The following is a 72,089-nucleotide window of genomic DNA, read 5'->3' as shown; positions in this document are numbered from 1 at the left end:
TCTAATACCACACGAGGAAAGAGTGTTTTTATTTTTTCGAGAAAAGTGAGTGAGTTGCTAGTGTTCGTAAAGTTCGGGCGCCAAAATGAGCACTGAAGAACAAAGCAATTCACGGACAGTTGTAGCCCCTGCGGAACGCAACATGCGACCGGCACAAAGCAGCGAGGGAGCACCGTGAGCAGCTGTACAAGAACCACCACTTCAACCCAACGTTACACCGACAGCCTTCAACATCCAACCACCTGAAGCATTCACGCTCTCAAAACCACTGGAGTGGGAGAAGTGGATACGGACGTTTGAACGTTTCCGACTGGCTAGCAATCTCAATCTCTCGTCTGATGCTAATCAGGTAAACACTCTCATCTAATGTATGGGCGACGAGGCCGACGATATTCTCCACGGACTAGAGTAGACCGAAGAGCAAAGACAACAGTATGACCCTGTAAAGAAAGCCTTCGACAAATACTTTGTCCCCATGAAAAATGTAATTTATGATACGGCGAAATTTAATAGGAGAGTGCAATCAGGAATGGAAAGTGTGGATTTGTTTATCACCGCATTGTATGCCCTTGCCAAAACCTGTGACTATGGTCTACTGAATGATGAACTAATTCGTGATAAACTGGTCGTTGGACTGAGAGACATGGCCTTATCTGAAAAGATGCAATTTGACACAGAATTAACACTAAAGCTGTAACAATGGCAAGACAATCTAAAGCAATCAAAAAACAGCAGTGTGATTTAAGAGCAGATGCTCAGCCTGCAAAAAGCACCATTTAAGTGGATGCAGTGATGTTCAAAGATAAATACATGCAAGGGAAATTTAAGCCAAACATGCAGCAAAAGAAAAGTGGATCTGGGCCAAAAATGCATTCAGATAAACCTACCTGTCACAAGTGTGGAAACCCTGCACACCCCAAGGGACAGTGCCCAGCCAAAAATGCAGTGTGTCACACATGCTCCAAGAAAGGCCACTTCCAAAAGGTCTGTAGGAATGCTGTAGGATTTGCAGAGTAAGAGCCTGATGGCCTCTTTCTGGCCTCAGTTGAGGCCGGGACAAACCCATCTTACGAATTTCATGGTAAAAAAACGGACTCGCAGACGTATGTTGAGCCAAACATTGACAGTATTTTCAGTGCTGCCCTTTTGACAGTGGGGTATTTGTCCATTGATACGCGCTTCCAGAACTCGATGGTCCCTTCCCTTAAAGCAGGTTTCAGTTGGTCATCCTCAGCGAGATCAATCATCTCCAACTCAGCGGCTGCCTAATCAGTAACTAGCGGGGCTTTCAAACAGTCCATATCCGCATTGAATGGGTCGACGAGAAAGGTGATTTGTGGCCTCTTCAGTTGTAGGTCACGGAAGCGGATCTCAAAAGTGTCGTGCAGGTTTTCAACCAGAGTTGCATATCTGTCGGTGTGCTTTTTCAGGGTGGCACTGGTGACTTGCCCGCTAACTTTTAGCAGAGTGGGGAAATGCGTTAAATCTCCCTTCTGAACGTGCGCCTTGAACACTCTGCACCAGATCAGGTAGCACTTTCATTTTACCCTGCAGGGTTATGTTCAGTCTGTCCAAGTGGCTCAACAGGTCGACCAAAAAGGCCAAATCCATGATCCATTCGGGATCCGAGAGCTGGGGATAGTCCTTGTCCTTCTCCTCCATGAAGAGTTTCACGGCATCCAAAAGTTCGAAGAAGCGAGAGATCACCTTTCCCCTTGACAGCCACCTCACGGTGCAGTGCAGAGCTAGGTCACCTGGAAGCTCCTCGCCCAGCTCTGCGATGAAATTCTTGAACTGCCGGTGGTTAAGAGCATGTGTGCGGATGTAGTTGACTATTTCCATCACAGATTTCATGACGTTGTCTAATTTCAACTATTTAGACACCAGTTGCTCCCTGTGGATAATGCAGTGGAAATTCCAAAAGTCGGGAAATGTTTCGTCGGCTTTGCACGAGCCCGTTCACGGATCCAATCATCGATGGTTCGCCATCCGTAGCTATGGCTGGGAGCTTATGTAGTGGCAGGTTTGCTTTCTCAAATACATTGATCATCGTTTCTTTTACATCTACCCCGCATGTTCTGTCTTTTAATGACACAATGTCCAAGAGTTCCTCCTTGATTAAAACACTCCTTGGACACAGAGCGAGCAAATATTGCCAACTGAGGCTTGTCTTGTATGTCACAACTCTCAGCCAATGCAACACTGAAATATTTGCATGCTTGTAGGTCAGAATGCAGCTCTGACTCAATTGCCGTGTTATCTGCTATTCTGTTGTCTACGGTGTGGCGGGACAGTTGGAGGTCTGATGCCATGCGTTGTAGTTTGTCACTTTCAGGAGCCATGATTTCAAAAGCGTCAGTTATGCATTTTTTTATGAACTCCCCTTCTTTTTAAGGCTTTTTAGCCCTCGCGATGTTCCAAACCAGTTTATACGATGCATGCGTTACCGTCTCTGACTGCTTCGTAATTTTTTTTAAAAACTTGCACCTGCTTTTCTGCCTGACTTTTTAGAGCCTGTCGTAGTTTTGCCAACATTTCTTCATTAATATTTACAATTATTTATTGGAAATTAACAGATAATATCTTGTATGTAAACTATCTTCATTTTACACTTAACTGTGGTTCTGTGCCAGCAATAGAATGCTGGGGCCTAGCTGAGTCCAGAAGACAGCTGCCCTGTCGTAAAACCTAGCTACAGAGGTGTCGATTGTCACACAGCCACTTGGGCTGAAGTTAGTGAGTTGGTTATCAGGAGTGACCATTTCCTTATTTGACTTAGAATGTATTCTGGTATATTCTTGCTGCACTGATGTTTTGACCATGTTTGTAAGATGTAATACACTTGTGGGGTTTAAATACTGTTCTCAGATGCAGCTCAAAAGAACGGTTGGGGTAAGGACAGGTTAGGTCAGGTTCTGAGGAGAGCCTCGTGCTCTGTCTCAGAACAAAACCGTTCTCACACTTAGGAGAGAGCTTGGGGATACCCTGGGGCCTTAGCGGGTCGCTATGCTATGCTATTGGGACACATGGGGCATTTGGCCACCATGGTTAGGAACTTGGGTTATGCTATGGGTAACTGTAATAACGTAGTTACTATGCTCTTCTCACTTGCAATGTATCAATAAATGTAACTATCTTGATGGCAATGGCATTCGTCTTCTCCTGTGATTTCCTGGCTTCTGGTTTCTTCACTGTTCTCCTGCACAAAGATGGGTAATGTATGCTTATGGCTGATTGGGTCCAATGAACTAAATAATAACTAAGTATGTAATAGTGATAACAATAATATAAATACTTGGGTATTAATTGGTAAATGGTAAACATACACGAGTCAGATAGCAGAAGATGGTTATCCTTGTGCAACAGGCATTATAGCCCAGATTAAGTCTTATTAATTAAATTGGGTTATGGACTATTTTATTGGCCCAGCTAATAATCTTAATTAGCAATGTGGGTTAATAAAAAAGTTACCACATATTTGGCAGAGCTAGCCAGGAGAGTTTATTAGATAATTTGAATAATTTTGGATAAATAATTTTGTTCAGAAATTGTTTAATGGTCTATCTCAAAAGTTCCTAGCAATCTGTCTGTTTTCAGTAAAGTGCTTTCCAGGATTGGTGAGTGGAGTTGATATGTTTACCATACAGTTAAAATTGTGATTTGACTGATTTTTGTGAGTTATCAAGTGGCTTAATTGATTTTATCAGTATTGCAGAGATTTTCAAGGCCTGTGGTGTTTCCTGCCAAGGGGGAGGCCACTGGAGCTGTGACATCAGTTGACCATGTGATTAGAGTCCATTTGGTCATTTCAAGATGGCGGCTGAAGCAAGTAGGATAGAGAGCACATGTCAGCTGCTGTTAGAAAATGCATTTAAAGATGCAATTTGCCTTCTGACACGACACATAACATGAGGAAGATAAGTATAGTTTGACTAATGGTTTTGATAAGTTATTTCTGTGTATTTGATGTATTTGTAGAGGAATTAAGAAGTTGTGGCATGGGCAGTGAAGACACGCATGCACAAGTCTAATGAAGTTTTAAGGTGTTTATTTAAGTTGCAGTGTAGGTTAAAAGAACTGTTATAATACTACTTGTTTACTGTTGTTTAGTGTTGTTATTAAGGTTAAGATCTAAATTTGTGGAGTTTTCTGTCTCTCTTTGAAGCTGTATAAGCCGCATGGCATGGCTGGTGAGCTATTTATAGCTGCGGCCTAGCATTTGACACCTATATGTGAAAAGCTCTATCACAGACACTGTTAGAGTCACTTTCATTGTAAGTCCTTAATACTGAAAATCTGCCAAATTACAATTTCTCTTTACACGTATATTCATTTGATTGGAAATTTAATAGGCTATAGTCACGTGCACATTTAATGGGGTAATTAGGAAATTAATAGATTTATTTCTAGATAAATCAATTTAAGGAATCTTTGTGCAAAAGAACAAGGAACAGAAGGAATGCCAAGGAGAAGGGTGCCATTGGGTCATTGCAAGTTTGTAAGTATTTATTTTATCTCTATTTGACTAAATTTTAGTTGGGTAGTGTGTGTTCTAAGAATATTCTAGTCTATTCAAGTACTGGGGAAGTTTACGACCTTTTACGACAGCTGTTGCCAGCTTGTTTATAGTCTATTCTGCCGGCAGAAAGACTGTGCAAGCTATTTAAAAATGAATGCCTTATTTACACCTCAACAGCAGAGTTGTCAGAAAGACATAGAATATAAGTGAATGAGTTTCTGAATGTGTGAGTGAATGGATGTTAAGTGTTAATATACAATACATTATTAATCATAGAATCAGTTTATGGAAATTAATTTTTCAAACATTGGAGTTGGTTACTACAGTAACAAGCACAAACACTATAGTCATGACAGAGAATGCATGTACATACATAGAATACACACACACAAAATGGAAAGCTCAGAAGTTTAAAGAAAGAGACTAGGTGCTCTTTGCCAATGGTGTAAAATGTAACATTTAATTTTGTTCCTCCGTATGAGTTTTAACTTATAAGGTAAAATTAATTATGGAGAAGTTTAACTTGCTTTCCACTATGGTTAAGTGTACCAGGTCATAGTTAAGAAATTAAAGCTGAGCTACATGTATCATACACAAGTACATACATACATATTTATGGGGTTAAGTGTTATCTTGAATGATTGAATCTGCAGATTGTTTGGGTACTTCTTCTGTCAACTGTTTAGTGTTCTGTCCTTGTGGTCAACTATGGTACTACTGTGTAGTTTAATTAATATTGATGAAGTGGTGTTATGTTGACTACAAGAATAGATTTTAAGTTGAGCCTAAGCTTTCCTTTTCAGTTGCACAGACGGGTCCCTTGAAATGTGCAGACATTCATCATACTGGATCTGGAATGACCACCAGTCCTAGGTCTTTGCCTCTCTGAACTTCTTTCTGTTGTGTCCTAAATTGGGGGTATAGAAAAAAGTGGAAAAAGTGAAGTAATGCTAGCCTATACAACAAAAGATGGATATGAACGCGCCGGTATCCTACCAATTTGGCTGTGTGAAAGCGGGGATTGCGATTGCTAGGGGTTCCACTCCACAGTATAAAATAAGACTCTAATAAGCTGTTATAATTCTCAAAGCAAGTTCACTTGGTCCTGGGCTATTCTGTGTACATCGTGCGCTGACTACCCCAGTACAGAGTGTATTTTGGTAGGCAACTTTGTGGTATTGTATAGGTTTATTTTGAGTTATGGTAATATAATACATATATATTATGAAACAACAAAGACTCTATTTTTTATTGTGGAGTGATATAACTCGTAGAAGTGGGAAGCCACTGGGAAAATTAGGAAAGACGAAACGTGGCCACGGTTTCGCAGAAATGAAATTGGTAAGCGGGAGAGCGGTGTTGGCAGCACATCGTTTAGTCGGATGTCTTAGGGACATGGATTTTTGGGCGAGTGAAGCTGCAGTCGCATTGGATGAGGTTTAGAATCATTCAATGTGGTCAGACACAGGTCAACTCTTAGTTGAGTTGTCTCTGTCGATGAAGAGTTGTTCAGAAAAGTAAACATCTATTGATTGACCATTTCAGTGTTTGTGATCTTTCTCTCATCTTGTGCAATGAAGTCGCGAATCTTGTACAGGATGCCTGGGCCATGATGACTGAGGGTGAGAAGTGAGTGTCTTGTCTTGTCACCTGCTGTTAGTAAGCTTGAGTGAGTGAGTGGGCCCTTAGAGAAAGACTAGTGAGTGCTTGTTGAAAGAAGGCAATGGAAGAGACAAGGTGGTGTGGAGTCTTCCATTGTGGTGAGTGTAAATGTCTGTTGTTTGTTAAGTAACTTAAAATTAGAAAATCTTAGGAAAAATGGTAATGGAGAAATACAGTAACACATAGACTAAACACATTGAGTCTATTTAACCTTTTAATTTATCTTTTGGGATTTTTGTTTGTTTTATTTCTTTAAAAGTTTAATTTCAGTTGGGGACATCATCTTAGATGTCTGGGGTTTTATTTTTGAGTCACTGCTATTGATAGCTGTAATTATTCTCTTAACATTACTAAGTGGAGTCTTTTTAGCAGTTGTAATAACACATGTTATAACCAGAGATGTGTATGTGTGTGTCTCTCCCTTTCAGTAGCTAAAGAAGGCGCTTTACGACCTGTCGTAAAAGGACACTGCTTGCAGGGGCATGGAGTGACTGGTCATACAGAGTGGGTGAGACAGAGAGTGAATGAAAGGCACATACACTTTGATATGGTAGGAGAGTTTAAGGTAACGCTTCTTAAAGCGGTGACTCATTCTCATTTAAGTTTTACTTTTCATTTCATTTCTCATTCTTATTTTATTTTAATTTCATTCTTCAGTTTATTTATTTATTTTGGGGGTTTGAGTTATTTTGCCCACAAGGGTAATTGGTTTATTTTATCACTTAGAACTGACAAAGTGAAGTTTGATGCACTTGCACACAAGTATACTTAAGTCAACATTAAATATCAAGCATAAAGATTGAAGTTAGTTGACATGTAGGTATAGTTGACATTGCTGAGTACATACAGTACAACACACTTTAGGATTTTATTTACAGATATTTTCATTTCATTTTTGGTTTCACTTTAAGTTTATTTTTATTTGTTTTGGGGTTTTACTTTATTTTGGGGAATTTATTTTATTTATTTTGGTTAACGTTAACGTTGGAGTTTTAATGCTGTAAGCGTGCGAAGCATTCGTGAGATTGCATTTAGGCACAAAGTACCTCTCAAGATATGAGAAGTTGACCTGTTCCACAGAAAATAAGTCTATTCTCTGTGGAAGGGGGGTAGAGTGTAGAATTTTAAATTATTTTGCCAAAAGAAGTGTTATAGGTCATGAACAAGTTCACTAGAATGCACCATACATGCATACAACATCATATAGGTTGAGGAGAAGTGTATACACTGATTGTTGAAAGCGGTGAAATAATTTGGGTGTGTGCTAACATTTATTTGTAGTTACAGGTGGAAATAATGAGGAGTGGTCGAAGAGGAGAAGCATCATCATGGAAGGTTGCCAGTGGATGATCTCTCTGCCTCTCTGGGAATCTCTCTCAAGGACTGAGCTGTCTCTCAAGTGAGGGAAAAGTTCAACATGGACAGTTGGACTGAGGTCATCAAAAGGGTTGTCTCTGCTGAGATGATCTGTTGCTGTTTCTGGAGGATCATGGACTGTCGTTTTGAAAGTTTTGTGGATTAATGGACTAAGGGTTTCTTTCTGATTGAAAGTGGACTGAGTTGTTTCAAGTGACAAAGGGGCGTCAGGAGACGTTCCAGGATGGACGATGGACAGAGTTCAAGGAGCTGAGGTCAGTTGGACCTGATGGCAGGTGTGGGCACGAATGCCAGGACTGAATCCTGCCAGCTAGAGAAAGGCTGGAGGAGTGCAAAGAGTCGCTGAGGAATTGCCACAGTGCCATGCAGGCAAGGAGCTGATGCCAGCATCCACGGATGGGTGCAAAAGAAATGAGAATCGTTGAAAGATTGCTGAAAGACTGAGAAATGTGAGCTGAATGGTACTGGAGTTGTAGGGGGTGTCTCGTGATGCCTTCTCCGCAGATGGTTGTCTGAGTGTTTCCAAGGCTCGGACAGTCCTCATCTGGAGGGGTGCTATGGACACATGCAAAGACTGGATCTGACGGAGCAACGACAGCTGCCCATAAGGGTAGCTACGAGGACTGAGTGAGTTTACTGTTTCCAACAGGTTTCCGGAGAGACACAGAGAAGAGAGAGAGAGAGAGAGACTGGTATGGCAACAACAAGATGGCGTCATGGACATTATGGACATTAGTTAGTGACCACTTCCTTGAGATAGGTTAGGGGTATACTGCACACCTAATTGTTTCATTCATTTCATTTTTGATTATTTCATTGATTTCATTTGCTGATTATTTTATTATTTTCAGAAAGTGTCTGATTTCAGGTTTTGAAGTTTATTGCATACAGTTGCATTCAACATTTAGTGAGGTACATACTGATGCTGATTTTACAGGGGTAAATTCATTAAAGGCTGTCAGGCCACATACAAAATGGTTGAAGAAAATTTTCACATGGGTTTGCAAACAGTGGGTGGTTCAAATAAAGGGGCCATTCATAATTTTCTTTTGGGAAAAGTTTGGGTTAACGAGAGTGTCAACTTTGAAGGAAGTTTCATATTTTATTGACTGACTGTTGTACATTTTAGTGCTCAAAAGGTTTCATGCAGAATATTAATGAAAAAATGATTTTAAGGTTTAAAATTCGGTTTGAATTTCAAAAGGGGCGTTATGTCGTAGTTTTGCCAACATTTCTTCATTAATATTTACAATTATTTATTGGAAATTAACAGATAATATCTTGTATGTAAACTAGCTTCATTTTACACTTAATAGAATGCTGGGGCCTAGCTGAGTCCAGAAGACAGCTGCCCTGTCGTAAAACCTAGCTACAGAGGTGTCGATTGTCACACAGCCACTTGGGCTGGAATTAGTGAGTTGGTTATCAGGAGTGACTATTTCCTTATTTGACTTAGAATGTATTCTGGTATCTTCTTGCTGCACTGATGTTTTGACCTTGTTTGTAACATGATGTAATACACTTGTGGGGTTTAAATACTGTTCTCAGATGAAGCTCGAGAGAACGGTTGGGGTAAGGACAGGTTAGGTCAGGTTCTGAGGAGAGCCTCGTGCTCTGTCTCAGAACAAAACCGTTCTCACACTTAGGAGAGAGCTTGGGGATACCCTGGGGCCTTAGCGGGTCGCTATGCTATGCTATTGGGACACATGGGGCATTTGGCCACCATGGTTAGGAACTTGGGTTATGCTATGGGTAACTGTAATAACGTAGTTACTATGCTCTTCTCACTTGCAATGTATCAATAAATGTAACTATCTTGATGGCAATGGCATTCGTCTTCTCCTGTGATTTCCTGGCTTCTGGTTTCTTCACTGTTCTCCTGCACAAAGATGGGTAATGTATGCTTATGGCTGATTGGGTCCAATGAACTAAATAATAACTAAGTATGTAATAGTGATAACAATAATATAAATACTTGGGTATTAATTGGTAAATGGTAAACATACACGAGTCAGATAGCAGAAGATGGTTATCCTTGTGCAACAGGCATTATAGCCCAGATTAAGTCATATTAATTAAATTGGGTTATGGACTATTTTATTGGCCCAGCTAATAATCTTAATTAGCAATGTGGGTTAATAAAAAAGTTACCACAAGCCGTTAACTTCTGCTTTCGTAGCGCACTCCCTTTTGGAAAATCCTGGCCGAAGTTAGCGTGATGTGTAGTGAAGTGACGGTGAAGATTTGATGCCTTGTAATGTGCCAGTGACGATTGGCATATAAGGCAGAATGGCTTGCCATTTTGTTCAATGAAAAAATATAAATTTTCCCACTCAGTTAGAAAAGTTCTGTTTTCCTCTTCATATTTTCTTTTAGCGGTGCACTTTTTCCTGCCATTTTCAAGTGAAGATCGATTCTCTGACCAGACCTATTGTTGCAGCTAAGATACTTTTCATGTCATGCACCTGCGCATAATGCTATGATTTCAAAATACCGTAATGAACGCAAGCAAATCACTGTGTGAAACGTAATGGAAGCGAACACACACATAAACACACAAGCACAAACTTGGACATGAAGCCACCCTTGTACTAGCCACCCTTGCCACCCTTGTACTAGCATACCCATGTTTAACAAGTGAACTGTAAGACTGAATAGCACATTGCACTTTGGTGCTGAATAACTGCACTTTAGTAATACTGTATTTAAGCTTTTTTGTGCTATTGTCAACCTGTCTTTTTGGCCAAGAGGGAGGGTGGGTGTTGTGTTTGTCTATTGTGTTTTTTGTCTATTGTAATGTTTTTGTAATTGTATCAGATGCCCTGAAAATAGCACAGAACAACTTTCCGAAAGGACAAATAAACAATCTGTCTGTCTGTCTGTCTATCTATCTGGTGTGGCGAGCTCGGCTTCCCCGTCACCACCTTTTACATACGCCTCGTTAGCCCACTGTGCTAATGCTTGGGGGTCATTCTATGTCAATTCACATGCCCTCCCCAGGTGCTGCCATCTGCTGGTCAGGAAAAGTAACAATAGCGTACTTTTTTTGACCAGCAGATGGCAGGATACGAAACAGACACTGTTATAAGCTATGGAAAAACAGGTTACTCAACAACAACATAGCGCAGACCAATGGCTCTGGCGCAGATGTGTACGCAAAAATACTGAATCAAACCAAGATAAAGCAAAACACGCCCACTCAATGCAAAAGCGTGTGAACAAGTTGGGTCTCCTAAGGGGGCGTTGTCCTCTACTTCTTCTTCTCTTTTTGAAGTGTTTGCGCAAGACGTGCGCTACCGCCATCTACAGCGATAAGGGGACTTCATTGATTCTCAACCTCAGGACTCCGAAGGTCTCCTAACTGAAGGTCTCCTAAAGGGGCGTTCACCCGACATAAAGTGGATACCGGAAAAGAAACAAAATGAAGCTTCTTGTTAGATTCAGTTTCTTTGGTGTACGTCATTGTCACGAGCGTCCTCCCCCTTTCGCATATTTGCTTATTGGCAGTTTTTTTTTTCTGGGGGGGGGTTTGCGATCAAAATTCTACTGCTCCAGGCACTCCACAGAGAAGCACAGCCAGACTAGTAGTGGAGCCAATCCTTTGGCGGAAGTATGTAGGATGGCTCGCGAGGCTATCGATTAATATGAAGAACTCTGAAAAATAAAGTTTTTCCAAGCTTGAATGTTTGACACAGTGCTACTGTACATGGGGCGTTACACTCATCAAGTGGCCACATGGTTGATTTGAGGCCTGAAGTAAGGGGTACCGTAGGGTCCCGATAAGTAAGGGGTACCGATAAAGGAGCCATCTGTACTACCACATTAACGTTGTATCAGAGACGGTAGAGGTTACGATAGACAACTCTTCTGTTGTAGTCTGTATTTATTTCATCAATATTTTTTTTTACGTGCAGGCTACAATTGGGAAGTCAGGCATGCATGCATGTGTGTAATAGCCTACAAAGTATTCAATGTACTTTACTTAAAGTAAGGTCAGGAGTGTGTTTATGAGCGGCGTTTTAAAACGAGAGGCGGCCGCTTCTGTCAGCATTTTTCCCCCTACAGACGCTTGGATAACCATAGCAACCACACAAGCTCAAAATGCAGAGAGAGAGCACCCGTGCAGAAAGGCACAAAGTTGTGAGAGCCATCGTTGCAAATGCATTTAGCGGACAAACTATGCGTTGCAGTACAGCAATACAGTTAATTTGCTGTGCGAAGTCTGGAGTCAAATCTGGAGTAACATGGCGGCCGCAGATTTCGGAAACACGAGCGACTGTCAGTCTAGTTTGTGTCAATGACGTTGCCTCACTTCTCGAGGCCATAAGCACAAGAAGAGGAGCAGAGGAAAGACAAAGCGAGGGACACACGGACGTTGTAAACAGGTCGTAAAAAGGTCGTAAAAACTGACCGATGGCCACCCTATGCATTGTGCAGCACTGTTTATCTCACACTGAAGTCCGTGCAGGACATCTTCCACACAGTATGGGAGAAGCTGGTATGGAGACATAGGGTGAGCTTCAGCGCATCGAAAACATTGTACCAGACTGATTGGACTACGTTAAATATTTAAATACCTATTTATTAGAGATGCACTGGATCCTGATTTTTAGGATCCTGCCGGATACCGGATCCACTGCTTAAGATCCTGCCGGATCCGGAACCGGATACCGGATCCTACAAAAGGGTTGAAACATATAGTCTACTCGCACACGTGGGCCCTTTTTATTACGTTGGCTCAAACAATTTTTTAGACTCATTGGCTTATTGCCACACTGCCTGCAACGGCCGCTTCCAAAGGGCTTTCACTCCATGCAGTGATTGGGGTTCTGAAAGACTGACTGAAAAGCCTAGGCTAGAGATGCACCAGACCCTGATTTTTAAACATGGCAGATACCGGATCCACTGCTTAATATTCTGCCGGACCCGGATCCTGTGAAAAACCCTGAAAAACCGGAACCGGATTCGGTGTATCTCTACTATTTATGTTACTTACAAATATTCTAAAACTATCAATATCCAAAGGAAAGGGTGCTGAAATTAATCATTGAAATGCACAACCGAGTCTATGGTTGGGAAAATTAAGCCTCTTGTCCTGTCAGGGTTTTTAACAGTGGATTACAGACCAGGAAGCCTACTGCAAAAGATTAAAACTTGAGGCCATCTCAAATCTGCTCCAAAATTCATGTCTGTGTGTGTGTGTGTGTGTGTGTGTGTGCGCGCGCACGCGTGCGTCTGCATGCGTGCGTGCTTGCTTGTGTGTGTCTAAGTCAGCAAGACGCGAAGGTGTGATCATAATCTGCATAGCAGATTTTTTTTGGAATGTCACTTGTTTCTTCCTCCTGTCAAAGGTTGCCAGATTGGGCGTTTTCTTGCTAAATTGGGCTGTTTAGGATCACCATCAGAAGGTAAAAACATTAAAAAAAACACACACACAATAAAATAAAATAAAAAAATGGGAGGGTTTTTCTGTAGATTTGTGGCTATAGAAATAAATTGAATTTAGTTGGATTTGGGCAGGATTTCATGCCTCCACCTCCAGACAGCTTTTTTATGCATGTATTGGGCTTGAAATCATCATCATCTGCCAACCCTTCTCCTGTACGCGCCAGTCTGTCTGAAGTGCCATTGGAGGATACCCAGGGCTGATAACCACAGCCTTGATTTGACCTGCCAGATTCCCCAAGAAAATACACTAAAGGAGGTGATTTAGTAAAGAACAAGCAATACATTACAATACAACAAAATGTACACAACCTTGTGGACCTGAGTAATGTAGCCTATTTTACTTATTACCATTTACACATGTAATATTTACAACAAACATTTTTTTGGGGGGAGGGTGTTATCAACCAGTGCTCTCCTCCATGACTCGGGTACCCTGAGGATAGTACCGTCCCGCCACACTGCTCCCTAGGGACACCATTGAGGGCTGCCTCCTTGCACGGGTTAGGCATAAATGCAATTTTGTTGTGTGCAGTGTTCACTTGTGCACTGTGGAGTGCTGTGTCACAATGACAATGGGAGTTGGAGTTTCCCAATGGGCTTTCACTTTCACTAATGAAACACATTTTAAAACCACAGGACTGATACACATCAAGAAACAGGCCAGGGGAAAGTGTGAAATATATCTGAAATAAATGTACAGTATCTTTTGAATCTAAAATGAAACAATACATTCATTCATATTGGATAAGTCTTTTTTCATGTTTACACTCCTTTTTCCTCTTCCTCTAGTGTGACTCACGGTACATGCATACACAGACAGCACTTTTCCTTAACGTCTCCGTGAGCAGTGCGAGTCCGAGAGGTTCTATCCGCGGGAAGCAGCGTCCACGTTCTATCCGCGGGAAGCAGCCATTCATTTTCAATGGGAGCCGTGCATTGAGTGCGGACATCCGCGCAGGAAAATAGACTCGAGTTCTATTTTCAAGGAGCAACGCGGACATGTCCGGTCGGGACGGACATGCGCCGCGCTTTCACCACGTTCCTGTGTGCAAGGCATGATTTGTTTTCATGCATTCTAACCGTTTCGGACTGATAACAGACACATGAAGTGGACGTCCACGCCGTTGGTGTGTATGCACCGTAAGGTGTCTGTGCGTTTGTTTGTGGTTGTGGAGGTGTTGTGTCTGTTGTGTGCCTTGGCTGCGGTGTATGAACGTGTGTCTCAGGGGGCCATGGTGTGTATGGTTTCTGAGTTGCTGATGCCGTATGCGTGTGTATTGTGTACATCTCAGCTGTGTGTATTGTGTGTTGTCTACATCTGAGCTAGTGTGTACATCTCAGCTGGAAATGGTGTGTGTGTGTGTGTGTGTGTGTGTGTGTGTGTGTGTGTGTGTGTGTGTGTGTTTATAGTCCATTTCCTATTCTTTTGGTATGAGTGACGTGTGTGTGTTTGTGTTAGTGGAGATGGTCTGTGTATCTAAGCTGGCTATAGTATTTGTGTGGTGTTCATCGGAGTTGCTGGTGGTGTGTGTCTCTAAGTTGGTTATAGTATCTTGATTGTGTTCATGTGAGTGTGTATGGTGTGCGTTTGAGTTGACGATGGTGTGTGTGTTTGTGTGGTGTGTATTTGAGGGGGCGATGGTGTGTGCGTGTGTGTGGTGTGCGTTGGAGGTCGAGAAGGTGGGTCGCCGCGTCATGCTAAAGGAAGCTGTCCTGGAGGATGATAACACTTTGCCGTACGGATGGAACCTGAGCCACCACGTCCGGTACTGCCGACGCACCTGTGTACAGTACACAAACACACACACACACACACACACACACACACACACACACACACACACACACACACACACACACACGCAAGTACGCAAGCACGGACACAAAAACAAAAAGTTAAGATGATTACTAGGAACCATCTGAGAACAGCTTTGTCTTAAAGGGACAGTTTGGTCAATTTCAACATGCAGTTGTAATCAGGGCCGCTGACAGGTTTGGCTGGGCCCGGGACAAAATTTTCTCAATGGGCCCCCCCTCCCAAATCCAAAAAAGCCCCCCACCCCCTCATCCCTGACGGTCCCTACACAAAATAGTCAAACGCCCAACCACAACCACGTAATTCCCTTGTGCAGCTCCAAAACACACCACGTCGGGATGACGAGCCCATGTATAACGGATAAACAAAAACTTATTTACAACCTTACGGATATGGACTGAGTGAAGTTATGGTTTTCAAAATCCTATCACAATAAAATCCACGCTATTGTATTACTTGAGCTCATGAATAGCACATTTTTCATCACATCGACCATTTTCACGTGACCAAGGGGAATCATGTCAAGGACGCGTGAATGTCCGCTGAACTTCCAGAGAGGGGAACAAGGCGGAGCACATTCATCTTGCGAGTGTCAAGTTCACCGCAATCAGAAACGAAAGTTACAGGTTACCCCAAAACGACACCGTTTTATAGGTCTAACCCATTCGTTATATTCAATTCTAGGCTGTCTAAATGTCAATTTCACACGTTGACATGCCACTGCCTTATTTTAAACCAAATAAGTTTAAACCAGAGTCGAGTTACACTGGCTGTAATTGAGCTGACCGGGGATGATTCTCATATCAATTCAGCCTGATTGGCATGCGCGTGCCTGCCTGAAACTTTTGATTTGGACACATAATGCGCATATTCATAGATTCAATTAGATAGGCGTATGAAACACATTGTAATTAAGCCGTTGTGGTACTCAAATTATTCGATACCCCCTGTCTCTCTGATACTGATCTCCGTGTGACTTAATCACGGCCTCCTGTGCCAATGTCTTGACGACGGGGCTGGAAAAAGTTTGCCGTGTTTACCCTACATGATCTCGAACGAATTGCGTCTCATTTATCACGCAAACCAAAACTGAAATTGCGTCGCATTTACGACGCATTCTCTTTACACACATGCGCAGTGGTCATGCAGGTCTCCGTGACAGGTTAGGTTTAGGGAAAGTTTTGGTCAGGGCACAAATTTAAAACTCAGAAACGTGGCCTTACTGACAGGTTAGGTTTAGGGATGGTTTTGGGAAGGGCACAATTGTAAAACTCAGAAACATTGCATTACTGACAGGTTAGGTTTAGGGATGGTTTTGGGAAGGGCACAGCTAGACCAATCAGAAGCTTCCTATGTGCTCTAGACAGCAGGGAATGCGTCGGAATATGTACGCAATCTTGGATGTTGGTTTGCGTGAGAAATGAGACGCAATTTTTCGAGATCAGGCTCGTTTACCTGGATATGCTGCACAGCTGCTTTTACAGGTGCCTGCTGCATCATTCCAGTATTTCCTGAAATATTTAGCCAGAGAACCCCTCAGCCTTTTGGCTTCTTCCTCTCCTTTCGTTTTTCCTTCTTTTTCTGCGCTCCTCACTTGTGCATGTTTACTAACTGGCTCGCGCACACTGACCACTTATCGAATGCTGTCGTCTTTTTTTCTAGAAAGACCAAACCATTTTGGAATAGGGGTGATAGGGGGTTATTGGCCGTTTTTTCAAGGGCAATGAAGGCAAACATCTATAAGTCATTGTTTGAATGCAAATAAAGCACTTTTCTACCCTAATTCAACACATTTTGAAGTGAACGTATCATAATTGAGCCAAACGTCATGGGGGCCCAGTTATGGGCCCCCCTCTATTCCAGAATTCCCAGGGCCCGGGACAAAAAGCCCTTTAGTCCCCCCCTGTCGGCGGGGCTGGTTGTAATGCTCACACTACCCTGGACTTGTCAGTGCCTGATATTTTTTTTTCTTCTTCTTCAGCCGTTTCCAAGATCCTGGTCATTTTAATGGGGGCAGCTCTTTGTTTACATTTCAAAAAAACATTTTTATTTATTCCCAAAAACATCCAAAAGGTTATAAAACATCAGCAGACAACTAACAAACAGCAGTACCTTTTGGGAAAACGCTGCCCCCATTGGAATTGCTCATATCTCAGAAAAGGCTTAGCCGAAAAATGTGGCATCACCGGGTACAGACAAGTCAAGGGGAGCGTGAGCAATACAACTGCATGTTGAAATTGACCAAACTGTCCCTTTAAGTCTGCATTTTAAACTGCCAACAGTAGGCTCATGTACAATATTATGTCATCAGGACGTTGGTTCAAAAACGGCCAATGTCTCTTTCTCTCTCTGTCTGTCTCTCTCTCTCTCTCTCTTTCACACGCATGCACGAACGCGCGCGCACACACACACACACACACACACACACACACACTGGTGAACTTTCTGATGGTGCAAGCCAAGTTGTGCATTTGGAAATGTAACAGGCTGGAGGAAGAGGGGTGTGTGGGGATGTTCAAGGCCCTGGTTGAGTCCAGGATCACTGTAGAGTATGCCTACTATCAGGCTATAGACAACCTTGAACTTTATGATAAGACCGTGATGTGTGGATAAGGGGGTGTGGACAGCTATGGTATTGTATGCTGGTATGGTCACTCTAAAGTGACGCACAAAAGTAAACTGGGTAAAATTGTTAAATCATGTGGGAAGATAATGGGGAGTCAGCAAAATGAGCTTAATAAACTTTATTTAGATAGATTAACAAAGAAAGCGGACAAAGTTTGTTCTGACACTACTACCCCCTCTCAGTTAAATTCCAAACTCTTCCTTCAGGACGCAGGTACAGATGCCCTAACATTAGAACAAATAGAGCAAAGAACTCCTTCATCCCCATGGCAATTAACGAATTGAACAAGATGTGGGAGATACATTCTTGATATTGTGGACATTTATATTTGTTCTAATGCACAATTGACCTCTTTTTACTTTTTTAGCAATCCCCTCGTGTTAACGGATGCATTTGACCAGTGGTCTGTATTTATTTACGTATTTATTTACATATTAACTTATATGTCTAGCTATTTATTGTGTGTATTTGTTTGTACTTAATTTTTTTAATTTATTGTAGGCCTATATGTTTTTATGTCATTCTGCTGTGCTGTAAGATAGGGCTGGGTTCAAAAGATTGAATCCAATATCGATTCACGTTCGAAAAGTGTGATATCGATTCACAACTTTATGGATCGATCTTTTGCCGATGATTATAGGTGCTATTTTCTCAACCACATCCTGTAGCTTTCTTCATGTAGACCACATGCACAAATACACATGGCCTGTTCAAGTTAATAGTGCCAGTGTTTTCCCACCTTTCTCTCTCATACCAAGTTTCCCACTTCTTTGTCTCATACCAAGGTATTTCATGTTTGTGTGGGTATCAAAGGTTGAGATATTTAGTTTAGTTTAGTTTAATTTTAGGCATAAATGGGTTAAAGTGACAACCCAGCAATACAGAAAATTGAAATTGAATCGAATCGAATCGGATTGTGGATCGAATTGGATCGTGACCTTCTGGATCGGAATCGAATCGATCCAGCAAATTTGGATTACCAGCCCTACTTTAAGACAAATTGCCTTTTTAAGGATATTAAAGCTTTCAAGTCAAGTCAAGTCAAGCTAATGCGGCTGGCGGGTTATGTTTTCTTTGGTAAGGAGTTGAAGTTAATGGGGTATGGTGGGTTGGGGGTGGGGATATTTTTCGTGGATGTTTGGATTTTAAACTTCAACAACAACTCTCTCTCTCTCACACACACACACACACACACACACACACACACACACACACAGTTTTTAAGTGTGCATGTGTGTGTGTGCGTGTGTGTGAGTGTATTTACCTCCGCGTTGAGGAGGCAGTGGATGAGGAAGATGGCGGTTCCTTGCTGGGAGGTGAGGAACAGGAAGAGAACCTCTAGAACTCGACTTGTGGCTGCCCCCATGCCCAGTAACCAGGGGCAACCCAGGATGAGGAACTGGACAGTAATTTTGATCAGCAGACCTCTGCAGAGACAAGGTGGTTGAAATGATGACCATTATTAATTATGAAATGATGGTCAACTTGGATTGTGCCACATATTCCCTCCAAAAAATGGTTATACTGTAACTGTGCACCAGGTGACTAAAAGGTCTTGGTCAAGTGTCGGAGTTCTTGTGGAGATCAGGGACCTGTACTACAAAGCAGGGTTACGTGTTACTTCGAGACTAATTTGGTCACGTGCCGTGTAACTTCCCAATTGACAAATACAACAAAAGGTGGATATGTTTGACTCTGGGTAGACAATTAAAGTGTATATCGCAGGTTAACCACTACTTTGGATCAATGTGTACACACTGTATTCAATAAATGATCCACATATATAAGTCCCTCCAAAAACGATGTTAAACAACGATTTTTGTTGTTTGTTGTGGCAAATGTGGGTTTAACCGTAACCTGGCGACTACGTCAGGCGAGGCCATGGGTGAACGTTCTAATTTTATTTGCCTGGAATTTTACATAGGCGAGGTGACGATCACTAATGATATAACGGCCGTGGCCTGCAGGCCTATAATAGAAATCGCAACTACCGGTAATCGTGCGGCTTTTCTCATGCAGGGCACTGTAACAACTTCTAAATGATTTAGTAACTTTTGGCCAACTAGTTTTAGTAGAAATGCTATTCATGCAGGGTTGCAAAATCTGCGTGGACCTATAGGCTAGACTAGGCTATGCGACATGGGCTTCTTTTTTTTTTTTTTACTAATCCCTTCATATTTTTGGGCTTGCTTTTAATCATTTTTAATTAACTGCCAATATCGTGTCAGCTAAATGCAATAGGCTACCTAAATTACAAACAGCACAAACGGGTCTCTTGAAATGATCTGCGTAGCCTAAAATGTGGTGCTTTTCGCCCGACTGGGGAGTGACTGTCCATGGTGCTGAAATCGCGTCAAACTTTTCCTAGGTGCAAAACAGTAGGCTAAAGTATACTACCCGAGTCATGTCGCTGTTGTAAAAATCACATGGACTATTATCAATTCAATAGAATTACATGCAACTTCAATAAAGGTCACCCACATGCGTGTCACAAATCAATAGCATAGGTAACCCACGCGGCGGCGGGACTATTTCGGTTAACCTATATTCCTTGAAAAAAAAAAAAAAGTCCGTGTGTCACAAAAAAAAAACTGCACTGTCCGTTATTATAGGCCTACCAAACGAAAGTATCCATATAGAAGAAATCAAGTCTTCAGTTTCAATAATCCACGTTGTGTGGCGCAAATCCAAGCCTTCCAAGTCTCTCGCGGCCAAAAGTGACTAAGCTTACCTCTGATGATATAGCCTACTTATGTTCCAGGTTACTCACGGCACTGAGACGATGCAGGATAATCCATGGAAAGTCTTCAAGTAATCCAAACAGAGCGGTTCAAGCAAGACAGTAAAACAACAATAGTCGCCAGATCAAATAGGCCTATAAACATAAATACCAAAACTAACCTAGGCCTATGTAGATTTGGTATGACGTTTGATAAAAGCATCTCATTCAGATGGCCAGGGAGAGAGGCAAACAATCTTTCAACAGCGTTGGCTGGAGCCTTCGAGTAGAGCCTTTTGGTTGTATCTTTTCAGTCTCTATTTTCCTACTACGCGCGTTGGATCCACGTGTTTAGATGCGTCCCAGCATCTGAGGGTAGGCTATGTCTGTCCGTCCGTCTGAAACGCGTTCTTCAAATTGTTCCCTTCTGTGTCCACAAGGTGGGAGAGTTGACTATTTCGCCCGGAGCACGCAGCTGATTGCATTGTGAGACAAGTGCAGCGCGAGTACAATGCAAGTGCTGGTACATTGAATAAGAAGCAGTGATAGCGCGCCAGTTGCCCTAGCCAGGACAACTGAGGGGGCATTCAATTTTCGGCATTATTTTGCGTTTGGGCTGTGGGAGGCAACTTCGTTTCGTTTTCACCAACACCACTGTGAAGTGTGTGTCACTATGTTCACGGTCTTTACCCCCTTATGACACTTCGGCCCGAGGATGTCAAACGTGAGGGGGGCGCTTCATCATGTTGTGTATGATAGTGTCACGTTGTGCAGCTCAACTATGTGGTTTGTCAGAAACTCGCGGCAATGACAATGAAACGTGGTGCTCGAAACAAGTAGACAAATGCGCCATTTGACATACGGTGTACTGATGTTCTCGGACGTATTGCAAGGAAGGTTCATTCGTTTTCTGCTGACGGCCGTGTGGACCGCACAGGTGCTTTCCGCTGTGCCCAGACAGATTGCTTTGCAGTCGTTTGAATTTGGTAATCTCTGGCACTCTTACAATGCAGCCGACTGCTTTGCACCTTGCCGTTAAAAAGCTTGGAGCGAATGATTCACCCAAACGGTTTTATTTATTTATCATTTGTCGCTGTTTACATTCTTTCCCACTTGGACATGATGCTGAAATGGCATGATAGACCTAAAGGTTGATACTAACAATGTCTGGTAATTTGTAGTGTAGGCCTACTTGAAATTTGAAATCACATGGTAGGAATAGGCTAGCCCTTCGAGACTCGCACTTTGAGGCAAGCGCAATCGTAACCACTCACCCCCCACCCCCCCCCCCCCCCCCCCCCTATTTTTTTTTTGTTTTTTTTTTTTGGTATAGTTCGAACACTGGTAGGCTATTTTACTGCCTCACGGTCACATGGCACCCTGTAGCGGTCATGATATAACATTGGCAATGATATTTATTTCATACCCGTACGGCATAATTCAATCACACACCGTACAGAATACAGGGCTACCGCTACTGCGGGCTACTGAATGGCCTCGCCTGACGTCACACAATAGATTAGAATTCTTTGAACATGTTACTGAAAATACACACTTTTCCTCATTATATTTCATTTTCTGATGCCCTGTTGCATGAAAAAATGATGGATAATTGTTGAAGTGGTAGAACTATCAAAGGAAGTCCATTATTTTGAATAAAAATTAACCTGAGATATACACTTTAAGGTAGACAGGTTTTGTCAACCTCGGTTTACCAAGTTAACCCTGGGTTAGTTCTGGGTAAATTGAACCCTGTTCGTAGTACAGGCCCCAGGTGACTAGTGCGATCACTTGGATAGAGGCACACACCCTTCTACAGTATTTCCGGTCAATGGATCACAATTCACCAACATTTTGAAGTGAGTAAGCTATATCCTGATTCCTTTTGACACGTGTTGTGGATTTAACATAGGGCAGCAGTGAATATTGAAGATTTGGATTGTCGTCAGAACACCATTTCTTTTCAGGTGGCAACAAAAGATATTTTAGTTTTTGTGCGAGACTAGAAAATAGACTACAGCGTGCTCCTCACAATGATATGAACCGTGACTGAAGGCGAACAGCCAGCCCTACTGCTTCACAGTGGCTTAAGTGGCTGCATGTCAGAGTGACTGGTCTTGTGTAGTCCAAGTGCAAACCCCAACTCTGGTGAAGTTGGGACATTTGGTAAACTGTGAATAAAATCAAAATGCTGTCATTTTCAAAACATTCAAACCATTTATTAGATGGATAATAGTAAAAAGACAACATATCAAGTGTTAAAACCGAGAAAAAATATTGTTTTGAGGGACATATACTCATTTCTAATTTGATAACTGCAACACATCTCAAATAAGTTGGGACGGGGATCAGTGAGATTTAATAAACATCTAAATAAGATACATAAACAAAGAAGAACATTTCAAAACGACTTGTACTGATGGACAATATGAGTGCCCAGGTATAAGACCATCACAGAGAGTCACTCAGAATTAAAGATGCAGAAGGAATAATTACCATAGTTATTACATACATTTTGAATTTCCTTTGATTTGCCATGATTGAGTGTATGTAAGACATATTTTCGTCATTAAAATCATTGTATAGGTTCATGATATGAAATATATATCCAATGTAGTCTCATTCTAGTACTCCAAGAATTACAGCTATTGAAAATTGACCATAAGAATGCTTCATGTGTGCAAATGATAGAGGGCTTTAACATTCTTCTATGCACCCGTGCTCACTTGAACTAGACCCAGAAGACATGGGAAACTGTCATTTGCTTACAGAAGTCAGCAGAAGTTGCAGATGTCAATTCTTGTTGAAAATAATAGAGTCTTGCACATCCTGTGCTACAGTGAAAATGGATCATCCAACTTGTGTTAGTGCTAACTTCAAAAGTCAGCCTCCATGATGGCATGGGGGTGCAGTAGTGCATTGGTTAAGTTGTTCTCACTCATCTGTAGAGTTAAATACAGTGCTGAATGACATGAATGGGATTTAATCAGCATGAAAAGCCACTCATGCATTGAATTTTGAAGGGAGATCTTCAAATACTACCACATCGTGAGGACAAATTGCATTCTCTACTGTGTTTAAATAGTTTAACTCAATAATAAGGACCAGCAGGTGATAAAATGGCGGGCTTTTGGTGAAGACCTGTCACACAGTAAGCACTACAGAAAGGAAAACATTGCAAAACATGACAAGGAATACACCCTCCATTTAAGCTGGTGAAAGCATGCCCAAGATAGGAATTAACACTGTTTTTTATATAATATCATCTCATTGGTTAATATATTTAACTGTTAAGTGTTGTTTTTTGTTTTGTTTTTAGTCTTCCTTGGCATTTGCTGCCTTTTATTGTCCCCGTCCCAACTCTTTTGAGACGAGTTGCTTTTACATATTCATGAATATCCCCAAAACAATAATTTTGGTCTGTTTTGATGGCTGATGTTTTCTTTGTGCCGTTCTCCATCTAATATAAGAATCAGACGTTTTGAAAATGGCAGTATTTTGTTATTACAAATTTGTTGTTGTTGTTGTCAGTACAATTTACCTTGTGTCTCAACTTCTATGAAGTTGGGGTTTGTAGTTCGTAAGTATTTTTGAAAGCACACTACTTGCAAATCGACAATTGACAATCACGCCACTGATTAACACTAATTCCCAGATGCAGCACATGTATGATCTAGGAGAAAAGGCAAAGTGGATAGGAACATAGGTTGACGTCTTAGGCCCCATGAACCATCCGGAAAGGGCAGAGACTTGGGCATTCTATGCGACAGATAAAACCAAGTCATTTGGAATGTGGCACTTGGTTGCAATATCTGATGCCGCTTATCACTGCTTATCAAAAAGGAATTTAAGTGCATGTGAGAGCGGGTGAGAAGGAAGGAGGACGTTTTTGAGTGTACGGTATGTCCTATCTGGTGCCTATCATTGTGTGTGTGTGTGTGTGTGTGTGTGTGTGTGTGTGTATGTGTGTGTGTGTGTGTGTGTGTGTGTGTGTGTGTGTGTGTGTGTGTGTGTGTGTGTGTGTGTGTGTGTGTGTGGGGTGTGTGTGTGTGTGTGTGTGTGTGCGTGTCTCACCGGGTGTATTTGATAGTGGAGATATCACTGCGGGCCTCCTTCAGGGTGGACTGGATGCTGATGAGGATGGTGAGAAAGAGGATGACATTGCCCTGAGGAGGGAGAGAGAGAGAGAGAGAGAGAGAGAGAGAGAGAGAGAGAGAGAGAGAGAGAGAGAGAGAGAGAGAGAGAGACAGACAGAAAAGCATTCAGACAAACGCACAGACAGAAAGACAGACAGACAGGCAGGCAGATAGACAGGGAGACAGGGAGACAGGCAGGCAGGCAGACACACAGACAGATAGACCGAGACAGATACAGACAATAAAGCCATGAGAACATAAAAAATCTTAGCACTGTCAGCTTTTCTTGAATTAACAGTTAATAGCACGACAGTACTATTTTGACACGGTAACACTGTATATTGAGACGCACACACATGCACACACACACACAGACTTACCACAAGCAGGAAACACACAGGGCCAAGGAAACTCCAGGCAAACCCCTCCTTAAGCCAACAGCTGCAACAGAGAGTAGATGGGGGAAATCAACATTAGTCTATACAGTACACTTTATTCATCTATCATTAGTCCACCACACAGTTTATTTCTTTATTTCTTTACAAAAACTTAAAGTCTGTAGTACACCGATTGCGCATTCAGGCTGACCATGCCTGAGAACCATGCGGACGCCGGGAAGTTGGTTCGCAATGTGAACCGACAAATACTTGTTTTTTCTCCGTGAACCGTGATGACAAGATGGACGTCAGCATGTTAATTCGGGTAACCGAGGCACGTATGGGAAAAGTTCAGGGCCTGGAACGGTGGTGATTTGCAGGTAAGCACTTAATATAACAGGTGCTGGCACCGGCGCCGTTCTGGGGTCCGTTTCTCGATTCTTGTCGTTGCTAACCGTCTTAAGACCGCCTTAAGACCGTCTTACCATTCCCTTGGATTTAGTGGTGAGTGTCGCTGTTGAGAGAGAGTTGAGTCGCTCTTACGAAGGAAGTTGCTACCGTCGTAGCAAAGACGCTTTCGAGATACGGACCCCAGGTCGGCCTGAAAACAGTATCCGTTTCCTAAGGATACACGTGACACCTACAGTACGTCTCCACATGAAGAGACTCACAATTATGCTGGATACTCAGCAGAATTTGGTACATTTTTTTTGGCACACGCAAGTGTATGGACATGCACACACCGTCATGAATTCAAGCATACACAGGCTGCTGCCAGCTTTTACCCCCCCCACCCACAATGCACAGTTATTGATGATCGAATTCTGGGCCCCGTCTCTCCCTCGGCCCGAGACAAGTGGCCTCTTTGCCCCACCCTTTCAGCACCCTGTCATCAGCATAATGGACACATTGGGTTCTTTCTAGTATCCCAACTCTCGTCCTCCCTTTGCTCGCTTGCCAGCTTATGGCCTCGTGATGACGTCACTGACGACACATGTTCATGAAGAAACTTTATTGTGTTTTTCCATGGAGGCGGGGCGTTAACGAAACGCAAGGCAACTAGCTCAGGCCGAGGATGGGAGTCCGCATATTGGAAAGAACCCATAAACATGCATATTCATGTGCACACATGCATAAACACACACTCACTTTGCGCTTCCGTGTCCTTCAGGGTTCACTCCAGCAGACACACCAACGATGACTAGCGGGATCCCGTAGCCAATCAGGAGGCTGACCTTCCAGTGTAGTCCCGCCCACTCGACTGGTTTGACCTGCCTGAGCTTCCGTACAGACAGGAAGAGCATCACGGCCTCTATGGACATCCAGACGAAGGAACACAGGAAGAGGTAGTGCAGGACGCCAGCCAGGGTCTTACACAGAGCCTGAGAAATTCAGATGGACAGGTGAACACACACACATGCACGCGCACGCACGCACACACACACACACACACACACACACACACACACACACACACACACACACACACACACACACACACACACACACACACACACACACACACACAAAATATTCCTTCAGTCAGTCACATAACAGAAAATATTGGTAAGCGTGAATAACTGTTATCGGCAGTATCAAAATTCATGTTCACAGTGCACTATGAAATGAAAAATAGAGATATTTTATCATTATGGTCATTGTGGTCAAGTCATTATGCAATCCAAAATTCAGGCTACTTGACAGTGTAGTCCATTGTCACAGTGTAATTAATCCCTTTATGTGACATACACGATGTGATACAAAATGGGTGAAATTTGTCCACCTGTTAAAATGGTTATGGCAGAAACAACAATTCTGAAACAAATATTCTGCTACCTTGAAAGTATTTGCCTCAAAAAAACTGCACATTCAGCTAGTTCACACAAGATTTCATACAAATCCTCCCACACATTCAAAGGTTATCGATAACATGTGACAGAGGCAGAGGTGTCAATCCCGGGTTCAGAAAGTAAAAACCCTGCCACAAATTGGATCCAACCATCTCCGAATCACCTGATAATTGAACACTCAAGACCAGCTGCTTATTAGAGTCACCTGTGTTGGAAGGAAACTGTGGCAGGGTTTTTACTTTCTGGACCAGGAATTGACACCTCTGGACAGAGGTATGGCCAAAGCCATAATTTCTCTAATGTGCTACATTTAAATTCAAATTCAAATTTAAATTCTTCGTTAGAGCGTAGCACCTTCAAATTAACTCTTGTTTTCGAGAGGGTCCTCAGGGTCCTTTCAGAGATACAGTATAATAACTAGGAAGGCTGTTTAGGACTTTCAAAGTCAGTAGCAGTGTAAATACAGGTCATGCACATTAATGACAGTTGTGTAGGCCTACCTGGTGGGCCCTGATTCGTTGGAGGAAGCTCTGTGTGAGCAGGAAGAGGGTGTGGGCCAGCAGCAGACACACACACAGGTTCAGGCGAGCCACGTTGGACACCCTGGGGTTCCATCGACAGAGGGCAAAGGTCATCACCGCCAAGGTCAGGAAGAGCAGGCCAATCAGCACCAAGACAGTGTTCAGAATGTTCATCACAGGGTCACTCTGGAAACATGCAAAGTACGGTAATCACATAACAGTAAATTCAATAACTAATACATTCATTCTCAAACTGTGGGCCTGGGCCCAAAGGTGGGCAGCGGAGGTATTCTAAGTGGACCTTGAAATAATGTTATGTTTGCGTTGCTGTTGAGTATTTATTTGAGTTTTTATTTAAGTTGTATTGTGTATTTAGTCAGAGATGGGCACCGGAAATTTAAACTGTGCCGCAGGTTGGAAAAGGTTTGGAAACCCTGAACTAATGCAACATAGCTTTATATAGAAGCTGTAGTTTTTTTTTGTTTACGTTTTTTTTTACAATGAAAAATTCCCTTGCAATTTAGATGCTCTAAATAAACTTCAAATAAGGCTATCAATGGAGAATGCTAGGGAGTGTGTGAATCTTTTCACTTGGCAACTTTGTCTTTTTCTTGCTCAGGAAATGTGTTGGGAGAGTGAGAAGGGGTAGGGTTGGGAAATGACCCAAACTAGATTCCTGGAAGAAGAAACACTCAGTCTCAATGGGACAGTCCTGGCTAAATAAAACTTAAATAACAATGAAATGAAACTTGGATCCCAATTTTGTACCCCTTCAACATTTCACAGGTGTCCGTGGCCCTGTTCATGCTAGCCGTCTGCCTTGAAAGGCTGGCGGTATACTTGCTGTAGGATATGCGAGCGCTTGCATGTCGTGCTTGTAAATTTATAATAAAAACAGCTACTTGCAGAGCTGTGGCTGATGTTCATTTATTACTCAGAGGACTGACGGCTTGACACAACGAACGTCAAATGCCTCTCAATCAGGACCCCACACTTACACTTGACAGGTGCCTATAGATGTTACAGTGCACAATTTCATAACGCGTTAACTTGCGCAATTCATGTCAATTTTACGCACGTTAGATACTGCAACCAAACAAGTGCGTTAGGTGCAATATCTTCAAACTCGCACAGTTCCATACGAGCGCTTCTGGGGAAAACAACGATGGCGACAACTTTTCAAGACCGTCTCGAGCTTGTCCGAAATTACAAACATTCGATTTGCGATCATACTTCCCCGTTGCACTTTGACAAAGGAGCGTGCAAATACAGAAGTAGCAGTATCGTCTCCTTGCCCGGGGAGTCCTTATTTTGTTTTGTTTACAGTCTGTGTTCCCAATTTCCTTATCGCAATGCTGTGCTCTCTGCCCCCTGGATGACACCGCCAGTATTTTGCATGTTGGTCTACTGCTTTTAAAGCAAGCATGTGCAGTCGGTTAGCCTACTCGCGCTGACTCGCGTAATTAGCGGTTCGCAGCAAGCGTGCCGGGGGCTAAAGACACACTCGGCAATATATATGTCAAAAGAGAACTTATTTTCACTCAAACAAATATTATTAAGATTTATAGAAAATGATTTCGCATTCCATTTATATTTATAGTCATGAGACCTTCGTGGGTCACCAATGGGCCCGGCACTGCTGTAGAATACACATTCAAGATTGGAACTTCAGACATTTCACTAGTCTACCACTAGGTGTCTCTCTGAGACTGTGACATGATTAGAGAACGGCCTTTACATGTAACACAACAGTAGGAACAGGAAGTCAGGCAGCTAAACATCTTTCTTCTAATAAACACATTAAAGACTGACATCATGTTTAGAATATATGGATATTTTTATGGATATAGATACTGTATCTGTTTGGGCGTTTAGTTAACACAAAAAAACTGATTTGAAGGTCCCATAAATGGAAATAAACAAAAACAAACAAACAACTCAGGATTTATTTCGTTCACTATACTGTTTCTTTTTTTTATTCACATGCCATGTTTGTATGTAAACAGATTTTTTTAAGCACTTTTTATACATATCCACACATACGTGTAGTCAAGGCCTGGAACGTCATTCTGCTTTTTCACCACTTGGTGTCTCTGTGAGACTATGACATTAGTAGATTAGAGAGTATAATTTATTAATCCTGAGGGAAATTAAAGAATTAAGGAATTAATACATAGTGTTCTTTGCAAGGGCGGGGTGGAAGGCTTATGACGTGGTCAAGGGGGCATTTATTCGAAAAGGTCGAGAACCATTACTCTACTGTACAGTAGTGCCATGGACATAGACTTGTCTTACCATACCCTCACCACAACTCTTCAAGACTTTCAGATGAAAAACACAAGAATGTACAGTAAAAATAATATTTTTTGCCACGAAATATTAATATCACTGTGGTGTATTGCTACACACGTAGTTAATTAATGCTTAAGCAGACAACTGGAAGAACACGAAGGCGGATATGCAAGATAACACTTACTGGGTTTATTGATAACCATAGCCACTGTACATCGGTGCACTACCTAACACGGCAGGTGCAGGAGAGAGGGAGCGCCTAGAGGCGCAGTACCTTTTGTACCACCCAGAACAGCCAATAAGAATACATTGTTCACCAGTACCAAAATAAGAGTACATCACAAAATAATATTCCTGGTGTTGGAACACCACAGTTCCTCCCCTGTAAATCATAACCTCTTCTTCTATTACTTTTCAATACCTCATTTCTTTTATATCCTTAACAAGGTACATTAGTGCTTGAACTCATAACAAACATGAAAACATCAGTACACATTCAGTACATTTTCTTTTCCACTTTTTCACATCTTTTTCTTCTTTTCAACTCAACATGTCCAGTTATAAGTTCAGTCTGTCAGGAGGACGCCTGTTTCTCACAGGACGCGTACGGCGCTCCACCACTGGCGCTGGTGAAGGTACTGTGGGTTGCGCTTCCACAGCCACTGGCATAGGCTGTTCCATGTCAGTCTCTGTATCGGACTCCTCAAAGTCCAAAGCTGCACAAGAATCCTCTTGTGTCAACTGAGCAGGGTTTGCCTTAGTGCTCAACATTTGGTTTACATGTCTTTTCACAATTTTTCCATTCACTTCAACATTGTAAGTCACAGGACCCAACACTTCACGTATGACACCATTCAACCATTTCTCCCCTCCCCTGTAATTCTTTACCAAGACCTGCTGACCAACAGTAAAAGACCTAACACGAGGAAGGTTTGGTTCAGTTTCAGTTTGCATTCTTTGGGAAAACTCAGGTTTAATGAGAGATAACCTGGTTCGCACCTGTCTCCTTAGAAACAGCTCAGATGGCGTCTTGCCTGTGGTTGTGTGGGGTGTGTTTCTGTAACCAAACACAAAATTAGCTACACAATGCTCCAGTGTCATACCACCGATTGCTCTGTTCTTTGCAAGTGATTTCTTAAGATTCTGCACTAATCTCTCAGCTAAACCGTTACTTGCAGGGTGATATGCAGGTGAAGTAATGTGTTTCACTCCATTCTTAGCAAGAAAAGACTCAAATTCTTGCGACACATACTGGGGCCCGTTGTCTGTCACCACTTCTTTTGGTAAACCATAAGATGAAAACAAGGTTCTCAGTGCCTCAATTGTTTTCGTTGATGTAGTAGTATGCATGGGAATGATCTCAGGCCATCTAGCATAAGCATCCATTACTACTAAGAACATCTGCTTGTGGTCCTCTGCAAAATCAAGGTGTATTCTCTCCCATGGACTAGAAGACCATTTCCAAGTGTGTACACGTGTAGTGGCAGGCATGCTACGCTGTTGCAGACACACACTACATTTACTCGCTTCTTGTTCAATGCACTCATCTAATGTGGGCCACCAGAAGAGACTTCTGGCAAGGGATTTCATTTTAACTATCCCCCAGTGATGTTCATGAAGCTCAGACATTAGTCTATCCTTCAATTTCTCTGGAACTACCACCCGTAATCCCCACAATAGACAATCATCCTCAACAGTGAGCTCATACTTTCTCTGAAAATAAGGCTTCAGTGTTTCATCCTGTATGTGCTTAGGCCATCCTGTCAACACCAGTTGCTTAACTACCTTCAGCACAGGGTCTTTATCGGTCTCTTTAGCTATTTCTCTAGCTGTGACGGGCAAATCTTCAAGATATGCAACTCTGTACACTGGATTAGATGCAACATTCACGCTTGGTTTCACAGGTAACCTAGACAACGCATCCGCATTGCTATGCTGCTCTGATCTCTTGTATTGGATTTCATAGGTATATGCGGCTAAGATTAGAGCCCACCTTTGCATCCTCGCTGCGGCTAGAGTAGGAACTCCAGTTTTTGGTCCTAAGATTTTTAGTAAAGGCTTATGATCTGTCAATAACAGAAATTTCCTACCGTAAAGGTATTCATGGAACTTCATAACGCCAAAAACTAAACCAAGAGCCTCCTTCTCTATTTGTGAATAGTTTTGTTCTGTTTTTGTCAACATCCTTGAAGCGAAGGCGATCGGTCTCTCGCTTCCATCTTTCATTTGGTGACTGATTACAGCACCAACTCCATACGGAGAAGCATCGCATGCTAATATTAGCGGTAAATCAGGGTCGTAGTGTACTAGCAACTTGTCTGACTGAAGAGATTGCTTGGCACTCTCGAATGCTTTTTGACATGTATCTGACCATTGCCAATCAACATCTTTGTGCAGTAGCACTGTCATGGGCTGAATCAAAGTAGACAGATTAGGAATGAACTTCCCATAGTAGTTTAGCAGTGCTAGAAACGACCTGAGCTCAGTCACATTTTTCGGAACTGAGGCTCTCTGAATCGCATCTGTCTTTTCCTTCATCGGATGAATGCCCAGTGCATCAATGACATGTCCTAAGTAAGACACACTGCTTTTCATGAATTCACACTTCTCTTGTTTTACTCTGAGATTGTGAGATTCTAGTCTCCTAAGGACCTCTTCCAAGTTAGCTAGGTGACTGTCTGCATCCTTTCCTGTGATTAATATGTCATCTAAATAGCAGATAACACCATCCATGCCCTGAAGTACTTGATCCATTATCTTTTGAAAAATCGCAGGCGCACTGGCAACACCATAAGGTAGTCTGTTGTAATGGTACAACCCTTTGTGCGTGTTTATAGTGAGGTAACGTCTTGAGTTTTCCTCTAACTGCACTTGCTGATAAGCTTGTGATAAATCAAGTTTGGTAAATTGCTGACCTCCAGCTAATTTAGCAAATAAATCTTGGGTTCTGGGTAGTGGATACTGTTCCACGTTCAACCAAGGATTAATTGTAACCTTGTAGTCTCCACATATCCGTACACTGTCATCCTTTTTGGGTACACAGACTATGGGAGCTGCCCATTCACTGTAATTAGTTGGCGAAATAACCCCCTCAGATTCTAATTTTGCCAATTCTCTCTCCACAGCTTCTTTAAGTGCGTAAGGCACATTTCTCGGCTTGCAGAACTTGGGCACGGCCTTCTCAGTTACTTGTAACTTTGCTTCAATGCCCTTGAGCTTTCCTAAACCAGGTTTGAATACAGCCGCATGTCTGGTACACACGCTGTCGACCGTTTCAGGAGCAACTCTGTTGACTTTTGACCAGTCTAGATGTAGCTGGCTAATCCAGTCTCGCCCCATTAAGGCAGGACCCTTCCCTTTCACCACTAGCAAGTCTAGCTTTTTGGTCACATCCTTACATTTCACCTTTGCTGTGAATTTTCCCATCAATTTCAGTGACTCTTGACTGTAGGTTTTCAGTACACAATTAGCTGGGCTAAGTTTCACTGACTTAAACCTGCGCTGGTACAGACCCTCAGATATCACTGACACGGCTGCGCCAGTGTCAACCTCCATTTTCACTTTAGCACCATTGACACTCACATACACATTATATGGTTTCACAATGTCACCTGTACTTGTGTCCATTGCAAACAAGTCCAAACCTCCACCATCAAAAGTCTGACTGGTGTCGATGCTCGACTCCTCCACTGTGCACTTGGATGGCACACAGTCGTGCTCTGCGCCGTCGCGGAGCTGCAGCTTGGCACAGCCACCACCTGTCTGGAGATGATGGTCACTGCTGCGCTGTTGGGGAGCGTTGGAATCAGGGTTTCTCTCGCGCTGGGGAGCGTTGCACACCGGATCTCTCTCGCGCTGGGGAGCGTTGCACCCACGGCTCGCCTGCTGCTTGTGAGCGCTGACACTGTGGCATGTCTCGTGCTTGAGAGCGTCGCACTGTGCCTGGTTCACCGAATGCATGGCTTGGCACGCCGCGTGCTTGAGAGCGTTGCACTGTCCCTTCATCGCTGACTGCGCGGCCCCTTTTCCTCCTGGCTTGCGAGAGCGGCATGCTTTCGCGATGTGCCCCTTTCGATTACACTCGTGGCACGCCACATCCTTGAATCTACAGTCATCTGGCATGTGGCCCTTGCCACTGCAACGATAGCATGGCTTTCCACTCGCTGTAGGCTTTTCCGTAGCCTTTGTTTTGGCTTTCTTATCAACGACATTCGCCTTGTAGGTTTTCTGTGAAAACTGTTGCGCACTGTCCTTTGTGACTTCAAATGCAAGCGCTCTTTCGAGTGCAAGCGCCAACGTTAAGTCTTTGTCTTTCATGGTGTGAGCAGCGCTGAGCAAGCGATCCCGCAATTCAGTGCTCTTAACACCACACACGAATCTATCACGTAATGCTTCCTCTAAAAATGCGCCAAACTTACATGTGGCGGCTAACTTCCTCAGACTAGCAACGTACTCACTGATAGTTTCGTTTTCCTTTTGATTCCTTCCGTGGAATTTGCATCTTTCAGCAATAAAATTGGTTTCAGGAACGTAATGTTTCTCTAACAGTCCCACCAACTCTGCATAAGTTTTCTCAGACGGCTTTGCAGGAGCACACAAATCCATTAGCAAGCTATGCGCCCTTTTCCCTACCACAGTTAGAAAAACCGCCTTGGTCCTCTCTTGTGTGGTATCAAGACCATTAGCTGCAAAGTACTGCTCTAGCCTCTGACGATAACTATCAAAACTTTCCTCACTTTCCTCGAAGTGGAAGTCTTCTGGCTTACCGAACGCCATATTTATTTCGACGGTCCTTTCACGCGCCGAAGCTCTCTGTAGCTCTGCTGGTGGTGGTTGTTGAACTTGAAGTTCCTCGTGCACCACCGGTGCTTCTCGCTCCACGGGGTTTTCCTCAGCGTCGTTAACCCCTGCCTCGCTGTCGCTGCCGGACATGCTAACGTGTCTTCCAACTTAAACATCCCATCATCCTCGTCGCCAAACTGTGGTGTATTGCTACACACGTAGTTAATTAATGCTTAAGCAGACAACTGGAAGAACACGAAGGCGGATATGCAAGATAACACTTACGGGGTTTATTGATAACCATAGCCACTGTACATCGGTGCACTACCTAACACGGCAGGTGCAGGAGAGAGAGAGAGAGCGCCTAGAGGCGCAGTACCTTTTGTACCCCCCAGAACAGCCAATAAGAATACATTGTTCACCAGTACCAAAATAAGAGTACATCACAAAATAATATTCCTGGTGTTGGAACACCACAATCACATTTGAAACTAGGCCTAAAAAGAACTCATTGAGGCATTTAAAAAAAAATATTATTTGCATCTCTAGATAATTATACAGAGTCGGCCAGTTGTATTCATGAGGCCAGACACATAAGCAGAATTCTAGCCAGTGTAGGTCAAAATCTTCTGCTATGGTGGAAAACCTAAACACCCAAATAACTTGACAATTAGGCCTACATAATACCAATGATAGTTCTTAACAGGAAATGTGTATTTATGATGTTCATGACTGGAAATTGGAGTAGAATGTATGTATGCATGTATCCAAATTGACTCTTAATTAGGTTTCCCATTCATCACATGCCTGTGGTTGCATGTCTAGGGGGAACTGCACATTTTTGAGGGAACAACAGGAGTCAATGGGAGTTCGCCAAACACTAAGTAGTTTCCCTGTTCGGTTGCACCAGAGGTTGGAAAATATGTCATTCATAGAGGTGGTAACATTATATGACATGGCATAATATTTTTGTAGTTATCTAGTGGGTTTTTTTCTCTTCTCTCCCCCAATGTTTTAGTGCTCTGTCAATAATTCTCACACACAATCAAATATTGGTAAAACACAATATTTCACCTTTTGTGTTGGATTCACAGTCATGATCAGGGCGAAGGTAGAAGGGTATTGGCAAGAGCAGACGGTGTGAGTTGAGTTGGTCATACTGACTCGGCAGCCATCTTGAATCCAAGAATTGGCATCCCAGTGGACACAGAACACCTCGTCATCAGCGGTTGTATGCTGTGCACACAGCCAGATTTTAGTTAAAAACCTTGGCATACTGTACATACTGATGCAGTAACCTTATGTTACAGCATCAATATTGCAAAAGTACACCTTTTGCAAAACATAGTAGCCTACATGTTTTCACACACAAATATACAGAGTGAAACATGCAGTGCTAATCGAACACCACCACTACTACTACTGCTACTACCACTACTACTTCTGCTACCACTACTACTTCTGCTACTACTACTACAACAACTACTACTGCAACTACTACTACTACAACTGCTACTACTGCTGCTGCTACTACTACTAATAATAATAATAATAATAATAATAATAAATAAATAAACCCCACATTTTTAAAAACTCTTTTAACGCTCAATAGATTAAACTTAAACTACTCATTATTATTTCGAGTTAAACGTGACAACAACCTTGAGGTGCTTTATGCTGATGTTGACCGGAGTCGGTAGCGTCTTGTTGAGTGTGTTTGGCAAGATGACAGACACGACGTTGGAGATCACATCGGCTGTTTTGTTGCTTTTGGTCTTGAAGAAGCTGGCATTGAGAGCCTCCTGCATGTTGTCGAACACCATAATGCCCACAGACGCTGAACCTGAAGGTTAGATAAGATATGGTAAGATTCGTAAAGTCACGTGACGTCCTTTTTTCTGGGTCATTGCTTTATGCCGCTCCGGCCACAACTTGTCATCAAAAACTAGCCCAAGTACTTGTACTCCGTATCTGATTGAATGGCTGCTGCCCATTGATAAACGTACAGCTGCATAAGATAACACAATGTGACTCAGTAGCTCTTTGTGATAACGACTCCTTGCATGCTTTATGGGAACTCCTTCGTGTATCACTTGGAACATCATGATGTCCCCAGATGCTGAATCTGCGGCTTATACGGATAAAATAAGACAAGATAGGCCTATGATACGACAAGACAAGACAAGACAAGACAAGAAAAGATGAGACAAGACAAGACAAGAAAAGATGAGACAAGACAAGACAAGATATTGCATTCGGTAGCACTGCATAATAACAAGGTTCATGATTCCATAGCTCTTTATAATAACAACTCCTTGCATTCTGTTGAGCACACACATCACCGATGCTGAACCTGAGTTTATAAAGATAAGATAAGATAAGATAAGATAATATAAGATACGATAAGATCAACTTCATAAGCTTATATGATGCTGAGCCAGAGGGTTATCAGGATAAGAGAGAGAGATAGAGAGAGAGAGAGAGAGAGAGAGAAAGAGGGAGAGAAAGAGAGAGAGAGATAGAGAGAGAGAGAGAGAGAGAGAGAAAGAGGGAGAGTAATTTGATGCCTACCATTGTTGTTGTCCGCAATGCCCAAGAGGTCGATGTCAACACTGACATTGGCAGTCACCAATTTAGGCATTCCAGCCACGGAGGTATTTGGTCCAACACTCAGGATCTTCACCTCTGAGGGGTGATATTGAAGGAGGGAGAATATCAGCCAATAACGAAACTCTGACCAAGCCTCGACATAAGATGCTAAAGGTTCCCCCTCTTTGAGCTGCATCATGATGGGAAAAGACAAAGGTACCCCATTTTTTAGTGATGGCTAAGTTCAGAGAAAAGTTTGATGTCAAGGCAGCCTGGCCGTTTGAGTTGCAAAAGGTAAAACGTTCACCATGTTGATACCGTTGGTGTCATATACTACGTATCAGTGTTAGGCTTGTACCTGTGGTGTTAGTGGTGAAGTTTGTGCTGGACTGGGTGAATGTGGGTTTGATCAGAGTGGACACCAGGTCCTCACTGGACTGAAGCACAGCATCTCCCTTGGAGGCCAGTCTGTCTGGAGGAGAGTCCAGCAAAACATCTAGGAGATTGGACACTGTCTATGGAGAGAAGGAAAAATATCAGAACAAATGTCTACCCTTTCACTCATCAGATGATGTGATTGAAGTAAATCACCATTTTCAAATTAACAGTGAAACAAACATGTGTCAACTAAATTTAAAGGTGCACATGTGTAGGATCGTTGATATGTTTCGCATTGAAGCTGTGCTGCCTATTTCGAAATTTGAGCTTTTGAGCTTTGAGCTTTATGAATATAATAAATAAATATATTCAAAATGAAATGGGAATTCAAAATGGCAGACATGGAGAATATCCACCTTGTCATGTACAGGTGTAATCCTCCCAGTCATAATGAATACTGAGAACTTGATGGTGGTGGTATGGTAGGTTTTCGTGACATTCGTAACATTTCTGAATGGGCAGCATGAATTCTGGAAACAAACTACAAAAAATACTACATTGTGCACCTTCAAACTGTACTAGTAACAGAAACAGTTACAGTAACTTAAAGAAAATCATACCTTCTCTGGCAGAGTTGTGGACAATGACGAATTCAAGAAGTTCAGTTTACAATCTATATTGGAGCCCTAAAAATGGGTAAGACAAATCAGCGTGAGGTTGATAGTGAGACTGTTCATTTGTTGTGTGGGGGCTGCCTTGGGAGATGATTCCAGAAGAACATGACAAAATATATGGCAATAGATATTCTCTTACAGATTTTAACTTACAAAATAAAAAAAATAAAATGTGTCTTCCATTTCCCTTCTCCACAGTTAACATATGAAAAATGCACATAACACAGTCTTACTCCACACAGTTAAAACAGCCATGCAGAATAAGTAATTTGCATTGCTTTAAACAATAGTTTAATGATAGTTCTGTTAATGGTTAACTTTACCTGGCAGTCCTTCTTGATAACTCTTGCCAGTTCTAAAAATGAGGCACAAGAAACGGGAGTATGTTAGACACATTTCCAAAAGTGGGAAATGTATCTTTCAATTAAAGTGTCAAATGCAAGCATCTGTAAGTATAATATGGTCAATGTAGCAGCCATCGTGTAGTGGTGTTGTAGAACAAGGCACCTATATCCCCACAAAGCTCCAAGTACTGTAACCAATACCCTGAAAATAACTATAAGTACCTTTGAAGGACTTTAAGTTGGACTTTAACTTCACTAGCCCTTCCTCCGCCCCTTCTTCCCACCTGCCCCTTCAAACCCCCCGTAATGTAAAGTGACCTTGGGTTCCTTGAAAGGTGCTATATAAAACCAAGTTGTTATTTTTATCATTATTTGGATAAAAGTGGCAGCTAAGTAACAGCAAGAACTGTCTGGGGCCCTGCAACATCCAGCACACACACAACACACCCCTGTTACTGCTGCCCCTGATGGAAAGGACCACACCAACAGGAGCACGCGCACGCATGCACACAAACACACACTGTCTTGCACTTTGATGTCCGTTTGTAAATGTCAGTCCCGTGTTTGTCTATGCTCTTTCATGGTATAAGAGAGAAAACGTCATTTCAATTTCCTTGTATGACCTGCGCATATGAGGAAACTGACAATAAAAGCTGACTTGACTTGACTTGACTTGACTTGACTAAGTGGAATGTAATGTAATTTAATTATGTCTAATCCAAATATAATGTCCAAATAAAATGAGTTCTCGCTTTATAGTGAGGATTTGAAACCACAGCTCTTATTTCACCTCATTTTACAACACATGGCACAAGCAAATTAAGGCAAGGGGACATAGCATCAGTTCAATTAAGTTGAATTCAATTAAGGTAATTGGCCATGTTGTGTGTACAAAGAAGAGAACAAATGTTCTGTGGTTTAAGAAAAGTACGTCATTTTAGTGTCGTTACATATCACAGTTTTTAAACCGGGTCATTTTTTGGAACACAAACTTACCTTCACAAGGTGCACTGCTGTTTCCATAGTTATTAAACCCTGGTGGACAGGTGCAGGTGTAGCTGCCAGGTGTGTTTATGCAGGTGCCATTTGGACCACACACAAGAGGACTCTCCACACACTCATCCACATCTGTGGACCGACCAAAAGGAGAAAACAGTGAAGTTCAAGAAAGACAGTCAGACACCCACACAGACATTCACACACGCACGCATGCACGCGCACACACACACACACACACACACACACACTTTACACTCTATCTTGCACAATATAATGAGAAATAAGACACTCTGTACGCTTGCTGCGAGCCGCAAATTCCGCACGTCCCTGCGATAAACCGACTCAACATGATCTCCAAAAATTCCGTGCTCCTGGACACGGATGTTAAGGACACAAAATCCGTGTCCAGGAGCACGGATTTTGCCAAAATTCCGTGCTCCTGGACACGGAATTGTTTTCCGTGCTCCTGGACACGGAATTGTTTGAAGTGCTTTCTATAGGCTATTTCCACAGTCTTGTGTTTTCTCAGGATTTTTCTAATTTCAAATATTTTGTCTCAAAAAAAAAAAAAAATTCTTACTGACAGGTTAGGGTTAGGGATTGTTTTGGTCTGGGCACAGCTAGTTTTCTTTCATTATATAAGTTTGATAGCCTAGCAACCAATTGGAAAAGGTATTTCTCAAAAATATGTCTTTAATGACAGGTTAAGGTTAGGGAATGTTTTGGTCAGGGCACAACTTAAATTGCTATAGCATTATTTTGTTTAGGATTAGCATTTGGTATGTATTTTCTAATGATAGATTTAACACAGTGCTGTGGTAATAGCCTATAGAAAGCACTTCCGTGTGCCCATCACGGAAAACAATTCCGTGTCCAGGAGCACGGAAAACAATTCCGTGTCCAGGAGCACGGAATTTTGGCAAAATCCGATCTCCTGGACACGGATTTCGTGTCCTTAACATCCGTGTCCAGGAGCACGGAATTTTTGGAGATCAGGCTGACCGACTGCACATGCTTGCTTTAAAAGCAATAGACCAACACGCAAAATACTGCCGGTGTCATCCAGGGGGCAGAGAGAACAGCATTGCGATCCGGAAATTGAGAACACAGACTGTAAACAAAATTAAAAAGAAGGACTCCCGGGCAAAGAGACGATACTGCTTCTACATTTGCACGCTCCTTTGTCAAAGTGCAAGAGGGAGATCACAAAGCGAATGTTTGAAATTACAAGCTCAATGAGACGCTCTTGAAAAGTTGCCGCCGTCGTCGTTTTCTCTACAAGCACTCGCATGGAACTGTGCAGACTTTCTTACGACCCCCCACGCGCTTTGTGGCAGTAATTAATGCACGTAAAATTAATATCAAGACTATACTGTAGATCTCATACCTGGCAATGTTGTTGTTGGTGTTGGAGTTGTTTTTGGAATTGCTGTTAGATAGGGAAGAAGAACATTAATCAAACAAATAAGTAATGTAATAAAATAAAATAAATAATATGTTTAAATTAATTTAAATAACAAACAACAATAATTAAATCGATACACAATTAAGAAATATATTTTGTGGGTTGAACTTAAAATCAACAGAAATAGAGTAAGTTTCAACTGAAGAGTTATATTAACACTGCTATTCCAACTGTGTTGTCTGTTATCTAGCCTTTCTTTGGGAGTTCAAAATGAATGATGAATACATTAAATTAATGCTAAATTAAAAATACATTATTACCCATTGGAGCTAATAACTACAGTCAGTGTGCTGTATGAAACCACTTTTACTTTACTGACTTTGCACAGAAGACCCGGCAACCAATAAAAAAACAACCGGGGATGACATGACTCAGTGGTCTAGTGCGCCATACCATCATGCCTGGGACATGTTACTGTTTACCAATCTTTCCCCATCTCTCTCTGCCCACTTATATCCTGTCTAGCACAATAAAGGTGAACAGGTAAAAGGTAAAAGGTGAAAGGTAAAAGCCCAACAAATAAATGAAGACCAACTTTTCAGAGTGAGTTCGACACGAGTGATGAGCACTTTGTACCCATTGCCCTCCCAGTCCATCTCCAGGCCACACCAGTAGGAGCCAGCCTGGAGAGAGAGAGAGAGAGAGAGAGAGAGAGAGAGAGAGAGAGAGAGAGATGTGGGGGAGGAGAGAGGAACACGTGTAAGGTTCATACAGGAAGAGTAGGGAAACAGGGGTATGGGTACCAGAGACAGTTCTATTAATTTGGGGACCCTAGGAAAAATATAGACATAGGCCCCTCTTTAATTATTTTTGGGCTGACTTCCAGGGGGCCCTGTAGAGGGCAGATTTGGTGGGGTCCTGGGCAAAAGCTCTGCAAAGAGAAGAAGAGAGAGGGAGATAGAGACAGAGAGATAGAGAGACAGATAACAAGAGAGACAGAGAAAGAAAGAGAGAGTAAAAGAACACTGTTCTTAGAGTGAACACACTCTAACCTGGTGGATGTCAAAGTCCCTCATAGTGACCGTGAAGACCCTTGCATTACGGTCGTCATAGAGACTGAGCGTACTCGACAGACGGGTCCAGATGCGGTCACCTCGTGCCGTCACCGTGTAGCGACAGTCTTTGTTGCCGTGGGGACCACAGAAGAACTTGCCACCACGCACGTGAGCGTCCAGGTATGGACAGGTGATGTTGATGTTCTCGCCAGCTACTGCCATACGCTTGACGTATCCCGGGAAACCAGCATCTGTGTGGAATAGAATAGAATGGAACATTTTTACACTGTTACCAGTTTCGAATAAATAGAATGGAATTAGATCATATTTCAATAGTTCATTTTTTTTTCTATCAAGTTTACATGGAGCACTTTTTTGCCCTTTAGTGCTTGGTGTAGTACAGTTTGCATATTGTGGCATGTGGTTGCTGGCCTCGGTCCTGGGTGCTCTGAACTTGCCACCACCCCCCCCCCCCCACACACACACACCCCACCCCCACCCCCCCCCGCGCAAGATGGATGGGTAGGAGGGATTAAATCTCCGCGACGGCGAGAGTAGTAAGGGCAGTTGCCAATCACTCCGTGGGCTCCTCCCGAACTGTCTTCAAATATAACCAAGTCTGGGGATCAGGAGGCATCAAAGAGGATGCACGCGCTGGGTCAACGTCATTGCCTCTGAGTCTTGTGTTATTATATCATTGGGCCTATTAAAAAGAACACTAATAGGGCTTTCAGGCCGACCAGAACGAAGCTGGAGTCGGTGCCCGAACCAGTTACATTCAGCACTTAAGTGTTTATCTGCGAACCGCCCGTGTTCATACCGAGCTCTGAACTTTTCCCGCACGTGACTGCGTTACCCGGATGAACCTGCTGACGAGCACGCTGTCGTCACGGTTCGCAGAGAAAAACCTAGTATTTTGCGGTTCGCATTGCGAACCAACTTTCCGGTTCGCGAACGCAAATATCTGTGGCGTGAACACGACGGCTGGTTCGCGATTAAGTGCGGGAACGGGCTCCAGCACGGTTGTCAGTCGGCCTGAAAGCGCTAAAAGGGGATTTAAGTGTGCAGACATGTTTTCTTTCAATTTTACACAGTTTTTGTTTAGGTTTGGCACCTTTTAATCGAGAGTGCGGTGTGATCCGGCTAAACACATCATTGGGCATGTGTGGAACGACCAGAATTGTTCTTAAGCGCAATAAACTGTAGGCCAATACATGATGAATTATTCAGGATTGACAACGGAATACACCACCCACTTCATTCAGAATAAAGTTTAATTCCGAAAAAACTTTAATTTCCAGAATTTGAAGTGTTCACATGATTTTCAGCAGGATTTTTATTCGGAATTAAAATTGAGTTAATTCAGAAATAAATGTCCCATACAACAAATAGTATACAAGATGAGATTAAAATAATAAATAAAATAAAAAATTGAAAAATGTTTTACCGGGTTAGGTCTTTGTTTTGACAGTACAGTCAACACACACACACACACACACACACACACACACACACACACACACACACACACACACACTCTCTCACACACACACACACACACACACACACACACACACACACACACACACACACACACACACACACACACACACACACACACACACACACACACACACACACACACACACACATCTTCACCACTATGTTGATATCCGTGACATGGTTCTCGATCCCTGTGTTTGCACACAACATACGCACATGCACGCATGCACCTAGTCACGCCACGCCCTCCTAGTGATGCCAGGAGCAATACAAAAGTCGTTTATGAGCTACGGAGAAATTGGGAACTCCACCCACTTCGTCTGGAAGCAATCAACTTTGAGCAGTTCCTTTGGCTAGAGGCGTGTTCACGGCAGTGATGTGGTTTAAGCAGAGCTGTTATATTAGGAGTTAGAAAATGTTTGGTGTAAACTTCAGCTCAGGCTTATCTGGCCTAGCAAACGGAGGGAGGTGGGTTGAACTGGCCATTCGGGAAAAGTTATGCATTATCTTCTTGGTCAGACTAACATCTCGGTACGAGACTTAAAAGTCGATGACAATCAGGCAAGCATGCACCCACACACATACACACATGCACGCACAAACCGCAACAAGCCCACTCACCCTTGATCACCATGTTGATGTTTGTCAGCGGGTCCCCAGTCCCTGTGTCACCACAAGCGTGTTGTCCCGTGTCTTGTGTGTTCAGGTTGGCAAAGCCTAGGATGGTGTTTCCCGAGCGGTTGTTGTACATTGTGCATCTGCCGTTTTTGACCCAAACCTTTAAACATCACAACCCATTACATTATATAGCATTACGCTGTTATACATGATGTGACGTTTAGTAGAGGCCATAGCCATAGCGCAAAACCGCATGTAGTAAAGAAATGTCTGAGAGCCACAAAATAAAGACACAAGAATTGGACTTGAATTTAAATTTGATTTTGATTTGTTATCTAATCATCTTTTCAGAATGAGTTGGATTTGAGTAAACCAAGACTGGACATGCAGAATAGTGAAAAAAGGGTAAAAATACACTGACAGACACAAGGATTTGACTGATATGCACACAGTGAATACACAGCGTTAATTCAACTCTTATTGTAGAGAGTACTCTGGGACCAAATATAATGTAGAAAATATCTAACATACCTAGTTTGATGACATGTTTTGACTTTTACGTTTTATTATTGGAAATTACTGTTCAGACGTCCTATCATCTATGTATGTGTAAATTCTTGCTGTTCAAATATTTTGAGAACGTACAGTTTTAAACCTATATAAAGTGCATGTCAGAATGCTGTGCAATGCAATGCCCAATTCAAAAATGTCATATGTACTGTGTATGGATACATAAGCTCTTTAAATGTGCACCCACAGAACAGAGTAGAGCAGAATACAACATTATACAAGTAATTCAGTACAGCATGTTAGGCTACAGCCAGACCTTGTCGTCCAGGTGCATTGTCGGGTCAGCGTCGTCATCCGTGCTTTTGCAGAGGCTGCGGGTGTTGGTGACATAGCCCGTACCACACTTGACATAGACCTTTCCTCCCACGTAACCGGTTACATTCAGAGCTGTCAATAGCAGAAAGGAAAGAGAGTTATATTTTGATGTGCTTGAAGGAAGACCTCCAGTCATCCTCCATTCATGATCAGCAGAGGCAGGCTTTCCACTGAGTCTTGGGTGGTGTGTTCTACTCAGCCTTTCCCACAGACATCGTCGAAAAGGAAGAACTTTGAGTCACACACAAGAGCTGAATGCGAAATCAAAAACTGTATTAAACAAAGCCAAATGAAGTAAATTAATCCGACAGACAAGGGACAAACGTTTCGGGTCTAGCCCATCAGCAGCGTTTGAAATACGTCATCAGTCACAGACATCGTCGGCATGCACGGCCAATCTTGATCAACCCCCCGCAGCCAATAGGCCAAATATATCCCAAATATATGCCATACGGCACTGAGCCGTCTCCTGTGCCGCTATTCAATTTCAATTTCATTTTTTATTAAGGATAGCACCTTGAGATGAATCATCTTGTTTTCAAGGTGGTCCGTCAACCGGACTAGGTCTGAAACGGTTGGGAGTGGACGCACCAAGCAATACACAGGTCTAAAGTGTAGGCGCAGAGGCCGACCTTTGTTGGTTTTTGTCACATCTAATCTGTTTCCATGTATTTTCCACCGCTGGAAAAGCAGCTTCTGTCTCGCCCATGGCGGCTTGTCTAGTGTGAGAAGGCCCTAATTCTTGTTGCTTGTTACTGACATCGCCCATACCAGACTTGACATAGACCTACAGTATCCTCCCACATAACTTGACCAGCGTAATCTGAGCATCATCTATGATTTTGGCTTTAAAATCATAGATGATGCTCAAATTACGCTCATCATAAGCTGTCACGTTCAAAGCTGTCAATAACAGAAAGGAAAGGGTGTTATAATTTCAGATCAGATTAAAGGAAGACTACAATAAGCCGTCCTACATTTTAAGGAAGAGACTGCATTGTAGCTCAAGCTTGGATAACCATAGCAGCAGTCGGGCAATTCAAATGAATAGGCAGCATTCTGTTGCCCAACCACGAAAAACGGGCAATAACGTGAATGCAACACGAAAATTAAAGTTAATTTTTTCGTGAATACTTCACGAAATGACAGAGATAGGGCTCTGTAGCTACATCATCTGTGCACACTCATCTCTGGCAACATACCCTGCTACATTAGTTGCTGCCAATGACAGAAAAGAAAGAGTTACAATGTTGTCACATTAAAGGAAGTCATTCTCTGGCAGAGACTGTGGGTGTTGCCCACACCGCACTTAACGTAGAATATTCCTCCCACGTATCCTGTTACGTCCAGAGCTGTCATTGACTGAGAGGAAACGATGCTGCTGTTTTGTTACGCAGAGGCTGCATTTGTAGCTCATATTGGCCAAATGATTAAGGAGATGGACTTTACAGTAAATCAGAGGTTTGCAGGTACAAATCCCACCCCTCTACTTCCTATCTCACTCCATGACTAAGGTGCTCTTGAGCAAGGCACCTAACCCCACACTGCCCCAGGGACTGTAACCAATACCCGGCACTGAAAAAAAATACAAAAATAATAATCATTAGTCGCTTTGGATGAAAACGTCAGCTAAGTGTCATGTAAGTAGAGTTGTGCTACGCAGAGGATGCAATAAAGGAAAGAGAGTTATCGCTTTGTCAGATTGAAGTCTTCATCCTCTGCAGTGTTGCCAGATTGGGCGGTTATCCGCTCAATTGAGCTACTTGGGATGGCTGTCGGGGGCTGCGGGTTTTCTGCAGTTTTGTGCCCATAGAAATCAATGCAATTTGTTGAAATTGGGCGGAATTAAGCACATTTTGTTGGTTTTTGAGAACCTTTTGGGCGGGATTTGATCAGACACATCTGGCAACACTGATCCTCTGTGGTTTTGCGGAGACTGCTGGTGTTTAAGTCTAAAGTCGCCTCACGCTATACGCCTTACTGCACATTACATAGTAGGCCTAAACCCCGATGTAGCCTGCTATGCTTAGAGCTGTCAATGACCGAGACGAAAGAGAAGGGAATTACTGGGGATTTTGGAAGGCACTTAGGCCTATCTTTAAGGAGATGATTTGACTATAAATTACATTTAATCAGATTAAAAGTGTTCATGTAAATGCGGCTAATGACTTCATACTGAATAGTTGATGGTAGCCAAGTCATAATGAATACTTGATGGTAATGGTTAGTATTCGTTAAAAATGGGTAACATTTGTGAATGGGCTGCAAATCTGGAAATCAAATACTAAATATATCACACAGTGCCCCTTTAATGCTCATCTGACATATACAGGCTTTCACTTTCATAATGTTCTTGTCCCTCTATAGGGGACATTGTGAAATATTTTTGAGATATTTATGCACAAGCCATCCAATTCTTATATGCCCACTTGACATTTTTAGCATTTCATGTCCTTTTAAGGGAATGCTGACATTCTGCAAAATACGGTGGCACTCTCTCTCTCTCTCTTTCTCTCGCATACTACACACTAAGGTGGTACTGTTTAGCAAAACAAGCAGAATATGCATTGGTGAGTCATACGCCTCAGAGCACACAGTCTGACAGCTAACACGGTGTCAAAAAGGAAAGGAATGGAGAGAGGGGGAGGGGGGAGAGTTCCAAATAAGACTCCTTACAAAGAGAGTGAGAGAAACAGAGAAATAAAAAAATAATTTGATGTGGGTTTCAGACACATGTACAGTGTACTATAGAGATAAAGAGAAAGCAAGAAAGAGAGCCAATCTTAGAGAGACAGAGTGAGTGAGAGAGAAAGAGGCAGAGAGAAACAGAGAGAGAGAGAGCAGTGTATGTATAAAGCTTCTGTTCAGATAGAGATAACTGATAGTCAGTGAGGGATGGAGCGAAAGAGAGCACGGCAGGGCAGGGCACATTCAGACATGCTTATTGATAGAAAAGCATGAGAGAGAGAGAGAGGGAGAGGGAGAACGAGAACGAGAGGGGGAGAGCAGAATGAATGAAATAGTAACGCTGTGTTCATTTTTTTTGTAGATAGACGACATGCATACACATGACGCACTGAAATACTAAACTAAAGTAAATTGAAGTTGGGCCTGTATTGACTTGCAAGCCAACCTAGAAAGCACATACACTACCACACAATTTTGTCACAGAACAGAGCTTCAGAAGGACATTAAGGCCTTTAAGGTTAGACTAAACCAGAACCATGGAATTCATAATTGTGGCAACTGGTACAGGAAGTGATTTGGTGACATGATACGCATGAAGAGTTCAGATGCAAAACCCCCTAACTCCATTTCTGAAGACCTGCACTTTTATATTTTTAGAGAACCCTGTTGTTGGTTTGGTTTACATTATGTACTTGGTAATACATATAAATAGTATATTACGTAAATAAAATTTAAAAAATATGCAATTTTGATAGCTTTGTATTAAATAAAAATGAATTAAGATTATTTTCTGAAAAGGCATTTAGGGGGTTTTGCATCTGAACTCTTCACATAGACACGCAGAATGAAAAAAAAAACAATCAAACAAACAAAATATCTCAGTCAAACATCTAACTTAACAGATCTAAGTCACGTGCATGCATAGAAGCACTCCAAAAGGCAAATTGGATTCCTATATGTGGGTTAGGGTTAGTCTTTTACATTTGCAGACACTACTAAAAAGAAGCAAGCAAAACAAACAGACAAAAATATAGCTGTTACTATCTCCCATTAGAAGGTTGATCTCTTTGGCATTAACATCAATACCGCCCAGGGAAGCCATCACAGGGGGCAAATAGGTCAACTGAAAATTGTCCCAGGCCCAGGGAGAGAGGGGGGGGGGGATCAGAATTGGGTTGTCATTACATTTCAATGTAATGGTTTGAGGACCATGTTAGATGACCTTATCCGGGGCCCAGCCAAAGCTGTCCACTGCCCAGACACCGCCATAGGACAGAAGATCAAGGCCATACTCTCCCAGCATCCTTTATGGCAGGGGTGGGAAACCTTTTTTATTCGAGGAGCCATTTCAAATTTTATAAAATCCTCCAAGGGCTGTGCCATGAACACAAACCAGGATTTCCCCCAGCACTTTAGGACTATATTGAAGGCCTAAACCTTTACAACAGACCCCACTCTCACCAGGTACCCTGAAAATAATATAGTTTAATTGTATTGCAAATAGAGTTTGTAACATTTCCTTACATATTTCATGTCAAACTGCATAGCGATAAAATTATGTCAGGGGATGGACATCAAATGGCCTATGACGGAGGGATCTTGACCCCAATGTACCAGAAGCAAACAGTTTCCAACAGACCGACAAACAGCCATCCAGAAAAAAAAAACACACAAGCCACCCACATTACTTAAAACGAAACAAAAACCAAACAAAAGAGACAGCTCATTGAGTCCCATGAGCAGGTTGACCTCTGTGACATTAACTTTACATCCACCTGATGACTTCAGAGCCACATGACACTCATCTCTCCCAGTATCCTCTAGGCTGGCTTATCTGTGGCAGACTGTAACGGCAGAGAGGCTTCATGGGTATTACGAGAGAGAAAAGTCCTGACGCAGAGGCAGTTATAATGAATGGGGTCCTATGGAGCTCAACTATAGATGCTGCTGCCGATGCTTGGGAGAGAATCATGTTGTCATTTTAATTTTCCCAAAGGCAGGATAAATTATCCTTTCAAACAGCACTTAGTTAGAATTTCTGAACTCGCTTGATCTTTATAATATACAACTTTTTTGTCAATATTACTTCAGGAGTGGCTTCACACATTGCAGTTGGATTGGTCAACCAGCTGCATTGCTGTGATCACGACTGCCGTATAGCAATTTCGTTTGCAAAATGCTAGCGGAGGCTGATTCATAAATGCCAAACCTGTAAGAAATCAGAAGGATATAACTCCCAGCTTATTGTACATTTGAGTTAAATCCACATCGGTGTCTCACAGTAATATTGTCAGGTTTCAGCCGACAGGGAGCACAATTGTGAGTTATTAGCGCCAGCTTTATGGGCTGCGCTTGCTAGACAATGCTCCTAGGTGAACAGCAGGCACGGGTTGGATGGCGAGTTTGATGATTGTATTGTAAACCTACTGCGTTAACAATCCTCACCCAGGGGCGGAATAATGAGCATGGGGCCTTGCAAAATGGCTATTGACCAATGGGCCTGATCAAATGGCCAATGACGAACAAGAAGAGGCATGACCAAATGACCAATGACCAAGGCTTCAGGTGTCCAAGAAAGGGGGCAGTGAACAGTGCCGAAGGTTTGGCCAAATTGACAATGACAAATGACAAGGGGTCTAGCCGAACAACCAATGACTGATGACCAAGGGGTATGATCAAATAGACCCCACATACACCAAGATCCCTTTCCCCTAATATAGCAGGGTCACTTCACGTGAAATCAGACACTTTGGGACCCGACCGACATAGATTTCAATCATACTTGCTGTGCCTGTTTAATAGCGAGGTAGCACCCCAGAACTACATTTGAATCTGACACCAATATTAAGGGAGAAAAAGACTAGCAAAGGTTTACATATGAGAGTAGGACACTATGCATTCAGCCTTGATTATGTCAGTCAGTGTAAGTCACAAAAAGATGTCTGTGGTGTTATTTGAAAGCTCTTTTCTGGCTCTACAAATTACACAAACAGCATGCAACACAACAACCCTCAGAATATGAATTTTCATCAATTGAAAAATTAAAAATGGAATATCATTTTTTTTTTAATGGCCAGTTCCTTGTCTACATAGCCTGCAATGTCATGAACAACACCTGAAATGCTGCTGTTTGGTTCTTTATTCCTTTCAGAGATAATGGGACTCAAAAATATGGCATCATACAAATCACCCAGTAATAATATGGTAATACCATAGTAATATCACATGACAGCATGTCTATCGGAATATGTGAAGGATGGAGATGGTCCACGAGGATGCAGGAAGTTCAGTTTCACCTCTCTAGTACTTGGCATACATTCCTAAACACACACTAGCCATAGTTGCCATCATATACAGCTACAACATACCCTTTGGTGCTTGAACATTTAGGAAATTCATGTACTGGGCTTATTCTTTCAACCCTGCCTACTCTGAATGTTAAGTGCTCTGAGTACCTGGAATAGGGACTGACGAGGGTGCAGGGCCCACCGGGAAAATGCCCGTTATGCCAGATGGCCAGTCCAGTCCTGTCCCTGACACTACTCTATTACTACACTCATTTCAACCTTTATGTCCCATTATCTCTGAAATGAATAAAGAACTAAACACCCCATTTTCAGGTGTTACAGTATTTATGACATTACAGGCTATGTTTAGACAAGAAACCGGCCATTTTAAAATATAAGTATTTTTGATATTCAATTTTTAATTTTTCAATGTATCATAATTCATATTCTGGAGGTAAGTTAGTTGTATTCCATACTATGTGTGTAATTTGTAGAGCCAGAAAAGAGCTTTCAAACAACACCTCAGACATATTTTTATGACTTACACTGATTGATATAATCAAGGCTGAATGTATAGTGTCCTACCCTCATATGTCAAACTCGGCTAGTCTGTTTCTCCCTTAATATCGGTGTCAGATTCACACAAATGCAGTTCTGGGGTGCTACCTTGCTACTAAACAGGCACAGCAAGTATGATTGAAATCTGTTTTGGTCGAGTCCCAAAGTGTCTGATTTCACGTGAAATGACCCTGCAGGATGTGATCCAAAACACTCCAAGGAGTAAACTGCTTTCCGACAGACAGACAGACCAACATATCGACCAACAAAGTTGTCTGAGTGCACACACCACTACAAACCAAACAAAGAAACAAAAGAGCCAGCTCTTACCGTCTCCCACGAACAGGTTGACCTCAGTGACATTATCGCCACCTGATGACTTGAGATCCACACCGCACTCATATCTCCCAGCATCCTTTAGGGTTAGCTGTGACAGACTGACTGTGAAATACCCTTCTCCACTGTCACATATGGCTGCTCTATCGTCCTTCACCAACCTGCACAAAGGACAATATAAAAAGAATATGAATAGCACCAACAACAGCAACTGGTGATGTCAAACTGGCCCTCTGGAAGAAGAACGAAAAGTACACACACTGTTAATGCTCTCCGATTTATTAAACACGTTTCAAACTCTTCATCATGAGTTTGTCATTATCATAATTCTGATTTTTCCGTCTTCCTCTAAGCGTAGATCCAGCACTTATTTTACTGGATATGCACGCATCCCTCACACTACTTTTGAACCTGGCCGTCTGCCCAATGCTAAATGGGTCATTCCACGCCAAATCAACAAGAGCCCGCGCACTTAGGTCTCAAAAAATTCTGAAAATATTACCAAGTGTACCCATGGTACTTAAAAGAAACACTGTAAATTTATTTGAATGTAAGATGTATACTCTCCATGTTACAGCCAATTTTACTGGGGGAGGGGGGTGCCCATTTTGTTCACACTCTTTTTTTGTCAAAGTTCACAAGCCCGTAGCTCAATAACTAAACCATGTAGGAAGCTCAAATTTGGCATGCTGGTACATAGATAGGAATAGTTTGTTGCAAAACGGTCAGTTTTGGTTTGTATGATCCTGCATCGTCATGGCATTCCCTCAAAGATGATACAAATTGTACTGGAGTTTTTGGCTGTGCTCTGTTTAGGCCTTCAGAAGACATATTTGTGCCCAACATAGCCTCTTGATTTTTTTCCCTTGTAGAGACAAGTAGGAACACTCTCATACAAATCTAGAAATAGAAAGGAAACCCCATTAGTGTTTGACCAGAAGACCTCACAAGTCTGACAAATCATTTTGGGTGTCATTTTCAGAGCTCCAGAACCCCTTGTGGGATTGTCCACAGATTTTTATTTTATTTTTTTCTTCATTCTCCATGAATTCTTCTTTTTAAAAATGCAAATGAGACTTGTCTTATGTGATGTTTTCTTTTGTAATTTCCAACCTGAACATGGGCAACATGCACATTGAGGGCAATATGTTTTCTATGCATTTCTTCCGCTGCCATCTGCTGGTCAAAAAAAGTAACAACATGACTCCTTGTGCCTGACCTACTGTCTCTTTTGGTGTGCGAACCTGCTCCCACATTGAACGCTCCTGAAATCATTTAAATTGAAAGGGATACCTGCACCCCTGCACAGGGACTCTCTGGTGATCATGTCTGGGCAAAATTTGCATTTGATTATTTAGTCTTTACATTAAATGTTATTGAAATCATATTGCTCTCTTTTTGCATTTTGCCCATGTTCAGGGTGGAAATTACAAAAGAAAACATCACATAAGACAAGTCTCATTGGCATTTTTAAAAAGAAGACTTCATGGAGAATGAAGAAAAATATAAAATAAAAATCTGTGGACAATCCCACAAGGTGTTCTGGTGCTCTGAAAATGACACCCAAAATGATTTGTCAGACTGGTGAGGTCTTCTGGTCAAACACTGATGGGGTTTCCTTTCTATTTATAGATTTTTATGGGAGTGTTTCTACTTGTATCTACAAGGGGGAAAAATCATGAGGCTATGTTGGGCACAAATATGTCTTCTGAAGGCCTAAACAGAGCACAGCCAAAAACTCCAGTACAATGTGTATCATTTTTGAGGGAATGCCATGACGATGCAGGATCATACAGACCAAAACTGACAGTTCTGCAACAAACTATTCCTATCTATGTACCAGCATGCCAAATTTGAGCTTCCTACTAGGTTTAGTTCTTGAGCTACGGGCTTGTGAACTTTGACAAAAAAAGAGTGTGAACAAAATGGGCACCCCCCTCCCCCAGTGAAATTGGCTGTAACATGGAGAGTATACATCTTACATTCAAATAAAGTAACAGTGTTTCTCTTAAGTACCATGGGTACACTCAGTAATATTTTCAGAATTTTTTGAGACCTAAGTGTGCAGGCTCTTGTTGATTTGGCGTGGAATGACCCACATGCACTTGGCCCTATGTCTATATGTGTTCAAATACAAGTGCAGGTGAAGGGGAGTGCAGACTATTCTGTCCCTCAGTAACATGCACAAGGGACGATACAGAGGGTGTATGAACAATAACGAACAGGTGCGGTCATTCCAGGTTCAGAAATTAAAAACCCTAACACATATTTCCTCTAGCCAATTCAACAAGCCAGCTGATCCTAACTACCACCCCTTCAGCTAGGGTGATAAGCAAAGTAATGGAATCACCTTTCAGGAGCTGAGACTGAAGACATATGTGGAGGGACTTTTTTCTCTCTCAGGCCATTTCTTTCTGTCCCTGCTCGTGACGAATAACACAAATAACAGATCTGAAGTAATAAGTTAATAGCAGGATGTGCTGTGATGCCCTGGGTAGAGCACCTGTACCATATGTATGGGATTTGGAGAATTGGGTCCGGCCTGGATCATTCTCCACCCATACCCCAGCTCTCTCTCTCTCTCTGTCTGTCTCTCATCTCTCTGTTTCTCTATCCCCCTATCCCACTCTTATTTTCTACATTATCTCTCTCTCTCTCTCTCTCTCTCTCTCTCTCTCTCTCTCTCTCTCTCTCTCTCTCTCTCTCTCTCTCTCTGTCTCACACACACACACACAAACACACACACACACACACACACACACACACACACACACACACACACACACACACACACACACACACACACACACACACACACACACCACTGTCCTGTCACATCTTCACTACCCTGTCAGGATAAAGGCCCTACGAATCGAGACATGAAGGCAAATGACCCTGATGATGTATGTGCCAACCTACCTAAGTCCTGAGCAGATGAGCTAGCTGAGCCATTGCAACACCTCCTCAACAAGAGCCTGCATGAGGTAGCCTGATAAACCAGACTAAATGTGGATGTCTAATTTAACCTCATGCCTTATACCAAAATGAGATAAAATTAAGTAAAGAGCTTAGTACCTGTGGGGGGCACTAGACACGACGAGACGCCTACAGTCAGTCCCTTCACGCTTGCAGAAGTACTTGGGCTGGTTGGAGTAGGTGGGGGATTGGTATGCACACTTGATCTTCACACTTCCTCTTGCGTAGCCTCTGACGTCAATGCTGCCCTGCACAGCTGTTAACAAAGAAACCACCATCATTTACAGTACATTAGGGCACAGTAAAAACAAAATCTACTCTTGGTTAATGTCAACGAAATAATGTACTTAGAGCAAATGTTTTTTTTACTTAAACTTAAATTTGTTGGGGTGGCTTTTTGGGCTTTATTACAGGACAGTATGAGAGGAGACAGGGAGAGAGAGATGGGGCAGGGCCGGGAAATGACGCTGGCCGGACTCGAACCGCGGTCCCCGTGGGCATGCAAGCCCAAATGTGGGAGGCTTAGTTTGCTGCACCACAGCACCCAACCCCCCCCCCGTGGTTTTGACTTTTGCTAAAAAGTGGGTTTGATAGAGCAGCCACCATCATTTGCAGTACTTTAGGGCAACATAAAAAACCCAACAATTTCACACGGTCAACACCACAAGTTGCTGTAATGTATAGATGAAAGTCAAAGACAATTGTGGCAGTACAAAGCCACAATTACCTGTAGGCCTACTTTGTTATTGGCAAAACCCCTTTTTAGTTTGAGTCAAAACCTCAACTTCAGGTTGAAGACAAAACCAGCACTTACAGTCATTTAGGTTAAAGGTGAAATTACCCTGTGTTGTACCCTCAGGCAATGACAAAACCATGATTTAGAGTAGGCTATTTGAGGTAACACCTAAACCATCGTCACGTTTAGGTTAACACCATCATCACCATTTATTTTAGTCATGGGTATGCTGTACTGTATTATTTACGTCACAAATGATAATATCAGTACTACCTTTACCATTTATCTGCAAAAGTCGAGAGAGAGAGAGAGAGAGAGAGAGAGAGAGAGAGAGAGAGAGAGAGAGAGAGAGAGAGAGAGAGAGAGATTCCTTTACAAGCAGGTCAAAGGCCAAATTCATCCCAAATACTGTTCATGTGATGGTAGTCTGGGCTTGGCATTTCCCGGTGGCCCCCGCAACCTTGTCTGAAAACCCCTATTTTCAGAAATGTAAAGAAAATTGTAACATTTTTTTAAACTAATTTTTACATTTCCGAAAATAGGGGCCCACGAGACCGCGTGGCCCACCGGCGACTCAGTTCTGCGCCGCTAATTATGAGGGGCCCTTTTAAGCCGAACGTGCCCGGGCCCTATTTCTCCCACAGCCCAACCCTGGTGGTAGGCTACTACATTTTATCACCATAACTAATGTAAAAGGTCAGTAGGAACCACATTCGCCACTGAGGGGAAAAAAAAACGTTATCAGAATCTGTCAAACAGGATGTGCTTGCTGTTAAGCACACAGAGTGCAATGTTATCATTGAACCTGACTCAATGTGGTTGGAAACACCTGACACAAATAATCCTAAAAACACACACAAAACTGATACAGCAACACAGAGAAAGACTTGGCAACATGAGTATTTTCCTGCAATTTTTTACTGTGCATGTTGGTCTCTTTGAAACTTTGAAACAAAAAGACAAATAGTGAGAGAGGGGGGGAATAGAGGGAGAGAAAGACAAAGAAGGGACAGATAGAGAGAAAGAGATGGAGAGAAGGGTGGTAGAGAGTGGGAGAAAAATGGAGGGAAGAGCGTTTAATCACACCTTTTTTGTCTATCAAACTACAGTACAGTAGCCTATATTCAGAACACAGTGAACACCAAAATAGAAGGACAATGTAGATAGAGAGAAAAAAAGAGAAAGAGAGAGATAGAGAAAGAGGGAGAGATAAATAGAGAGAGAGAGAGAGAGAGAGAGAGAGAGAGAGAGAGAGAGAGAGAGAGAGAGAGAGAGAGAGAGAGAGAGAGAGAGAGAGAGAGAGACAGAGCAATAAGGTAGAAGAGAAACCCAAAGCAAGTTACGCACACCTTTTTGTCCCTCAGACTTACCTGTAATCCACAGAGCGATGTTGAACGCGAGAAGAACCCCCATTCCTGACCCCGCCTGATCTGTTGTAGGGCAGCGCTCCAATGACTAACGTGGTGGTGGTGGTGACTTGATGCTGGTGACACTGCTTTCTCTCTCTCTCTCTCTCTCTCTCTCTCTCTCTCTCTCTCTCTCTCTCTCTCTCTCTCTCTCTCTCTCTCTCTCTCTTTCTCTCTCTCTCCCTCCCTCGTCAGGTGGTTTGCAGCGTATTAACACCCAACTGACTAACGTGTTGGAAGTGACTAGATACTACACTGGTGACGCTCTCTCTCTCTCTCTCTCTCTCTCTCTCTCTCTCTCTCTCTCTCTCTCTCTCTCTCTCTCTCTCTCTCTCTCTCTCACACACACACACACACACACACACACACACAGCTGACTAACTGCTTTCCTGTTTTGACACCTACAGTATTGCAACACTGAGCATGGCTACACACACACACACATGCTCACACACTACTACTACTACACACCAATACACTGTGCTTGTGGTTTTCCTCAGAAGAGAAGTCTGAGTGCGGAAGGCCTCTAGTCAGGATTGTGTCACCACAGGTTCACTTTCTTTCTCTCTCTCTCTAAACAGACCTCTCTTCATCTGCCACTCATCTTTCTCTTTGTCTTTCTCTCTCTTTTCATTTACCTTTAAATCTATCTCTCCGTCCCTTTCTTGCCCTATCCTGCCTACAGTATAGGCTACTCTATCTCTCTACATCTCATCCCCCCCTTCCGTCACTTACTGCATGACTGGTCATATGCTGGTCAGGGCTAGACGGTATCTTCCCCTTTTCCCACAGCAGAGCTACACAGTACGTATGTTTTCAGTCTGTCTGTCTGTGCTTCTTTTTCTCACTCAGTGACTTCGCATGTTTGAATTTGCCCAAGCATCCACCCTCACCCTCATCCACCCTATTGGAAGGTGTTTTGCATCAACATTCAACATTACGCGGGTAGGAGAGTCGTAGTGAAAGTGACAGAAAGAGAGAAGGGAATACTTCGTTAGGTCACCTTTTCAAATTGAGTAAAACAGGTGAACATGAAAAACAAATTGGGTGTCCAAAAACTTTTGAGGCACGCATTACTAAAGGCACTAGCTGGAACTTGTTAGCATATAGCCAGAACCATTAGGATTTTTTTAAGTTCAATTATTCATGAACAGCTTCTATGTGCTGGTAAATGGACTCCTCAACAATTCAGAAGATAAAAGTTTACCGGCCGTTTTTGTAACCTTAGTAAGGGGTACGTTGTTTTACATTTTATAATGAAGAGTTGGCTGTTATACTGTGCTATGCTGGCAGCTGCTTCTGATGAGGCAATGCATTTCAATAGATACCGGCAGCTGGCCTGTGATAAAACTGCTTAAGGCAGTTGTGACGAAATGTGCTGCTTACATCTTATAAGCCACTGCTTCTTATTCTTCTACTTTTTTTTTTTTTGCAATATCACAAAGACAAACCAGTGTTTTCAAACAATATGAAAAAATACACCATAAAGTACCGGTCACAAACTCACATCTCTTTATGAAGAACAGTTTGTATTCTTCCCACAAAGAGGCTTGCTTCCTTTTTTCTTGTCTGCATCAACTTTTAGGGGATTTGCAATGCCAGAGAGAGAGAGAGAGAGATCAGTTTCACTTCATTCATATCAAAACACTTGGTGAGAGCACAATGCATGAGATCATGTTTATTTGTGTTGATTTGTAGGGGTTTTTCAGTGACAGAGAAGGGGAACGGAATGGAATGGAAATTCTACATAATTCTTGCATGCATTCTAGTGCATTTTAGAGTGACCTTTTATGACATAGGCCCTATGCCAAATCGTTTCTGATTAGGCATTCTCTTTTGCTATTTAACTCTTTAATAGAAGGAAACAATAATCACTTAAGTGATTTATATCCTGGTATAAACATCACCTTGCTTTCTGCTGATTTGTTAGTCATGGGGCTACTTTCAGAGATACTACGATTGGAAAAGGGCTAGAAGCAGGGTTAGAGCTCTATAGTGGGGGCGAGCAGGGCATTTGCCTGGGTCCTGTCATACCGATGGTGGGTCCTGTCATTTCACTGATGCCTTGTGTGCGATTGCTCCGCCATTGTCTAGAAGTGACAAGTATGTCCCCTCCTGTACAACCTTTCTCTCCGCCATCTACTGCAGGCTACTAATGCTCACACAATTTATATTAAATTAACTATCATCCTATTATTTGTTTATTATTACAAAATAGTAGAGCACATGCAACTTTCATTTCACTGCCAATTGGGCCAGTACACGGCAGCATGTGACAAATGAAAATATTGAATTTTGAATCTTGAATATATTAATTCTCCTTATCTCGATTTCAATGGCACACAGTAAATTCTGCAGTACTCATTTAACACTTAGAGAGTTGATTTGACATCATTTGGACTTAAATGAACTCTTTAAGTGTTGAATTAACACCGCAACATGTACTGTGCAATAACACACAACGCTGCTGAAGTAAGGTTTTCGTACACTCACCGGCCACTATATTAGGAATACCTGTTACAACTGTTCATTGAGGCACATTTCTGATCAGCCAATCACATGGTGGCAACTCAAAGCATTTGTGCATGTAGACATGATCGAGATGATCTGATGCAGTTCAAACCCAACATCATAATGGGGAAGAAAGGTTATTTAAATGACTTTGAACATGGCATGGTTGTTGGTGCCGAGGGGCTTGATTTCAGTATTTCAGAAAAGACTGATCTACTGGGATAATCACACACAACCATCTTACAAAGAATGACGAAGAAGAAAAAAAATGCAGTTAGCAGTGATTCTGAGGGCAAAAATAGCTTGTTGATGGCAGAGGTCAGAGGACAATGGCCAGACTGGTTTGAGCTGATACAAAGGCCACAATAACCACTCATTACAACCGAGGTATGTATAAGAGAATCCCTGATGATTACACAGCACATCAAATCTTGAGGCAAATGGGCTATAGCAGCAGAAAACCACATTCGGTGCCACTCCTGCCAGCTATGAACAGGAAAATGAGGCAACAATTTGGACAGCCTCACCAAAAACGACTAGAAGATCAGAAAAATGTTGCCTGGACTGATGAGTCTTGATATCTACGGCAACACTCAGATGGAATGGTCAGAATTTGGCGTCAGCAACATGAAAATATACACACACACACAAACATACGCACGCACGCACGAGCACACACACACACACACACACACACACACACACACGCACACACACGCACCAACGCATGCATACACACACAGCTCAACCTTAATCTTTGTGGGGCCCGTGTACGGCCCTTGCTATCTTTGTGGGGCCCTTCCATTCATGTTAACCCTAACAATAGCTAAAGAATGCTAAACTGTGCCAAAACCAAAACAATCCCTAACCCTAACCCGTCAGTGAGGAAATGTTTTTACATTTTTACTTTTACAAATAACAACAAAACTACCACAGCGAAATGGGTGAAATGTGGGGTCCAGGATTTGGAGCAAGGGCCCCAGCATGTGAGTGTGCTCTAATAGCAGTGTCCTCACGAAGGTAGAATGGTGTCTACACACACACACACACACACGCACACACGCACACACACACACACACACACACACACACACACACACACACACACACACACACACACACACACACACACACACACACACAAACATTTTCCAGTCAGTCCATCTTCACTATCTGCTGTGTCCTCCATGGCAGCTCAGAGATCATCAGTGCCACCATCTAAATATGTGAACAGGATATGACACACTTTAGTTGATTCCACATAATTCTAAGCTACTTTTTTTATTCTCTGGAACTTGCACACAGTGTGTGTGTGTGTGTGTGTGAGAGAGAGAGAGAGAGAGAGAGAGAGAGAGAGAGAGAGAGAGAGAGAGAGAGAGAGAGAGAGAGAGAGAGAGAGAGAGCGAGAGCGAGAGAGAGAGAGCGCGCAAATGCAATTTGCGGTAATGTATGTACTCTATGTATGTGCGTACAGTAAATATGTATGTTGGGGTGGGCCCCAAACATTTGAAGCAATGTTTTAGTCCTTTATTGCATGACCAAGCACATATTGTACATACAGACCAGACATATGACCTTTTCCTTCTCTGTGTCACCAAAACTCATATATGGAGCTTGGCCCCAGAGAAGTAAACTACAACTCATACGCAGAGCTTGGCCAAAGAGAAGTAAACTACAATGGTTGCAATTGGTGACAGGAGTAGTAAAAAATGTAATTCACTCCCATCTGGTGGCGATATATAGAATTACAATAAATGGACAGTGGGAAGGGGAAAAAGTACAATCACAGTCGGCCTACTGTAAGGCCTACTAATTTTGCCACTAATCAGCTGATTTTACTGTATAAGAAAAGTCCTGAGTACGCAGTTGCTTTGCATTGGAAATGTGTAGAAGGAGATGTGTTTGGACTGGAGCATATGTCCGCTGAGACCAGAATAAGGTTGCTTGGGTGATGGTGTATAATGTTGATCCCAAAATCTCATAATGTTGATCCCAAAATCTCACAATATGTCCCAGTGTCCTTCATAGTGTTTCTCAATGAGCTTCTCAAATGTAACAAATGTGGAAGAATGTCAACAGTGGCAATATGCCTGCTCCATCACTTTGCAATACCAGTTTCATTTTTGAAAAATCACACATAAGCATTGCTTTGAACATTTCTGTAAAATATTTCCACAAATCATTGCATAATATACAGGCAGAGAAAAGGTTTTACAATTGAAAAACAAAATTAGGACTTGCTTAATGATACGGCAGTAAATGCATTGGCTATATAGTCTAGTCAAGTTACGTCAAGTCAACTTTATTTATACTGCACATTTCATCCACAACAATGTAGCCTACTTAACAAACAATAATGAATAATGTAATCAAGCCACATTACACTAATAGTGTAAAACACACACACACACACACACAAACACACACACACACACACACACACACACACACACACACACACACACACACACACACACACACACACACAAACAAAAGATGGGGAAAAAATCAGCCAAAAGTTGAAATAGGATGAAGGAGAGATCTTGAAGCCATATCCCTAAAAACTTTATGTACCTTGAATAAATGCAACGGAATGCAATGAATCAGTAGACTCTTTTACTTAATCCCCAGCTTCTTTTTACCATGTGCTACACTGGTCCTGACTACGTACTGCTAATTGTTTTCAGTATAGGGGATTTATTCAGATGCAGAGTAGTCTAGCCGCATGTAAATAGAGTTACCATCATTGACATCAAGGTTTAGTTGCTGGTACACAGATGTCTGGTGGTTGGCTCCCTGACTGACTGTGTGGCATTCGGCCATGTCGTTGGCTACCAGACTGTGGTGCTCTGCAACTTCATTGGCTATCGGCCTCAGGCACTCTGGAACCTCATTGACTGACAGGTTCTGATACTCTGACGTGTCATTGGCTGGGTGGTCGATTCGACCAGTGCTTTGGTCAGACGATATGGCACCACTGGGGCAGGGACTGGGATCGCGATGGGAATTAGGATTGGCGTGACTGTCTTGATGATGTTCTGCATCAGCCACGCATTGATTGGCAGATGTGATGTGAAGATGCGTTGGAAGATGAGCCCGAGCACAAACTCTGCTGTTGCGACAGGGCTCTGCACCCCATGGAAATAGGGCGGGAGGTGATTTCACCTGTCCAATTATCCTGATGCGGGTGGGTCAAACACAAGTCCCGGGGGTCAGATGCAATCCACCATTAAAGCTCAGTCCGGACCCGAACTTGTAGAAAAAAAAAAAAGTATGCTCCATGTAGGCTATGCATGCACATATCAGATTTTCATATCTTTTTTGCCTTGACATTTTCAGTCAATGCTATAAATACTCCTGCTGCCATTTTCCTTCAGCTCATGAAGCAGAATTTTGGGATATTTCACAATTATGCTACTGGTCCAGCCCACTTGAGATCAAATTGGCTGCATGTGGCTCCTGAACCAAAATGACTTTGACATCTCTGTCCTAATGTGATGCAAACCCAAGTGACCTAATTCCACCTGTAAAATGATCCTAAAGTGATGCAAATCCATGGTTATTTGGAAAATGTGGCACTGGATTGCAGCTTCTGAATGCAGGATACATCAGGAAAGCACCACACACCAGAAGATGCTATACCTTACATCTACTGGAAATCTATGAAAATCGTATTTAAATTTACAGTATCACATTTTGGACAAGGGCTTCTCAAATTTAGTAAATTGGAAGAAATGTCAAAAAAGGAATTACGACTCCTCGATCACATTATTGTAAAAGAACATTTGTTTGGAAATCACTTTCCAGATTTGTTTTGAAATGACAAGAGACCCATGCTTAATTTACACAAGTCATTTTATAATATACAGACATAATGTACAAGCTGCATACAAATTTCCTTATACACACAGACTACTTCTTGAAAAGCAAAAAAATGTATATACTGCTGTACACTGTATGGTTAACTCATGGGCCCATAAAAAAGTTATTCAAAGTATAACAAGACACACTAGCATACCCCAAAAAAGGTGACAACGTAAAATAAGTAAAGTATTATCTGAGATAAATGACAGTTGATAACACTGCTTGAAAAGAGCTATAGGCCTACATGTGTGTGCTGTGTACCATATGTGGACCCAGGTTTCAGTCTGGCCTGTGACATTTCCCAGCCACGCTCTATCTCTCTTACTACTTTCCTCTCAGTCCAGCTGTGTACAAACAGAGTCATCATGATCAGTATCAGGGTTGAGTTGTAGATAAACAGGCATCTGCTGGGCGGCACCTGGATTGACTGTGTGATACTCTGCCACATCAGTGGCTACCAGGCCGTGGTACTCTGCCACGTCATTGGCTAACATGTTCTGGTACTCTGTAACTTCATTGGCTATCGGCCTCAGGTATTCGGGAATGTCATTGGCGGACAGGTTCTGATACTCTGACATGTCATTGGCTGGTGGATCAATTTGAGAGGAGACACCACTGGGATTGGGATTGGGAATGGTATTGGGAGTAGGAATGTGATTGGGATCGGGATAGTGATTGGCGTGACCGTCCTGATGTTGTTCTGCCTCAGTCACTGACTGGTAGATGTGATATGAGGACGCGTCGGAAAATGAGCCAGAACTCAAACTCTGGAGTTGTGAAGGGGCTCTATAACTTCTCACAAGGCCTCCATATGTCATTTCAGTAGCATCTCTGGCCCTCTCCTATGACAAATCAAAAGATGATGATGATGATGATGATGATGATGACAGTGATTAATTATCATAATTAATTAATTAAATAATTATAATTATTGTTGTCGTTATTACTGTTGTTGGTAGCATCATGTAGGCCTACCCACCTCTCTATTGTTTCCTTGAGAAAGGCTGGTAATACTGATGGTTGCAACTGATCAGAGACACACACAAACAACAGTAACACAAAATACACGTTTAGTCTCTACAAATGTACAGAAAGTAACTAAAGGTCAAAAACAGAAAATGAATATGCAATCACGAGAGAACAGAGAACATATATAAAAAATATGGGTGCGGTGTGTGGGTGTCTGAGAACGAGAAAGAGAGGGAGCAAGAGAGAGAGAGAGAGAGAGAGAGAGAGAGAGAGAGAGAGAGAGAGAGAGAGAGAGAGAGAGAGAGAGAGAGAGAGAGAGAGAGAGAGAGAGAGTCTGAGTGAGACCCACCTTCTCTCTTCCTGTATCTGGTAAACATGATGAAGAATGTGATGCCAGACAACACTGTCATCATAGCCGAACACACAGACAGAACAGCAGTGATACCTGAAGAAACGCATTCAATTGTAAATATTAAATCGGGATTGCCCTGTGGAAGATAGTCAACAACAATCGATTCACAATGCAGGGCAAGACAATTTAATTACATATCGGCAGATGCTATGATCAATGCTGCATATTTTTTTCAGTTTTCAATTACTTCCGTGGGTAACTCCGGAGCAAATTAACTTTAAATTAAATGAAAGCACTTCAAAGCACTGCAAACTGCAGGACTGATACACACAGCAGCCTATAAAATGTTGTTCAGCATCTGAATGCTTGTATTGTCTCATGACGGATGAAACATTTGCTTTGCTTTCAGTAGAAATGTAATGCATTTCAATGAATTGTAGAATCGGACTGAATCAATTCGAATCTTAAGGGCACGCCACTAGTAGAGGAACTCCTTTATGTGACAATTTTTATGTGACAACCCCTTCAGGTTCTGGCATTACATTTTAGTTTCTTCAGCATTTAGTTTCTTTTTGTTTTGGGGTTTCTCAGATAACTTTAAAAAAAAGTTCCCCTGTGATCCATGTGATACCCTGTCAACGGACGGTTACATTGCATTACAGATTTTTAGCTGTGCAAAATGGAGGAATATGTGACAGCATTGGCACCATTAACTGAACCTTACATTTTACTAGGGTGACCAGATCTGTCCGGAATTTCCCAGACAGCCCCGCCCCTCAACTATCCAACCCATCGTCTTCACGCTGTACTCATTCCTTCAACTCTTTAACTCCCTGTCTCCATAGAGAAAACAATCAATTTGGCATTCTTAACAGTAGGCGGGAATCAGGGTGCAGACTAAAACAGCTGGCAACTACAGTTTTAGTTGTAAAACAAAAGGTTTTGGGAAGGATTTTCGCATTTCATTAAACCTACCTCTTCGCTCCAATAAAGGAGTCATCACTGTAGAGCACTTTGTATCAGAGATGGTAGAGGTTAGACAATCCTTACGTTGGCGGCCCTAGTCTATTATTTCATTGATATTTTGTACATATATTCGGTAGTCATGCATGTGTATAATAACCTACAATTTATTTGATATACTTTACTCAAAGTTAAGGTCAGGAAAATATTGATCAGCTGTATTTTAAAACGAGAGGTGACCGACTCTGTTGGCATTTTCCCCCCTGCAGACGCTTGGATAACCATAGCAACAACACAAGCTCAAAAAGACAGAGAGCGCCTGGTGCAGAAAGACGCTCTCTTTGCCCAGGTTGCAAAGTTGTGACAGCTCTCGTCTTAAATGCATTTAGCGGACAAACTTACTTGCACTATGCGTTGCCAGTGCGGGAAAAAAAATAGGAGACAGACAGTAGTAGACAATGGTATAGCTACCTTATTTAACTGTCATACAGTCAGTTAATGTGCTTCACGTAGACTAGGCTATAAACCGCAAATAACACAAATTGCATGCAGATTTGTCCGACATTAGGCTACAGCAATACAGTAAATTTGCTGTGCTATGTCTGGAGTAAAATCTGGAGTAACATGGCGGCCGCAGATAACTGAAATACGACCGACTGTCAGTCTAGTTTGTGTCAATGACGTTGCCTCGCACCTCAAGGCCATAAGTACAAAGCTAGGACGAGAGGAAAGAGAAAAATGAAACACATGGACGATGTAAAAAGGTTGTAAAAACGGACATATGGTCACCCTAATTTTACCGAATCATAGTCATGATGAAAAGTAAATTGATATAAAAGTTGATTTCGCTTTCAATTTTCTGAATAAAATGTGTTTAAAAATATGTAAGATACTGGTATTTGTATAGCAATAACATACTAGTCTACAGATCCACACACACACGCAAAACCATGCAAATTTGTTCACTTACCCAGATGCCTCTCTTCTATGGAGAAAGAAAGATGAGAAAGAAATTGTTTTACCCCAACCACATTCCCTCAAAACATTGTCATATGGTCATGGACAGCAGAAAGCACATTTTCCTCTGTCTCTTCATATACCTACCTACCACACTGACAGCAACTTTGGTAATGTAACTTCGGTAGCTCATCAACCCCAACGTTACCTCCACTCCACACCAGTAGTGGCCGCTGTCTGATTCAGCCACTCCCCTGAAAGACACAACAAGAGTCTTGCTGCTTTGTTTGTCATCAAGTGTGTAGCGTTGTGATGTCAACGTCAAGGGTGCTACTGCACGATGGAAGTCTTGGTTGGTGAAGTCATATGGACATCCTTCAGTGCTAAGGATGTTCCCATTCTCCTTGCAGAAGAACTTGGAATGACTTCAGTGTTCCTCTGTGTAGTTGCAGGAGATGCTGACTTGTTGTCCAACATGAGCGTTCATGGCTATGTGTCTCTGACAACAGGTGTCTACAAGACAAGCACATCATAGAAACATAAAATAAAATAAAGACCAGGGGTACTCCTTCCAAATCAGCTATCTATTTACTGAAACCTTTGAATACTCAGCAGTATATCGTTCTACAAAGTTATGTCTTTCTAAATCACTGAAGCAGTACAGAAGAGTAAATCATGCAAGAAAGACACATGTTACTAAAGGGCTAGTAATGTTTTTTTTTAACTGACCATCTTTCACATCCAGACCTGTCTCGACGATCTCGTCAACTGCTACCTTCATCTTGTGAGTGACAGATATGTCCACGCCACACTTGTATATCCCAGAATCCCTCTTGGTCAGCTCGGTTATTTTCACATAAGAAGAGTTTGTCAAGGAGTTGTAACGCATCGAAAAGCGACCCTCTGTTCTCAATTCATTGCCATCTCTGGTCATTGAGTTTACTCTGTGGTCGCATCTGGGACCATTGGTTTCCATCTTGCAGAAGTATTTGTCGTAGACGTTGTATCCATGAGAGAAGCCACACTTCATCCAAACAGCACCACCTTCATATCCTGTCACGTTGATGTTCCCCTCATCTAAAAATTACAGTAAATTAGCATTGCACATCATCGAGTTAGTATGAGCTACTGCACGTTTAAAGTACATTATCCTCTTTGGAAAAAAAGTGCTTGACATACAGTGCATCCGGAAAGTATTCACAGCGCTTCATTACGTTACAGCCTTATTCCTAATTGTATTAAATTAATCTCTATCCTCTAATGTCACATAAATACTCCATAATGACCATGTGAAAAAAAAGAGTTCATGAGAATTTTGGAAATTTATTAAAATTAAAAAACAGAGAAATCATATTTACAGTACATAAGTATTCCCAGCCTGAGGACAGAGATTAATATAATACAATTTTGAATAAGGCTGTAACGTAATAAAATGCGGGAAAAGTGAAGCGCTGTGAATAATTTCCGGATGCACTGTAGTACACAGTACAAATGATATGATATACAGTTAGTAAATACAGTACCTGGATATACATTCAGCTGTATCGCCTTGAACCTGTCAACGGTCACTTGCGAGCCATTGTGAAATGACCCGTTCACGGCACACAAGTATTCCCCAGAATCCTTTATGCTGAGATCAGACATGTGCACCAGGATGACTTTCCCAGTGGTATTGTGATAGATGGATACGCTGTGAGCCGTTACCCATTGGTTCTTTTTTTTGGTTCGTATTTTGAGGTGACAGCCATCCTCTTCATTTTTACAAACGTACATCTGCCTGTGTTTGTCTGCATCTTCATCCTTGAATTTTACTACAACACTCTTTCCGACATGTCCGGAAACTTCATTGTAAGTCACTTGTCCAGATTTTTCTATTATAGAGACAGAGACGAGCTGAATTGTATGCGTAGCAGTAGAGCTTTCTATTGAATTGTATGCAATGAAAATATGCAGTGACAAGTAGCAAAACACATAGTCACAGCAACAACAAAAATATTGTAACAAGTCAAAATATGATTTGGTTTTGGTAGAACCACTTGTCCAATATTACATACCTTTTTTCACCTGTACATAGACGTCTGTATGCTGTCCACAGCAGTTTCTGTTGACAGAACACCAGTACTTCCCAGTATCGTTCAAGGATAGGTTGTTTAGAACAACTCTTAATATTTGTGACTTCTTGTGGTCATACAAAGCAATCTTTCCATTGCCGTACCAAGATGATCTGCTTTCCATTAAAGTCTTACAGCTAAAAAGTACAAAAAAATAGTGATCATAGTGTACTAAGCCTAATGTAGTGTACAATTCAACACTTTGACAACAAACCGAACCCAAAAACAACAATAACAACATCAAAACCCCTAAAACTAGGGTGACCAAATCCATTTTTACGACCTGTTTTGCGACGTCCGTGTGTCCCAATTTTTGTGTTTCGTCCCGTCCTCGGCTTGTGCTTATGGCCTCGAGATGCGAAGCAACGTCATTGACACAAACTAGACTGACAGTCGGTCTTGTTTCCGATATCTGCGGCCGCCATGTTACTCCAGATTTTACTCCAGACATCGCAGAGCAAATTAATTGTATTGCTGTAGCCTAATGTCGTGGAAATCTGCGTGCAATTCATGTTATCTGCGGTTTATAGGCTATCCCAGTCTACGTGAGGCATATTAACTGACTGTATGAAAGTTATAGAAGTCACCTAATTCTACCGGTCCCCCAATTCCGGCCGCCTATTTAACCTATAAGTGATGATGTTACTTATTTATTCACTGTTTAAGTCAGGAACGGATATCAACATGATACGGAGTTTGTATGCTTACAATTTCAAATGGTGATGACACTTAAAACCGACTCAAACGGCCATAAACAGCATTGTAATGAAAGGTGTCGTGGTAACGGCAGCATGAAAGAGATGGAACTTTAATTTCACGACAACATTCTGGCTTCAAACTCGCCCTGACCGCTTCCCTTTTTTAGATGCGTCCCACGCATCTCTATAAGAGGCTTTGGTGTCCGTCCGTCCGTCCGCCGTCCGTCCGTCCGCCCTCCCGTGATGCGTTTCTGAATTGTGATTCCCTCTTGTGATTCCCTCTTGTGTCCACAAGGTGGCAGTCGCTCAGTGGAGTGGCGGAGCTCAGTTTTGGCCTGGAGCTCATGCGTGCAAACCAAAACGTCTACCATAATGGTTAGCAAACCGGCTACGCAGCTGATTGATTGCATTATCTGACACAACTGCAGAAGCACAGAAGTCTGTATGCATATTCCATCCATGTGTGCCATGTGTGCTAGCCGAGTTCCTAAACATTCACACAAAGTCGTCTTCAGATAAGGAGTAACTGTCAAGCGCCACACTCAACAAACTCTTCATGGTCAATAACACCAAGCGGAGCACAAAAAATAGGAAGGCATGAGACATTTGCAGATAGCGTTTCCTATGTTCAGTGTTGTTAGACTACACAGCGTCACCACTCAAAAGAAACAACACCCTTTGAAGAAAACAACAGCCCGAACACCGGCAATCCCCTGTATTTTTTTGACAATGCTGTGAGAAGTGCAGGCAAGAGAGCAACTCGCGCTTTGAGCGTGGGTGGCGGAGATTACTTCGATACTTCGATTAACGCGAGCACAGGGAGAGTGAAGGCTGTGTTACTGTTGATCATACGCACACGCGTCTTTTAAAGGGTTTGTTCGGGGCGACCACTTGACCGAGAGCGCGCTTTTCGGTTTATGCAGTAAATGTCTCATTGATTAGTTTATGGAACTTACGGTTTGTCTGTTACGGTCCACGAAGACAATATCCACGTGAAAACGCAAACGCCTGCAAAGCACTTTTTTTTCTCTCCTAGTTGTGTGTGTTTTTAGGACGACGAGGAGGCGGTGCGTCATGACCAATTTCCGCCTACCTGTCAATCACCTGTCAAACCCCTGTCAAACTTTTCTTTTGTTACCTGCGCCAGTGACGCTTCAGTATTGACTCTGCCCTGATGAAGGCCACTCCTTGGCCGAAACATGTTGGCGTTTTTAACTTTTCTACAATGATTTAGCCATTTAATAAAGCTATTTTAACTTTTTTGGGAAGAGTGCCTTGGATACTTCGTTTCTTTTGCATCCTATTTTTCGACCAAAGAGCACCTTCGGACTACCAACTAAAAACGCCGTAGCCCTCCAACTTTTCCTATTGTTCCAGTTTTGTTTGCATTGGAGGTGCTCCACTTAACCGTGTTGAGCGTTACTTTTTACCTACATTTACTGCTGAAGAACACTAAGAATGGCTTCTACTTTTGCGTATACCAATGATGAAGGAAAGCGGATTATTACCAGCGCTTCTCTACTTGATGAAGCTGATACAGAAACGCAGGGGAACCAGGACTATCGGGATTTACTACATGATCTAAAACGACTGAGAGAAAAGGACATTAAACTTGACTTGAATTCCATTCAATTGTCGGATTATTGGAGAAAAGGAATGATTCCCAGAGGACTTCGAATCAAAAAGTTTCCAGCAACAGGCTCCAAAGACAATGGAGATTTCAGACAGAAATGGGAGGCCATCTTGAGCAAGTGCTCATCTGACCTGATGCTCCTCTTGATTGAGGAAGCGAAGAAGGACCAAGAAGTTATTCAGAAAGAGATGGAGGAACTGAATAAAAAGATAGAAGATATCAAAAGTGAGGAAATTAAGAAATCTTTGGCCATACTCGACGAAAACATGACAAGGTTCAAAGAACAAGTGAAACGGGAGAAACTTAGTAAATTGAAACGCGACGAGTGGGACTACAAAGAGAATAAGGTTTACTTTTGGCCGAAACGGAGATCACCGCTTAACCAAGAACCACTAAGACGCGGTGCGCGCACCGTGTCTTTCAATTTCACCAGTGAAGAGGAGGACCAGGGGGGGCACTCCTCTGGTTACGACCCTAGGGATACTTATGCGGGAAACGGCAAAGCCCCCAGATATGGGGGCAAAGGCAAACAGAAAAAAGAAGGAAGAAAAAAGGAACGAGGAGAGGACGAAAGAAACCCTTATGCCACCAGGACACGGACACTGTCACAGACACGGTGATTAACTTAACAGGTACCCCACTTTGGGATATACAAACAAAACTACTCTCTAAAGGATTATCATTTTCTCCCACAAATACTTCTAATGACTTTGACATCAAGATCGACCTATTTAGGTTTTATAGAAGTTTACATCTTAAAGCTTGGTATAAACTAAACCCAGCACGGCCGTCTAATTATATGGATACACGCACCACTTTAACCCCTTTCAAACCTAGATCACAGTTTTGTCCAAGAGTGCAGAATGCTACTTTGGAGACTTTTGAGAAAAAAGTGAATTACGAGGTGGAGAAAATCTTGACCAGCAAAAGCCAACAGCGTCAGCCTAATCTGACTGTGGAAGAGCGAGCTGCTTTAAAAGAATTGACAGATAATAAGGACATTATTATTAGGAAAGCGGACAAGGGTGGTGCTCTGGTTGTGTTGAGATACGACCAATACATTGGAGAGGCCCAGAGACAGTTGGGGGACACTGCTTTTTATGTTCCTTTGAAGAGCAACCCAACGGAGACTTTAGTGAAGGACCTCCACGAAATACTTCTCCAGGCAAAAGATAACGAGTTGATCTCCACGCAGGAACTGGATTTTCTTTTTAAACCCCACCCACGGATGGCAGCGTTCTACCTCCTCCCTAAGGTGCACAAGAGTATGACAAACCCACCGGGAAGACCAGTGATCTCAGGGAATGATACACTGATGGAACCCATTTCCAAGTATGTGGACTTTTTTATTAAACCACTTCTACCATCACTACCAGCATACATACAGGACACCACTGATGTTCTATGCCAAATAAGGGACCATAACTTTATTGGTCCAGATGCGCTTCTGGTGACCATGGATGTCGAGG

The 72,089-nt window shown here is 42.4% G+C and overlaps 2 protein-coding genes across 2 annotated transcripts; both read right to left on the bottom strand.

The window, feature by feature from the left end:
- Positions 1 to 14,394: 14,394 nt before the first annotated feature.
- Positions 14,395 to 56,694, bottom strand: LOC134453502 (adhesion G protein-coupled receptor E3-like). Its single transcript, XM_063204304.1, has 21 exons — positions 56,527 to 56,694; positions 54,520 to 54,676; positions 51,439 to 51,605; positions 44,517 to 44,647; positions 43,694 to 43,850; positions 41,567 to 41,820; positions 41,110 to 41,197; positions 40,497 to 40,538; positions 39,107 to 39,238; positions 38,090 to 38,121; positions 37,713 to 37,778; positions 37,073 to 37,229; positions 36,697 to 36,810; positions 35,787 to 35,968; positions 35,200 to 35,361; positions 27,031 to 27,237; positions 25,830 to 26,062; positions 24,684 to 24,744; positions 24,242 to 24,333; positions 18,713 to 18,875; positions 14,395 to 14,787 (listed from the first exon to the last, which is right to left on the bottom strand). Exons 1-21 carry the CDS (start codon positions 56,567 to 56,569, stop codon positions 14,425 to 14,427), a joined length of 3,003 nt encoding a protein of 1,000 aa, XP_063060374.1. The 5' UTR covers positions 56,570 to 56,694; the 3' UTR covers positions 14,395 to 14,424.
- LOC134437637 (uncharacterized protein K02A2.6-like) lies at positions 29,028 to 33,462 on the bottom strand. The gene has a single exon (XM_063187154.1). The coding sequence runs from the start codon at positions 33,346 to 33,348 to the stop codon at positions 29,902 to 29,904; it is 3,447 nt and encodes a 1,148-aa protein (XP_063043224.1). The 5' UTR covers positions 33,349 to 33,462; the 3' UTR covers positions 29,028 to 29,901.
- Positions 56,695 to 72,089: the final 15,395 nt, after the last annotated feature.

The sequence above is a fragment of the Engraulis encrasicolus genome, chromosome 1 (genome assembly GCF_034702125.1).
Source record: "Engraulis encrasicolus isolate BLACKSEA-1 chromosome 1, IST_EnEncr_1.0, whole genome shotgun sequence".
Classification (NCBI taxonomy): domain Eukaryota; kingdom Metazoa; phylum Chordata; class Actinopteri; order Clupeiformes; family Engraulidae; genus Engraulis; species Engraulis encrasicolus.
The sequence above is the reverse complement of the archived record's forward strand: the minus strand, read 5'-3'. Positions and strand labels throughout refer to the sequence as shown.

Coding starts and splice junctions, on each gene's coding strand:
- LOC134437637 (XM_063187154.1), bottom strand. CDS start 33,348: ATGAAGGGACAGTGCAACGCTCTCAAGCACGCGGCGTGCCAAGCCATG.
- LOC134453502 (XM_063204304.1), bottom strand. CDS start 56,569: ATGGGGGTTCTTCTCGCGTTCAACATCGCTCTGTGGATTACAG. Junction 40,539..41,109: donor TGTCGAACTCACTCTGAAAA/GTTGGTCTTCAT, acceptor CCTATCTAACAG/CAATTCCAAAAACAACTCCA. Junction 27,238..35,199: donor CTGTGAATCCAACACAAAAG/GTGAAATATTGT, acceptor GCATGTTTCCAG/AGTGACCCTGTGATGAACAT.